This window comes from Lolium perenne, chromosome 1, assembly GCF_019359855.2.
Source record: "Lolium perenne isolate Kyuss_39 chromosome 1, Kyuss_2.0, whole genome shotgun sequence".
Lineage (NCBI taxonomy): Eukaryota > Viridiplantae > Streptophyta > Magnoliopsida > Poales > Poaceae > Lolium > Lolium perenne.
In genome coordinates, this window is record NC_067244.2 from 201,165,483 (window position 1) to 201,236,544 (window position 71,062).

The 71,062-nt window shown below is 44.5% G+C and overlaps 5 protein-coding genes across 9 annotated transcripts; 2 read left to right on the top strand and 3 right to left on the bottom strand.

Moving 5' to 3' along the window:
- Positions 1–2,056: 2,056 nt before the first annotated feature.
- LOC127319175 (EPIDERMAL PATTERNING FACTOR-like protein 8) lies at positions 2,057–4,496 on the top strand. 2 transcript variants are annotated; one of them, XM_051349390.2, is made up of 3 exons: positions 2,057–2,589; positions 3,072–3,139; positions 3,729–4,496. In XM_051349390.2, exons 1-3 carry the CDS (start codon positions 2,457–2,459, stop codon positions 3,942–3,944), a joined length of 417 nt encoding a protein of 138 aa, XP_051205350.1. In that variant the 5' UTR covers positions 2,057–2,456; the 3' UTR covers positions 3,945–4,496. The 2 variants fall into 2 exon arrangements, with proteins under 2 accessions (XP_051205350.1, XP_051205357.1); XM_051349397.2 differs by having other exon boundaries at positions 2,060–2,589; positions 3,072–3,121.
- A 1,474-nt stretch (positions 4,497–5,970) lies between these two features.
- Positions 5,971–8,679, top strand: LOC127319158 (CBL-interacting protein kinase 28). 2 transcript variants are annotated; one of them, XM_051349375.2, is made up of 2 exons: positions 5,971–6,240; positions 6,663–8,679. In XM_051349375.2, exon 2 carries the CDS (start codon positions 6,981–6,983, stop codon positions 8,328–8,330), a length of 1,350 nt encoding a protein of 449 aa, XP_051205335.1. In that variant the 5' UTR covers positions 5,971–6,240; positions 6,663–6,980; the 3' UTR covers positions 8,331–8,679. The 2 variants fall into 2 exon arrangements, with proteins under 2 accessions (XP_051205335.1, XP_051205341.1); XM_051349381.2 differs by having other exon boundaries at positions 6,667–8,679.
- A 265-nt stretch (positions 8,680–8,944) lies between these two features.
- LOC127319183 (DNA replication licensing factor MCM3 homolog 1) lies at positions 8,945–14,729 on the bottom strand. The gene is made up of 16 exons (XM_051349412.2): positions 14,573–14,729; positions 14,378–14,490; positions 14,070–14,278; positions 12,859–12,989; positions 12,531–12,769; positions 12,205–12,441; positions 11,968–12,122; positions 11,689–11,897; positions 11,437–11,599; positions 11,158–11,366; positions 10,837–10,896; positions 10,673–10,765; positions 10,267–10,457; positions 9,593–9,661; positions 9,354–9,495; positions 8,945–9,245 (listed from the first exon to the last, which is right to left on the bottom strand). The coding sequence occupies exons 1-16, from the start codon at positions 14,636–14,638 to the stop codon at positions 9,189–9,191; spliced, it is 2,343 nt and encodes a 780-aa protein (XP_051205372.1). The 5' UTR covers positions 14,639–14,729; the 3' UTR covers positions 8,945–9,188.
- A 24,109-nt stretch (positions 14,730–38,838) lies between these two features.
- Positions 38,839–41,835, bottom strand: LOC127319190 (WEB family protein At2g38370). Of its 2 annotated transcripts, XM_071822270.1 has the most exons (3): positions 41,702–41,813; positions 41,476–41,664; positions 38,839–40,476 (listed from the first exon to the last, which is right to left on the bottom strand). In XM_071822270.1, the coding sequence occupies exons 2-3, from the start codon at positions 41,656–41,658 to the stop codon at positions 39,022–39,024; spliced, it is 1,638 nt and encodes a 545-aa protein (XP_071678371.1). In that variant the 5' UTR covers positions 41,659–41,664; positions 41,702–41,813; the 3' UTR covers positions 38,839–39,021. The 2 variants fall into 2 exon arrangements, with proteins under 2 accessions (XP_071678371.1, XP_051205381.1); XM_051349421.2 differs by having other exon boundaries at positions 41,476–41,835.
- Positions 41,836–49,642: 7,807 nt separating this feature from the next.
- LOC127319199 (uncharacterized) lies at positions 49,643–52,205 on the bottom strand. 2 transcript variants are annotated; one of them, XR_011747166.1, is made up of 4 exons: positions 51,954–52,205; positions 50,276–51,870; positions 50,149–50,208; positions 49,643–50,081 (listed from the first exon to the last, which is right to left on the bottom strand). XR_011747166.1 is itself a non-coding variant. In XM_051349430.2 (3 exons), exons 1-3 carry the CDS (start codon positions 50,653–50,655, stop codon positions 49,793–49,795), a joined length of 729 nt encoding a protein of 242 aa, XP_051205390.1. In that variant the 5' UTR covers positions 50,656–50,791; the 3' UTR covers positions 49,643–49,792. The 2 variants fall into 2 exon arrangements, 1 of the variants encoding a protein (XP_051205390.1); XM_051349430.2 differs by lacking the exon at positions 51,954–52,205 and having other exon boundaries at positions 50,276–50,791.
- Between the last annotated feature and the right edge of the window lie 18,857 nt (positions 52,206–71,062).

Below are 71,062 nucleotides of genomic sequence, written 5' to 3' on the forward strand. Positions count from 1 at the left end.
ACGTGTTGCAGAGGTCGGCATAAATTCCTCTGAAATCTTTGACGTATCAAAGCGCTGCAGGCTGCTTTGATCCCTGAAATGAAGACCAGAACTTGGCTCGCACACGGTCGGAGTCTGGACCACCAAGGTAATTAACCGTGGTGCGTGCAAGAGACTCTCAGAAGAGTGCAGTGCTGCTGCTGCTGCACGCACGCATTGCAACATCTTTGGTGGTCCTCTCCTCTCTTCTGCTCTCCTTGCTGCGCGTACTCGTGTTTATCGGCAACAACCCGTACAAGCTAAGCTACGAGCACACAAACACAAGAGCAAAAGTTAGAGCATCTCTAACCGACCACTATAATCAGTTAGAGTAAAATTTCGGTTTTACTGCATCCAGCAGACCCCTAAAAGATTTAGAGGAGTAAAAGTTATAAGACCTGGGCGGAGGAGTAAATATACTCGACCTCGACCGTGCCGAGTACATTTTCGGATCTCCCACCAGCGCTGGTGTTCTCCACCCTCCAACCCGCTATGCCGCCAGCGACACCTCCATCGACACCCCGCACCCTACTACCCACTTTTACTCGCTCGCTAGAGGCTGCCGTCGCCGCCGGAATCGGGCCAAAATGATGCTGCCATGTTGTCGTTGAAACCTCTAACCGGCGACCTCCTTCGACTCGCTCAATCGAAGGCCGACTGTCTAGCAGCCCCGACACCCCCAGCCAATCCGTCATAGAAGTCGAGCGGCCTAGGGTTACCGATGCCCCTGGCCGCCGCCGTGAGATCCGTCGTCGCTAAGTCGAGCGCGTCCGAGTAGGAGGAGGGGATCGATGGAGGAGGCCAAGCCAGGCGTTCATCACAATTCCTACATGGTATTGCTAGCCTTTTTTCAATTCCTACATGGTATTGCTAGCCTTTTTTCATCCAGGACCGCACAAATGGAGTGTATATATGCTAGTGTGTTTATACAATTTTTTTAAAATTCGTAGTCTAGTGAAGAAGGTCAACAAGAGAGAGGTCAAATGGACCGAGGACGACAACAATGCATTGTACTTCGCACAAAATGATTGAATTCTTCTTCAGGAGGCATTGTACGAAAAAAGTGGAAAGCGGTCATTGAGTGAACTTTGGCAACAAATTCATCAGCGTTTTAACAAGTCCAACACTAGTGGAGAAGCGGTCAGTAGCATCACTTTGCGATGGGTGACATCATTCTTTTTACACGGTCCAATGGCGGCTAGGTTTGATCAAATGAAGAAGGTAGAGTGCAGTCGATTTATTTTTATGATATGATCTCTGTAACATGGACCTATGCAATTGATTTGTATGGTTGTGCCATGGATTGTATGACTATGCTATTGATTTAATATGACTATGCTAAGGATTGATATTGATTTATACGCGAAAAAGCATTTTTTGGGAGTTAATTTGAGGAGATCGATTAGAAACGGCTTTTATTTAGAGAAGCAAATATGTTGTTGATTTAGTATGACTATTTGTATGAAGATGCTATTGATTTAGTATGACTATTCTCTCGATTGCTATTGATTTGTATGCAAGAAGATTTTTTAGGGAGTTAAAAGTTTAGCAGATCAGTTAGCAAATATACTCTTTTAAAGAATACTCGGTGGGATAATGGCCTAAATTATAAATTATCAATTAGCTTTAAGCGGCTAAGCCACGGGCAAAAAGAAGCAAGGAAAAAAGATTGCTCCTGCTACCTTTTGCCATTGCACCCTCGAGTGAAAAGAGCATGCATGCATGATGGCCTTTGCACGTCGATGCAAAGCAAATCCACATCCGACCTTTACCGGCATGTATCCAGAGATTGAGGCGTACACCACAGTGCCATACACTCGTAGAAGTAGCATGCTTGTAGGTGAACACACTGTATTGGTATTGCTCACACACCAAGATGCAAAGCCGTACAGGTATATACGTGTAGGTGAACGCGCCGAGCGTACGCCGTACTTTGTGCGCGGCCGATATTAAATTTGCAACCGGCCGGCCGGCCGGCCGTGCCCGTGCTAGCTACGGCGGGTTGGTATACTTACAGGTAGGAGTAGCCTGGCCGGTGACTGCCGTGCCAAGTCGGGTATATATAACCGCAGTTGCTTACGGGGGATTTTGATGCGGCTTGCACAGTGCCGGCGAGCAGCAGCGGTCGGCACCCCCACACCCACACTTCGTCTTCGTCCCCCCGTCTTCTTCCTCCCCTAGCTAGCTCCCGGCGTTGGGTTTTGGCCTTGCCTTCCGCTCCCCCTTCTTTCCTTCCCCAGTTCAGTCCCGACGCTCCAAGCTAGGACCAAGAAAGATCGAGCTCCTCGCTGGACCGCACAGCTAGCAGTTCTGGCTTTGGCTTCTCCGATCCCTTCGCTTCTTCCATCATCCACGGGCAGTGCGCGGTCTCTCCACGCTCTCCGCGGACCAAGTGAAGTGAAGGTGGTTGCTGGAGTGAAGAGCGGGTCCATCTGGTAATGCCGCCGCCCACGGGGAGCCGGCGGCCGGGGTGCGACGGCGGCTCCATGCTCAGGCTGCTCCTCGTCGGCTCCCTCTGCTGCGGCTGCTTCTTCCTCGTCGAGCTCTGGGACAATGGCGCGCTCCGTTCAGGTAAGCAAGGCAAGCGCTGCGTTGAGCAGAGCTAGCTAGCTAGCACACAGATGTGTTCCCTTGTTCTACATGTTGGCTAAGATTTGTTCATCTAATCGTCTTGCTCCTGCGTCTTTTCGTGGAAGTATGTTTCTTGTTTTCGGTGTTCTTTCTTGCTTTCCTCACCTTTATGACAGACTGAGCAGCTTAATGGCCAGCTCAGTTTGCAGATCTAGGAGAAGAGAACATGTAGAAAGTTTCATGTGTTAAGCTACTATGGACTTATGTGTACTTTTTATTAAACCGATATTGGGTATGCTGTAGTGCTTCACTCTCCGTTTCTAAGCCTACTGCGCTACTATGGACTTATGTGTACTTCTTTTTATTAAACCGAGATTGAGTGTGCTGTAGTGCTTCACTCTCCGTTTCTAAGCCTACTGCCTGAGATATGGTACTACGAGATGCTGTTAGCTAACTGGTTTCAGTTTCCTTTCGTTGAACAGATTCCGGGAAGATGGCAGGAGCAGCGACCCACCACGCCGGTCATGATCCGGTCAGTCCCAGCACCGATGTATGTTCGTGTGTGTTCTTTGTGCTTAGCTAAGTTGTAGAGTTGTTTTTCCCTCTAGCTTCCCCGATCGATCGACCCCGTTCATGCATGCGAGCAAGCCACCATGATATGCATGTCTCACATTTGTGGCTGCCAAGGCAAGCAGAAGATGCCATGCTAGCTAGATATTGCAAGCTTTCAAGTTTGGCCTCAGGCTCAGCCGATGCATCTGAGGACAGCGAGTTGCGCATTAATCCATCTAGCTGCGTCGAAATTAAGGGCGCGGCCGGAGATGGCGACCTCGGTTATTACCTAGGACCGGCGCGTAACGACCCAAGGTCGCGTCGCTCTCGCCGAGCCGCTGGTCCGTCATGAGCGAACAAGGACTACCGGCCAGCTCGCCGCGGCGTACGGCGCACCTAGATTCCGACAGCCCTTCCACGGCGCCGGGGACCCCGTGGCCCGTCCCGACCATACATACGTCGCTGCCCGTACACTTTTCATATTGACACAGCGCGGACCACACGCGCACGCACGTACGCGCGCGTGTGATTGATTACGCAGATACGATATTCACTCGTTGAACTAACTTATGTTTCTTGATGTGCAGCTGCAGGACATCGGTCACTACTACAACGGCGCCGGCGGGCGTCGGCTGCTTTCCGGCGGCCCAGGGTCGCACCCGCCGCGGTGCACGTCCAAGTGCGGCAGCTGCAGCCCGTGCTCGCCCGTGCACGTGTCCGTGCCGCCGGGCGTGCTGGTCACCACGGAGTACTACCCGGTGGCGTGGCGCTGCAAGTGCCGCGACCGCCTCTACATGCCGTGACGCCCCCTCGCCGCCCACCTACTACAGGCAGGGCGCGCGCACCGGCCGGCAAGAAGAAGGAGCGCCGCCTCCGCCGCGCGCGCGCGCCGCTCCCGCCTACGTACGTGCTTGCCGTACCGGGAGACAGCGACAGACATGGGGGTGACGGACTGACGCCAGGCCACGCGCACGTGGTGGGCTACCGCGGCAGGCGCAGGGCCTGGCCGGCCTGCATGCGTGGCCGTGGACGGTGCTGCCGCCGTGCACTGGCCACTGGAGTACGTGTGGACGTGGTGCGCGCCGCAGAGCCGGCCGGCGCCCTGAACTCGACCTGCTAGAGGGCGGTGGCGCAGTCAGGGAAAGCAGCTTCCCCAGGCACCTCCCCTCGGCATGATTTTCTTCTTCTCAATCTCGCATGATTCTCGTGCGCGTCATTTATTCTTGTGCAGCAAAACCTATACTAAGTCCCTTCTAGAGTACAATTCTCAAAAAAATCTACTGTATACTACTACATGCATTTCCTTGCGACGTTCTTTTTTGCCTCGTTGTGGAATTTGGTGCCGTCGCCTCTCATCGATCCGTCCATCAACACTTTTTCTTTTGTTGCTGTTGAGGGGTCGCGCATCCATCGATCGAACGCCTCAACAGTGCACGTAGCATGTTCATGATCTGATATGCTTGATGGGGAAGACGACGAGATGCATCAACAGCGCGATTGTACAGTGTTTCTAGTACTACATGGTTTTTTTCCCCCGTCATGTATCGCAAGGGGCCAACGCTATATAGGTATATATGATGCAAGCGCCCACACTGCACTACAAAAATCCACACTGATATACTGAGCCGTGCAATCATATCTTACAACATATGCCGAAGAGTGCATATCCTGAAACGACAAACTACAACAAACATATTTAGCCAAATGACACCACCAAAAAACTAGTCAGCTTAACGAGATGACGATTTGGATCTTCAGCTGTAAGTTACACTCTTTTATCTGAATTTATGTGTCCTACAGAGTGTGAATTTTTGTAGGACGAGCTGCATGTTACTTTTTTTAAAAATAAAATAAAAATGGTATTTTAATTTTGAAGTTTTTAAAAAATCAGAAAAATTATAGATGTACACAATGTTGTGTTATGTCAACGGGAAAAACTTCAACTCGACATACCTTATATTCAGTGCTGCACAAAAATGGCAGAACCTGAAAGATTTTGAGATTTTGAAAGTTTGTAATGCTCACTATTATAGATGTCGGGTTTTATCATTTTTGCACAGCCACAATTATAAGGCATTTTGAGTTGAAATTTTGCACGTTGGTAGAACACAACATGTCTACACCTAGAATTTTTCTCAGTTTTTTTTTTTAAACCTTGAAAGTAGCATCTTTAATTTTTTTCAAAAAAGAGCTACATAATATAGCTTGAGCTGTATTTGTGGTTTCTAGTGTCGGACATACATATATTTGTTTAGATCAACAGGGGCTCCCCCCCCCCCCCCCCCCCTCCCTCGGCTCCATTTTCATGAACGAAACCAACAGGTTCTTGCCGGTTACATTCGCCAAGTGTTTTCCTGCACCAACTAATAAAACCCAAGACCATCTAAAATAGAAATTTTTAGAAACATCTAGGTTGTTCCGCCGGCAACAAATCCCATTGCACCACCGGAAAAAATAAAACTTTATCGTAAAGTTACAATGACGAGTTTTATGAAAACAGTCGTGTCCCCAAAGGTCCAATGCGTTAGTATTTTTTATGACTATGTGATAAAAGCTATAGAAGTAAAGTTTTTTGCGGGTACTTTTCTTCATGTTAAATCCACATATAAATATTTTTATGTAATCAGTTTTTTTTAGGATTTGGGGAATCACATGTCACTATTTAGACCCTTTTTTTTTATCTGAAACCAAATCCATATGGACATGTTCTTTTTCTGGGGGGGAGCCATATAGACATGTTGGGCCAGTGGAGCTGGGGAAGAAGCCCATGGACTCCCGGGCCCGCAATTTTGCAACACAAATTCTCTGGAGACGAGGGCAAAAGAGGAAAACAAAACGGCCGTCCCCACATCGCCGCGCCCTGCCTGCCTACCGCAGCGTGTCGACCGCTCAACCACAGGTAGGAGGAGGAGGGAGAGGAGCCGAAGCAAGCCCAGCCAGCCTCCTCCGCCGCGCGCAAGCCAGCCAGCCAGCGAACCGCCGTGTAATGCCACCACAGGAATCGCCGATGTCCTCCGCCTGCGTCGCGGTCTAATCCTGTCGGATCGATCCGTTTGGGGAGGTCCTGGGGATTCAGTTCTTCACGTCTCTTCCGACCAGGTGAGGTTATCAAACTTGATCACGAATTGTGATGCGGTTCTCGGTTTCGATCGATCTGCCCTGGACCTCCTTGTTCCACATTCGACTGCGCAATGGTGGTGGTGTGTGTATCATACTTGTATGTGAATTTTCGTTGCGTCCTAGGCCAGTACGTTGCGTGGTAAATCTTGCCTGCGGATCCCTGATATCCTGCGAATTTCGGCAGTGCTGTTTAATCTCCCGATGTTCACATTTCAGATTTCAGAGTTTGCCCTGCTAGATAGACGGGATGTGAGTTGGATGGATGTTCGATTCACAAAATACATAGGAGTGTAGACATGCTATCTTAATTATCCGAATCATTGTAGAATTGCCACGTATATGTTGTACATTTCCTCAAAAAATATTATACATGTGTTCTGATCTAGTTACTGATTTCGCAGATAGATTTTGTCAGGCCGGTGCTCAAAGTGATTCAGACGTGCTTGTATTGCAAGAGTCAATTATCTAGTGCAAAAAAATACAGCTTCATCAAGGTTCATTTCTTCAGTTTTCATGAGAGGGCTGCATACTGGTCCCATTCCACTCCACTCCTATGTGTTCCCATTTTAGAAGGACGACAGAGAGGGGGGCTATGTCTTTCTTGGCAATGGTCTCAGTGATGGCTGCTAATTTTCCTCTCCGTTTCAGTAACTCAGTGACAGTCTGTAGTTAGACCATCATAAAAATTCAGGGTTTGTGCAAAGGGGAGTTAGACCATCATGGAAGAGAGGAGTATTTTGATGGAACGGTATGAAATCGGGAGACAGTTAGGACAAGGCACCTTTGCGAAGGTATACTACGCTCGCAATCTAACCAATGGTCAGTCCGTCGCCATAAAAATGATCGACAAGGAGAAGGTCTTGAGGATTGGTCTCATGGATCAGATAAAGAGGGAGATCTCGATAATGAGAATTGTAAGGCATCCGAATGTTCTGCAGCTTTTTGAGGTAATGGCTACCAGGAGCAAGATTTACTTTGCTTTGGAGTATGCTAAAGGTGGTGAGCTTTTCAACAAATTAGCCAAAGGGAAGCTTAGCGAGGACGGCGCAAGAAAATATTTCCATCAGTTGATCTCTGCTGTAGATTATTGTCACAGTAGAGGTGTTTATCATCGTGACTTGAAGCCTGAAAACCTACTAATGGATGAGAATGAAACCCTTAGGGTCTCTGATTTTGGTTTAAGTGCGCTAACCGAGTCAAAGTGGCAAGATGGTCTGCTCCACACCGCATGTGGAACTCCCGCTTATGTTGCTCCTGAAGTGCTCAGCAGGAAAGGGTACAGTGGTGCAAAGGCAGATGTATGGTCTTGTGGGGTAATTCTGTTTGTTCTTGCAGCCAGTTATCTTCCTTTCCACGAAAGAAATCTTATTGAGTTGTATAGGAAGATTGCAAAAGCTGAGTACAAATGCCCTCGTTTTTTCTCTGCTGAGCTAAAGGAACTCCTTCAGGGAATCCTTGATCCTGATCCTAATACTAGAATGTCCATCGCAAGAGTAAAGAGAAGTGCTTGGTACAAGAAGCCGAATGAGATAACAGCACATAAGATTCAATCGTTAGATAGGATTTGCAACAGTTCCGACGGAACATTGAGCCTGACAAACATGAACGCATTTGACATTATTTCCCTCTCTAGCGGATTTGACCTGTCTGGTTTGTTTGACGAAAGATATAGCCAAAGGGAGGCTCGGTTTACTTCCAAGCAGCCGCCAGCAACCGTGCTTGTGAGGCTTAAAGAACTGGCCAAACGCATGAAACTTAAAGTTACAAAGAAAGAGGATGGATTTCTGAAATTGACCACAGGGAAAGAAGGAAAGAAGGGTGTTCTTGCGTTTGATGCAGAAATCTTTGAGGTTGCGCCGTCGTTTCTCCTAGTCGAGTTGACGAAAACCAATGGTGACACCTTGGAGTACCAAAAACTGTTGAAAGAGGACATTAGGCCATCGCTTAAGGATATTGTTTGGGCATGGCATGGTGATGTTCGCCAGCAGACACAGCTACCTCAGGATGCAGAGCAGCAGCCGCAACCGTCATCGCTGCCACCACTCCCACCACGACGGTTAGAAGATTAGCTGCAAATGCTTTCCCCACCACTGCCATAATAACCCAACAGAAATCGCTATTGAATGCAAAGTATGGAAGGCATTGTAGGCTCCATCATGGTACCTGGAACCAAATTTGCTTGTAGTTCCTTTTAATATATCCTCGTAGACCAGGAAAACTATTTGTAGTTCTCATTTTTGGAAAAGGAAGTTTAGAGTGATTCCCATTTTTGTAAAATTGTGAAGCTTGAGTACAGAGATGGTGCCTTTTTATATTGTCATCTCTGCTGAGCGAACAATGCTTTGATTTCAGTGTAATGATCAACCCACTTAATTTCTGGAAGTTTTTGTTGTTCTAAAGAAATACTCCATCAGTTCCATATTACTAGTTGTCACTGATTTAGTACAACTATGTAACAGGAGTATATTTCTTTATATGCATCTAGGACGCTCTTGTGATTTGAGAACTAGTTGAAAGTTCATATTATTCCATGCTCTGTAACAACCAGGAGATGCTGATCGTTACAGGAACAAGTGTACCATTATTAAACCAACCGTATCAAATCAAGCCATTTCTTGCTAACATTAAATGTTATATGTTGGTGCAAGGAATATAGCAGAATTCAACCTTGTAAATCAGACAATCAGGGACTAAAAATATCACTAGGTCAGAAAATTACAGTACATTACATGAATAAAAATTGCCATCAATTTAAACCTCACTGATAGGAATTAAGATACACAGAGTACACGAACAGACAGCTGGCTACCAATACAGAGTTCCCACTAAATCTCTCCAGGAATTCAGACAAACTGGAGAAGATTTACATAATAGATCAGGACAACGCATATCACAAGCAGCTTGTCCAATGCCAAATCATGCTGCAGTTAGATGATGCGGACAATGCCATCTCGAATCATTATCCTGTTTGCATCTTGCATCCTCTGAAAACACAGGGAAATTAATGTTAGCAAGACAAATATTAAAAAGGCAATGTATATTGATTAACTCAATGAGGACATCCTGAATTAAAATCGGCCTTTTTTTAATACCTCCAAGATGAACTCTACTTGGCCTCTAGTGTAAGGTGCAGCTGCATCCCTATTGACTGTTTGCTCAACTTCATCAATGGACATCTGATCAACATGGTTTGCCAACACATGCTGTCCAAGAATCGCCTCAAATGCTTCAATTCTGGAGATTACAAAATCACAAGGGAGGCAAAATAAATCAACTGCAAGAAACAAAGATGGAACTTCTGAATTATACAAATTTCAGGTGGTGCAGTTACCTCTGTGAAGAAACATCGTGATCCTTTGATGCATTGCTTCCATCAACATCCATTGGGTCATTACCAGTGCTGGGAATAGTGCAGAACAAACAAATGAGCATACAGTATTTAAGACAAGCTGGAAACAACAATTTGTGGTCTTATTTGATTTGCAGTGAATCCGTAGAGTGCTTCCATGAGCTTGCACACCTAGCTAAATGTATTTAAACCTCTCAAAAAAAAGCTAACTGTATTTAATCCGTGCAAGGTACACTAACTTTTGTGCCAAGCAATTGATTGGTGGTGCTTGTAATTCTATTTGTAAGTATTCAATGAAATGTTCTTTATAAAGCAATAGAACTTTGAAAACTAAAGCTCTGTAAAGTGGATTCATGTTCTGATTGCTTTGCATCTCGGTGGAAAAAAAATCCCTAATGTATCATAAGTTATCTCTATTTGACACTCTTTGCTTCCAAAAATCAAAATGGATTGGAGTTAAATTCTCTAACAAAAAACTCACATTCTCACGAGCATACTTAAATAGAAACATACTGTTTTCTGGGGGAGTCCAATGGAGAGAAGCCAATTTAATTAAAAAAGGAAATCAAATGCACAAATTGGATACCGTTGTTGGTGAGACAATTCTTAATAAAAAAATAGAACACTTAACACTATGCATAACGCCATAAACTTACCCTCCATTCTCGTCTCCATTGCCACTAGCATCTCCATGCCCATCTGCATTATCAGCACCTGCAGCTGCTTCATTTTCAGCTTGTTGTTTCTCCATCTCTTTCTGTTCACGATCTTCCATATCAGTCAGTTCCTTGTGGAATATTGCAAAATTCAGAACTTGCAATGCAGCCTCAACATCAATTTTCAGAACCTGCAACAAAATACATGTCATGGCATTAGATTTTCTGAAGAAAAAGTGTTCTGCACCTGCTTCAAGTAATAAATACAACTATCTCCGAAAATAGAACAATGACAGTAGCATGATTTCTCAGACAAGCATCATAAAGTAGTATGGCTCATGTCATGTAGATAGTTGTTGCAGGTAACTTGCTTTGATAATTGGATTAAAAATATGGAGCATAGTACCTCGTGTCTCAGTTTCATCTTTGCGTGGGCAGTAGATAGACGGATCATTGTTTCCAATGTCCTTGCTGTAATTGGAAGCGTACCTCCACCAGCCTATAAAACATTAGGATGAGGCAGTGACAACAACAATCACATACCATAAGCAAGAAAGGTCACATGCTCACCTTTGCATTTGCACTACCATCTCTGAGCTCAGCATATGAAGTTGCAATGTGATCAGATGCCTGCAAGACCAACAAACTTTAGATATTCAATATCCAATGCCTGCAACATATAAAATAATTGTCTCCTGAAATGGAAAAAACCACCAAAAGACGAGTTTTGGAAGAAAGAAAAGCAGCATGCAGGCAACAGCATAATAGTAACCAGATATTGTACTGAATGGTCAACAGTGCCTAGTGGGTACTGCTACAATACACATTACTAATAACCAAAGAAGCTGATAGACTAAGAAGAAGATTATCTCATTTCATATGCAATGTTACCTCATCAGTGAGCTTTGGCTGAATAAGGTTCTTTGCATAGTGTATATATTTCTTCAGGAATTTGATAGTCAGCCTGTCCTGTTTGGCCTTCTTGCCTCGCCTTCTATCCTGTCCATGGAGCATTCTATCATATTTAACAAATATGGCTGCATTAGCATCACCATCTTCTTCCTCCACAGCATATCCTGCTTTATCAAGAGACCTTGATCCTGCAGTTCACAAGTTTGTTTAGCATAGGAGTTGGGCATAAATCTCATTGGCATGTAAACCACAAATTACCTCCATCATCAGCGCAGTATCTATGCATCCGTGCAACATGTTCTGAAATCTGACGGTCGATATCAGCATCCATTTGATCAAGAACAATAAAGAGCAGATCAAAACGAGAGAGCAGTGAATCCGGAAGCCCAATGTTCTTTGTTGGTGTTATTGAACGATCATACTGTCATGCAACCAGAAATTATTATCAGAAACACAAACTTTACCCACAGATACCACTCACAGCACAAAAGAGAATATGTAAAAACTTACGGATCCATATATTGGATTTGCTGCAGCAATTACACTGCATCTTGCATTTAGCGATGCATGTATTCCTGCCTTGGCAATTGTCACAGTTTGCTGTTCCATGACTTCATGTATAGCAACTCGATCTTGATCGTTCATCTTATCAAACTCATCAATGCACACAACACCACGATCAGCAAGAACCATGGCACCAGCCTCGAGCCTTCTTTCCCCTGGACCAAAGCATTTGGTTAGAACTTCATAAACCAAACGTTAGCATATGGATAAATTTCAGCAACTTACCAGTCTCTTGGTCAGAAGTGACAGCAGCAGTCAAACCAACACCAGATGAACCCCTTCCAGTAGTTGAGATAGCCAAAGGGGCTATGTTCATAACAGCTCTCAGAAGCTGAGACTTGGCAACTGAAGGATCTCCCACCATCATCATGTTTATATCTCTGCATATGGAAAATACATCATTAGCATTACAAGCAATGAAATCATATAAGAGCAGCACTGATCCAATGTATTAACACTAACCCTCTCAAGTGAGTTCCATTTTTCAGATTCTTCTCAACACCACCAAGCATTAATAGTACAACTGCCTTCTTTATCCAGAGATGGCCATAAATTGAAGGAGCAAGTGAATTCCCAAGCAAGTCAAATGTGTCACTTCTCTTTGAAATTTCTTTCATCCGCTTCAGATCTTCCCGAGTATAGACAGGCGCATTTGCCTCTTTGTTCAGAAGTGAAACATTATTTGCAATAAGGACAGTCCTGTAGGTATAGTTATAGGAAACCACATGAGATCACATAAAAATGATAACTTCAAGTCGGCTTAAGTGAGGGCTCGGAGCTGAACTAACCTGAAGACACCACTAACACTGCCCTTGCTTTTCCCTGGAAGAGCCTTGTATAGACCAACGATTGAGACACGGTCACCTGGCTTGCAACAATCTACAAGATCATCTTCTACAATAACATCTACACTTCTTGGAAGTTGTCCAGGGGCAGCATTTTCAGGAACCTCTTGCATGGACAAGGTCTGGTGATCCTTGTATTCACACATCCCATACTCGGTGACCAACAAATTGCCGTTTTCATCCTAAGAGTTCCAGATTTAGCATTACAACCACACGATGAAAGAGGCTTGATTAAATTGAAATGAATGGGAAGTAGAACACAAGAACATACCCTAGTTGGATAAACAGAACCAGTTGGCAGGCCTACAAAAGATGTGATGTCCCTGTATTCACGCGAGAGAAAAGCATTCGTTGCAGGGCAGTAGTGAACACTCTTGACAACCTTTGGCCTCACCAATGAGCCTGAATTTTTAGAGAAATTGAGAAACATTAGCCCAGGGGAGTAAAGGTAGTATACAAAAGATATATCATACTACCTTAAGAAAGACAAATGTTCATGAATTGTAAAGATGCTGAAACAGAACTAAGGTTTTGATAGACCTATTCAGCTATCAACTTAGACTGTCGTATGCACAGCTTAATTTGTTGCACTGACACCACAAGCATAAATTATATGTTTAGTGAGCTAATCAAGTAGTATCTGCGAAAGCTTAGCATCGCAATTTCAGCATCATTTCTTATACTGACTTAGAGCTAAAACAAGCAACATTTTATCTCCTCCTTTAGTGTTATTTTCCTTCCACCTGACCTAACACTGGATCTATTCTCCGCAAGTAGTAGCAATGTTAGAATATGACAGAAAATTTCTAAAACTACTGACCACAATTTAATAGTGCTAAATTAACATAAATTATATGTTTAATGAACTTATCAAGTATCTGAGAAAGCTTAGCATCACAATTTGATGCGTCATCTTTATACTACTGCCTTAGAGCTAAAACTAGCAAACATTTTATCTCTTTTTTCAGTGTTATTTTCCTTTACCCTATGACTTAAACACCAGATCTATTCTCCACAAGTAAGAGCAATGGTAGAATATGACAGAAAATTTCTAAAACTACTGGCCACAATTTAATAGACCTATTCAGCTATCAACTTAGACTGTCGTATGCACAGCTTAATTGGTTGCACTAACAACACAAGCATAAATTATATGTTCAATGAATACCCGCAAAAAAGTGTTCAATGAACAAATCAAGTATCTGAGAAAGCTTAGCATTGCAATTTCAGCATCATCTTTATACTGCCTTCTACAGCTAATACTAGCAAGATTTTATCTCTTTCTTCAGTGTTATTTTCCTTTGCCCTGACCTAACACTAGATCTATTCTCCACAAGTAGGAGCAATGCTAGGATATGACAAAAAGAAGTGCTAAAACAACTGACCACAATTTAATAGTACTACTAAATTAACATGATGAATCGCAAACAAAACTGAAGGGCATGAGAGCAGATAATGGCCAAGAAAAAGGGGTTCCATTACATTTGGTGACGATGCCCTCGACGCAGACCATGGTCCCGATGAAGGAGGACATGAGGTCCCTGGGCGTGACCCTGTGGAATCCAAACGGCCCGGTGAACCCCACCAGGACGCGCTCCCCTTCCTTGAGGAACTTGGGGTCCAGGTTCCTGGCCACCTCCGTGACCGCGTCCGACGCCGGCTGCATGAACTCCCCGGGGCTCCGTATGATCCTGCAAGACAGATGCGAGGGGAGGCGCGCGTCAAGCAGGCGAATCGGTGGGCCATGAGCGGGGGAGGAGAGGAATCAGAGGATGGCGGTGGGAAGGTACCGGCGGGCGAGGTCGAGGTTGTGGTTGCGCAGGTCGTCCATGCCGATGGTGAGCCGGTGGCGCTTGCTCTGGACCATGTCGCGCACGGCCTGCATGTACACGCCCTTGCCGACCTGCGGAAGGTGGGGGGAGACGTCATGCGGGATCCCGGCGAGGCGGCGGCGGGGGAAAGGGGGGGAAGGGTGGTGGGCTTACGTCTTGGTCGAGGAAGTCGAGGAAGGCGCGCTTGTTCGCCGCCATGGCCTCCTCGTTGACGTCCATGGCTGCCGCCGCGCCGCCGCCGCCGGTACGGAGATGGGAGGCGAGACGGGAGGGGGAGAGGAGGGATGCGAGTGGGGAGTGTGGCGGCTGGGTCTCGGGTGGGTTTTGGATTTGGGGACGAGCAGGGGCGCGTTTTGGCGGGAGAAGGCGGGCGATGTTGGCGGGAATGGAGTGGTTTTCGCGCGCTCTGGAGTCTGGAGTCTGGACCGGACCACGTGTGGGGCCCTTGGGTTAACGCGTGGGCCGGAAAAGTAAAACTGGCTGTTACATGGATAGCATCGCTCGTGGACTTGAGCCCCGCCTGGATCGGCCCGCTAATATTCTGCTGCGGATCCATCCCACCTTTGGCCCAAACCAGACCACAGCCAGGAAGCAAGAGACGGGAAAACCTATGCACCGGCCAGATCGGTGGCTACCGACCATCGCACACCCTTTGATTGGGTTTAGATCAGGCCTATTTTTTCTGTTTAGCCTGTAGTAGTTTGGTTTTCCATTCCGGTTTCCTTTTTCTATTCGCTTTTCTGTTTCTTTTTCCTGTTTTCAGTTTTGTTTATATTTTTCCAGATTTGAATTTTTTAATTTTTTTAAAAATGATTAAATTGAGAAAAAGTTTAAATTAAAAAATGTTCAAATTTGAAAATCATTCGACTTTGAGAACTGTTCAAATCTAAAAACCGTTCAAAAGTGAAAAATGTTCAAATTTAGAAAATGTTCATATTTAAAACAGTTTTTTTAAAAAATATCAAATTTCAAATTTTAAAAATGTTCAAATTTTGAAAATATTTAAATTTCAGAAAAAACAAAATTTAATATTCTAGATTTCAAAAAATCGAATCTAAAAAGAATCAGCTTTTGCAAAACATAAAAATAAAAATAGAACAGAAAAAATAGTAAAGCAAAAAATAGGAGAAGGAATGTTGGGCCGGCCCAAAAATCCGTCTGGGGGCGTGCGGCGCCTGGTCCGTGCCGACCAGGTCGGCATACAACACCCCGGAGATCACCTCCATGCCGAACAGATATCGTCGTGTTCCGTGTTGGGCGTCGGCACGGCTGCGCCGCCCGGCGATCGCGATCTGTACTGCACGCCCTTATGGGTGCGTTTGGTAGCCTGCATCCAATTCGTGGCTCACTGCACCTGCGAGATGGGCTCACCTGCGCGTACCGGAAGTTGTACATGTACCGCCTACACCGGCAATAGAGGAAGCTAATGATAATGATCATGAAACTTCGAACGAGGAAACTACTGAACCTCGCAGATCGACAAGGGAACGTATCACTCCTGATTGGTATGATCCTTGTCTAAATGTCATGATTGTGGACAACAATGATGAGGACCCTGCGACGTATGAAGAAACAATGATGAGCCCAGATTCCAACAAATGGCAAGAAGCCATGAAATCCGAAATGGGATCCATGTATGATAACAAAGTATGGACTTTGGTAGACTTACCTGATAGCCGCAAGGCTGTCGAGAATAAATGGATCTTCAAGAGAAAAACAGATGCTGATGGTAATATTACTATCTATAAAGCTCGACTTGTCGCAAAGGGTTTCCGACAAATTCAAGGAGTTGATTACGATGAGACTTTCTCACCTGTAGCGAAGCTAAAATCTGTGAGGATTTTGTTAGCAATAGCTGCATTTTTCGATTATGAGATTTGGCAGATGGATGTCAAAACGGCGTTCCTTAATGGAGACATTGAGGAAGAGTTGTATATGGTACGACCCAAAGGTTTTGTCGATCCTAAAAATGCTGACAAAGTATGCAAACTTCAGCGTTCAATTTATGGACTGAAGCAAGCATCAAGAAGTTGGAACCGACGCTTTGATAAGGTAATCAAAGACTTCGGGTTTATACAGTGTCATGGAGAGGCATGTATTTACAAGAAAGTGAGTGGGAGCTCTGTAGCATTCCTGATATTATATGTAGATGACATATTATTGATTGGGAATGATATAGAACTATTAAGCAGTGTAAAAGGTTATTTGAATAATAGTTTTTCAATGAAAGACCTTGATGAAGCATCGTATATATTAGGCATCAAGATTTATAGAGATAGATCAAGACGCCTAATAGGGCTATCACAGAGTACATACCTGGACAAGATTCTAAAGAAGTTTAGAATTGACGAAAGTAAGAAAGGGTTCTTACCTATGTTACCAGGCAAGGTCTTGAGTAAGACTCAAGGACCGGCTACGGCAGAAGAAAGAGAAAGGATGAGTAATATCCCCTATGCCTCGGCAGTAGGATCTATCATGTATGTCATGCTATGTACTAGACCGGATATAGCACATGTTGTTAGTTTGACTAGCAGATATCAAAGTGATCCAGAAATAGAACACTGGACAGCGGTCAAGAATATCCTGAAGTACTTGAAAAGAACTAAGGATATGTTTCTTTGTTATGGAGGTGACCAAGAGCTCGTTGTAAGCGGTTACACCGATGCAAGTTGGAACACTGATCCTGATGACTCTAAGTCACACACGGGTACGTGTTTATATTGAATGGTGCTTTGCGATGTCGGGCAAGCTCGAAGCAGTGCACGGTGGCGAAGTCTTCAACAGAATCAGAGTACATAGCGGCTTCAGAGGCTTCATCAGAAGCGGTATGGATGAAGAGGTTCATTGTAGAGCTCGGTGTGGTTCCTAGTGCATTGGACCCACTAGTCATGTACTGTGACAACATGGGTGCCATCGCCAATGCACAAGAACCAAGGTCACACAAGAGGCTGAAGCATATCAAGCTGCGTTACCACTCGATTCGCGAGTACATCGAAGATGGAGAAGTAAAAATTTGCAAAGTACACACTGATCTGAATGTAGCAGATCCGTTGACTAAAGCTCTCCCTAGGGCAAAGCATGACCAACACCAGAATGCCATGGGTGTTAGGTACCTTACAATGTAATCTAGATTATTGACTCTAGTGCAAGTGGGAGACTGAAGGAGATATGCCCAAGAGGCAATAATAAAAGTGGTTATTATATATCTTTATGTTTATGATAAATGTTTATATACCATGCTATAATTGTATTAACCGAAACATTGATACATGTGTGATATGTAAACAACAAAGAGTCCCTAGTATGCCTCTTAACTAGCTTGTTGATTAATGGATGATTAGTTTCATAATCATGAACATTGGATGTTATTAATAACAAGGTTATATCATTGTATGAATGATGTAATGGACACACCCAATTAAGCGTAGCATAAGATCACGTCATTAAGTTATTTGCTATAAGCTTTCGATACATAGTTACCTAGTCCTTATGACCCTGAGATCATGTAAATCACTTATACCGGAAAGGTACTTTGATTACATCAAACACCACTGCGTAAATGGATGGTTATAAAGGTGGGATTAAGTATCCGGAAAGTATGAGTTGAGGCATATGGATCAACAGTGGGATTTGTCCATCCCGATGACGGATAGATATACTCTGGGCCCTCTCGGTGGAATGTCATCTAATGTCTTGCAAGCATATGAATAAGTTCATAAGAGACCACATACCACGGTACGAGTAAAGAGTACTTGTCAGGAGACGAGGTTGAACAAGGTATAGAGTGATACCGATGATCAAACCTCGGACAAGTAAAATATCGCGTGACAAAGGGAATTGGTATCGTATGTGAATGGTTCATTCGATCACTAAAGTCATCGTTGAATATGTGGGAGCCATTATGGATCTCCAGATCCCGCTATTGGTTATTGGACGGAGAGAGTACTCAACCATGTCCGCATAGTTCACGAACCGTAGGGTGACACACTTAAGGTTTGATGTTGAAATGGTAGAACTTGAATATGGAATGGAGTTCGAAGTTTTGTTCGGAGTCCCGGATGAGATCCCGGACATCACGAGAAGTTCCGGAATGGTCCGGAGAATAAGATTCATATATAGGAAGTCATTTTATAAGATTGAAAATGATCCGGAAGGTTCTACGGAAGGTTCTAGAAAAGTCCGGAAGAAATCACTAAGGAAGGCGGAGTCCCGGAGGGACTCCACCTCCCATGGCCGGCCAACCCTAGGAGGGGGGAGTCCACCTTGGGCTCCACCAAGGAGGCCGGCCACCCCCTCCCAAGGGAAGGTGGGAATCCCACCTCTAGTGGGAGTCCTAGCTTGGGTAGGTTTCATGTGATATGGAAGGTTTTGGTTTGGGGTCTTATTCGAAGACTTGTAGACCAACTCTTGGGTGTTCCACCTATATAATGAGGGCCAAGGGGAGGGGGCCGGCCACTCCAACACCACAAGGTGGCCGCACCCCTTAGATGGCCGGCGCCCCCCTCTTGGGTGCTGCAGTAAGCTGGGCAAGCTCGAAGCAGTGTACGGTGGCGAAGTCTTCAACAGAATCAGAGTACATAGCGGCTTCAGAGGCTTCATCAGAAGCGGTATGGATGAGGAGGTTCATTGTAGAGCTCGGTGTGGTTCCTAGTGCATTGGACCCATTAATCATTTACTGTGATAACATGGGTGCCATCGCCAATGCACAAGAGCCAAGGTCACACAAGAGGCTGAAGCATATCAAGCTGCGTTACCACTCGATTCGCGAATACATCGAAGATGGAGAAGTAAAGATTTGCAAAGTACACACTGATCTGAATGTAGCAGATCCGTTGACTAAAGCTCTCCCTAGGGCAAAGCATGACCAACACCAGAATGCCATGGGTGTTAGGTATATTACAATGTAATCTAGATTATTGACTCTAGTGCAAGTGGGAGACTGAAGGAGATATGCCCTAGAGGCAATAATAATGTGGTTATTATTTATATCTTTATGTTTATGATAAATGTTTATATATCATGCTATAATTGTATTAACCGAAACATTAGTACATGTGTGATATGTAGACAACAAGAAGTCCCTAGTATGCCTCTTAAACTAGCTTGTTGATTAATGGATGATTAGTTTCATAATCATGAACATTGGATGTTATTAATAACAAGGTTATATCATTATATGAATGATGTAATGGACACACCCAATTAAGCGTAGCATAAGATCTCGTCATTAAGTTATTTGCTATAAGCTTTCGATACATAGTTACCTAGTCCTTATGACCATGAGATCATGTAAATCACTTATACCGGAAAGGTACTTTGATTACACCAAACACCACTACGTAAATGGGTGGCTATAAAGGTGGGATTAAGTATCCGGAAAGTATGAGTTGAGGCATATGGATCAACAGTGGGATTTGTCCATCCCGATGACGGATAGATATACTCTGGGCCCTCTCGGTGGAATGTCGTCTAATGTCTTGCAAGCATATGAATGAGTTCATAAGAGACCACATACCATGGTACGAGTAAAGAGTACTTGTCAGGAGACGAGGTTGAACAAGGTATAGAGTGATACCGAAGATCAAACCTCGGACAAGTAAAATATCGCGTGACAAAGGGAATTGGTATTGTATGTGAATGGTTCATTCGATCACTAAAAGTCATCGTTGAATATGTGGGAGCCATTATGGATCTCCAGATCCCGCTATTGGTTACTGGTCGGAGTGAGTACTCAACCATATCCGCATAGTTCACGAACCGTAGGGTGACACACTTAAAGTTGGATGTTGAAAGGGTAGTACTTGAATATGGAATGGAGTTCGAATATTTGTTCGGAGTCCCGGATGAGATCCCGGACATCACGAGGAGTTCCAGAATGGTCCGGAGAATAAGATTCATATATAGGATGTCATTTTATGTGAATTAAAATGTCGCAGAAGGTTCTATGGAAGGTTCTAGAAGGTTCTAGAAAAGTCCGGAAGAACCACCAAGGAAGGTGGAGTCCACATGGGACTCCACCTCCATGGCCGGCCAACCCTAGTGGGGGAGGAGTCCCAAGTGGACTCCCCCTTAGGGGGCCGGCCACCCCCCCATATGGGAGGTGGAACTCCCACCTCAAGTGGGAGTCCTAGCTTGGCTAGGTTTCCCCTCCATATGGAAGGTTTTTGGTTCGGGTCTTATTCGAAGACTTGGATACCAACACTTGGGGTTCCACCTATATAATGAGGGGCATAGGGGAGGGGGCCGGCCACACCAAAGCCACAAGTTGGCCGCACCCCCTTGAGGCCGGCCACCCCCTCCCAAACCCTAGCCGCCCCCCTCTCCTCCATATCTTCCGCGTAGCTTTAGCGAAGCTCCGCCGGAGTTCTCCACCGCCACCGACACCACGCCATCGTGCTGTCGGATTCAAGAGGAGCTACTACTTCCGCTGCCCGCTGGAACGGGAGGTGGACGTCGTCTTCATCAACAACCGAACGTGTGACCGAGTACGGAGGTGCTGCCCGTTCGTGGCGCCGGAACCGATCGTGATCAAGATCTTCTACGCGCTTTTGCAAGCGGCAAGTGAACGTCTACCGCAGCAACAAGAGCCTCCTCTTGTAGGCTTTGGAATCTCTTCAAGGGTGAGACTCGATACCCCCTCGTTGCTACCGTCTTCTAGATTGCATCTTGGCTTGGATTGCGTGTTCGCGGTAGGAATTTTTTTGTTTTCTATGCAACGTTATCCTACAGTGGTATCAGAGCCGTGTCTATGCATAGATGGTTGCACGAGTAGAACACAATGGTTTTGTGGGCGTTGATGCTCTTGTTATCTTTAGTTTGAGTACTTTGCATCTTTGTGGCATAGTGGGATGAAGCGGCTCGGACTAACTTTACATGACCGCGTTCATGAGACTTGTTCCTCGTTCGACATGCAACTTGTATTGCATAAGAGGCTTTGCGGGTGTCTGTCTCTCCTACTATAGTGAAGATTCAATTTACTCTTCATTGAAAACATTAGTATCAACATTGTGGTTCATGTTCGTAGGTAGATTAGATCTCTCTCGAAAACCCTAAACCACGTAAAATATGCAAACCAAATTAGAGACGTCTAACTTGTTTTTGCAGGGTTTGGTGATGTGATATGGCCATAATGTGATGATGAATATGTATGAGATGATCATTATTGTATTGTGGCAACCGGCAGGAGCCTTATGGTTGTCTTTAAATTTCATGTTGAGTAGTATTTCAAAGTAGTTGTAATAGTTGCTACATGGAGGACAATCATGAAGACGGCGCCATTGACCTTGACGCTACGCCGACGATGATGGAGATCATGCCCGAAGATGATGGAGATCATGTCCGTGCTTTGGAGATGAAGATCAAAGGCGCAAAGACAAAAGGGCCATATCATATCACATATGAACTGCATGTGATGTTAATCCTTTTATGCATCTTATTTTGCTTAGATCGCGACGGTAGCATTATAAGATGATCCCTCACTAAAATCTCAAGATAATAAAGTGTTCATCCTTAGTAGCACCGTTGCCAAGACTTGTCGTTTCGAAGCATCTCGTGATGATCGGGTGTGATAGAATCAACAAGTGCATACAACGGGTGCAAGACAGTTTTGCACATGCGGATACTAAGGTGGCCTTGTGATACGTCTCCGACGTATCGATAATTTCTTATGTTCCATGCCACATTATTGATGATATCTACATGTTTTATGCACACTTTATGTCATATTCGTGCATTTTCTGGAACTAACCTATTGACGAGATGCCGAAGGGCCAGTTGCTGTTTTCTGCTGTTTTTTGGTTTCAGAAATCGTAGTAAAGAAATATTCTCGGAATCGGACAAAATCAACGCCCAGGTTCCTATTTTGCCCAGAAGCATCCAGAACACCCGAGAACCGCCAGAGAGGGGGCACAGGCCCACCAAACCCTAGGCCGGCGCGGCCAAGGGGGGGCCCGCGCCCCCCTATAGTGTGGTCGCCCCTTCGACCTCCTGACGCCGCCTCTTCGCCTATATAAAGGTCCCAGACCTAAAACCTCGAGACGGAAAAGCCACGGTACGAGAAACCATCCAGAGCCGCCGCCATCGCGAAGCCAAGATCTGGGGGACAGGAGTCTCTGTTCCGGCACGCCGCCGGGACGGGGAAGTGCCCCCGGAAGGCTTCTCCATCGACACCGCTGCCATCTCCACCGCCATCTTCATCACCGCTGCTGTCTCCCATGAGGAGGGAGTAGTTCTCCATCGAGGCTCGGGGCTATACCGGTAGCTATGTGGTTCATCTCTCTCCTATGTACTTCAATACAATAATCTCATGAGCTGCCTTACATGATTGAGATTCATATGATGATGCTTGTAATCTAGATGTCGTTATGCTAGTCAAGTGAATTTTACTTATGTGATCTCCGGAGACTCCTTGTCCCACGTGTGTAAAGGTGACAGTGTGTGCACCGTGTGGGTCTCTTAGGCTATATTTCACAGAATACTTATTCACTGTTATGAATGGCATAGTGAAGTGCTTATTTATATCTCTTTATGATTGCAATGTGTTTTGTATCACAATTTATCTATGTGCTACTCTAGTGATGTTATTAAAGTAGTTTTATTCCTCCTGCACGGTGTAATGGTGACAGTGTGTGCATCCGTGTTAGTACTTGGCGTAGGCTATGATTATGATCTCTTGTAGATTATGAAGTTAACTATTGCTATGATGGTATTGATGTGATCTATTCCTCCTACATAGCGTGAAGGTGACAGTGTGCATGCTATGTTAGTACTTGGTTTAGTCGTGTTGATCTTTCATGCACTCTAAGGTTATTTAAATATGAACATTGAATATTGTGGAGCTTGTTAACTCCGGCATTGAGGGTTCGTGTAATCCTACGCAATTAGTAGTGTTCATCATCCAACAAGAGAGTGTAGAGTATGCATTTATCTATTCTGTTATGTGATCAATGTTGAGAGTGTCCACTAGTGAAAGTATGATCCCTAGGCCTTGTTCCTAAATACTGCTATCACTGCTTGTTTACTGTTTTACTGCGTTACTACTGCTGCGTTACTATTGCTTGTTTACTGTCCTGGGCAAAGCACTTTTCTGGTGCCGTTGCCACTGCTCATATATATTCATACCACCTGTATTTCACTATCTCTTCGCCGAACTAGTGCACCTATTAGGTGTGTTGGGGACACAAGAGACTTCTTGCTTTGTGGTTGCAGGGTTGCATGAGAGGGATATCTTTGACCTCTTCCTCCCTGAGTTCGATAAACCTTGGGTGATCCACTTAAGGGAAACTTGCTGCTGTTCTACAAACCTCTGCTCTTGGAGGCCCAACACTGTCTACAGGAAAAGGAGGGGACGTAGACATCAAGCTATTTTCTGGCGCCGTTGCCGGGGAGGAAAGGTAAAAGGCACTCATACTCCGGTTCCAGGTTAAGTACTTTTCTGGCGCCATTGTATTTGTGCTCGAAGCTATTTCCTTTAGATCCTGCAATTGCAACTTTTTGTTTCTTGTTTACACTAGTTAGGCATAATGGAAAACAACAAAAATATGAGAGATCTTTATGAACTTTATCTTGAATTAGGACATGATGTGTTTGAAGAGAGAATTAAAAACCCCATGGAACTTTATATGCATGCTAATGGGAATGTTATTAATATGAATGCTTTGAACACTATTGTTGCTAATGCTATGGAAAATTCTAAGCTTGGGGAAGCTGGTTTTGATGAGCATGATCTTTTTAGTCCCCCGGGCATTGAGGAGGGAATTTTCTTTGATGATACTTTGCCTCCTATTTATGATGATTATAATGATAGTAGTCTTTTGTTGCCACCTACTATGGAGAGTAAATTTTATTATGATTATACTATGCCTCCTACACTTGATGAGAATAATAATGATAGCTACTTTGTTGAATTTGCTCCCACTACAATTAATAAAATTAACTATGCTTATGTGGAGAGTAATAATTTTATGCATGAGACTCATGATAAGAATGCTTTAAGTGATAGTTATATTGTTGAGTTTGCTCATGTTGCTACTGAAAGTTATTATGAGAGAGGAAAATATGGTTGTAGAAATTTTCATGTTACTAAAACACCTCTCTATGTGCTTAAATTTTTGAAGCTATACTTGTTTTATCTTCCTATGCTTGTTACTTTGCTCTTCATGAATTTGTTTATTCACAAGATTCCTTTTCATAGGAAGCATGTTAGACTTAAATTTGTTTTGAATTTGCCTCTTAATGCTCTCTTTTGCTTCAAATACTATTTCTTGCGAGTGCATCATTAAAACTGCTGAGCCCATCTTAATGGCTATAAAGAAAGAACTTCTTGGGACATAACCCATGTGTTTATTTTGCTACAGTAATTTTGTTTTATATTTGTGTCTTGGAAGTTGTTTACTACTGTAGCAACCTCTCCTTATCTTAGTTTAGTGTTTTATTGTGCCAAGTAAAGTCGTTGATAGCAAGGTTCATACTAGATTTGGATTACTGCGCAGAAACATATTTCTTTGCTGTCACGAATCTGGGAAAAATTCTCTGTAGGTAACTCATAAAATTATGCCAATTTACGTGAGTGATCCTCAGATATGTACGCAACTTTCATTCAATTTGAGCATTTTCATTTGAGCAAGTCTGGTGCCTCAATAAAATTCGTCAATACGAACTGTTCTGTTTTGACAGATTCTGCCTTTTATTTCGCATTGCCTGTTTTGTTATGTTCGATGGATACTTTGTTCCATTGACTTCCAGTAGCTTTGAGCAATGTCCAGAAGTGTTAAGAATGATTGTGTCACCTCTGAACATGTGAGTTTTTGATTATGTACTAACCCCTCTAATGAAGTTTATGAGAAGTTTGGTGTGAAGGAAGTTTTCAAGGGTCAAGAGAGGAGGATGATATACTATGATCAAGAAGAGTGAAAAGTCTAAGCTTGGGGATGCCCCGGTGGTTCATCCCTGCATATTTCAAGAAGACTCAAGCATCTAAGCTTGGGGATGCCCAAGGCATCCCCTTCTTCATCGACAACATTATCAGGTTCCTCCCCTGAAACTATATTTTTATTCGGTCACATCTTATGTACTTTACTTGGAGCGTCTGTGTGTTTTTGTTTTTGTTTTTATTTGAATAAATGCTTGTGTGGGAGAGAGACACGCTCCGCTGGTTCATATGAACATATGTGTTCTTAGCTTTTAATTTTCATGGCGAAGGTTGAAACTGCTTCGTTAATTGTTATATGGTTGGAATTGGAAAATGCTACATGTAGTAATTGCTAAAATGTCTTGGATAATGTGATACTTGGCAATTGTTGTGCTCATGTTTAAGCTCTTGCATCATATACTTTGCACCTATTAATGAAGAAATACATAGAGCTTGCTAAAATTTGGTTTGCATAATTGGTCTCTCTAAGGTCTAGATAATTTCTAGTATTGAGTTTGAACAACAAGGAAGACGGTGTAGAGTCTTATAATGTTTTCAATATGTCTTTTATGTGAGTTTTGCTGCACCGCTTCATCCTTGTGTTTGTTTCAAATAACTTTGCTAGCCTAAACCTTGTATCGAGAGGGAATACTTCTCATGCATCCAAATACTTGAGCCAACCACTATGCCATTTGTGTCCACCATACCTACCTACTACATGGTATTTCTCCGCCATTCCAAAGTAAATTGCTTGAGTGCTACCTTTAAATTTCCATTCTTCACCTTTACAATATATAGCTCATGGGACAAATAGCTTAAAAACTATTGTGGTATTGAATACGTACTTATGCACTTTATCTCTTATTAAGTTGCTTGTTGTGCGATAACCATGTTCCTGGGGACGCCATCAACTACTCTTTGTTGAATATCATGTGAGTTGCTATGCATGTCCGTCTTGTCTGAAGTAAGGGCGATCTACCACCTTATGGTTAGAGCGTGCATATTGTTAGAGAAGAACATTGGGCCGCTAACTAAAGCCATGATCCATGGTGGAAGTTTCAGTTTTGGACATATATCCGCAATCTCATATGAGAAAATTATTAATTGTTGCTACATGCTTGCATTAAAGAGGAGTCCATTATCTGTTGTCTATGTTGTCCCGGTATGGATGTCTAAGTTGAGAATAATCAATAGCGAGAAATCCAATGCGAGCTTTCTCCTTAGACCTTTGTACAGGCGGCATAGAGGTACCCCTTTGTGACACTTGGTTAAAACATGTGCATTGCGATAATCCCGGTAATCCAAGCTAATTAGGACAAGGTGCGGGCACTATTAGTATACTATGCATGAGGCTTGCAACTTGTAAGATATAATTTACATGATACATATGCTTTATTACTACCGTTGACAAAATTGTTTCTTGTTTTCAAAATCAAAGCTCTAGCACAAATATAGCAATCGATGCTTTCCTCTTTGAAGGACCATTCTTTTACTTTTATTTTTGAGTCAGTTCACCTATTTCTCTCCACCTCAAGAAGCAAACACTTGTGTGAACTGTGCATTGATTCCTACATATTTGCATATTGCACTTGTTATATTACTCTATGTTGACAATATCCATGAGATATACATGTTACAAGTTGAAAGCAACCGCTGAAACTTAATCTTCCTTTGTGTTGCTTCAATACCTTTACTTTGAATTATTGCTTTATGAGTTAACTCTTATGCAAGACTTATTGATGCTTGTCTTTAAGTACTATTCATGAAAAGTCTTTGCTTTATGATTCACTTGTTTACTCATGTCATTTACATTGTTTTGATCGCTGCATTCACTACATATGCTTTACAAATAGTATGATCAAGGTTATGATGGCATGTCACTCCAGAAATTATCTTTGTTATCGTTTACCTGCTCGGGACGAGCAGAAACTAAGCTTGGGGATGCTGATACGTCTCCGACGTATCGATAATTTCTTATGTTCCATGCCACATTATTGATGATATCTGCATGTTTTATGCACACTTTATGTCATATTCGTGCATTTTCTGGAACTAACCTATTGACGAGATGCCGAAGGGCCAGTTGCTGTTTTCTGCTGTTTTTGGTTTCAGAAATCCTAGTAAAGAAATATTCTCGGAATCGGACGAAATCAACGCCCAGGTTCCTATTTTGCCCGGAAGCATCCAGAACACCCGAGAACCGCCAGAGAGGGGGCACAGGCCCACCAAACCCTAGGCCGGCGCGGCCAAGGGGGGGCCCGCGCCCCCCTATAGTGTGGTCGCCCCTTCGACCTCCTGACGCCGCCTCTTCGCCTATATAAAGGTCCCAGACCTAAAACCTCGAGACGGAAAAGCCACGGTACGAGAAACCATCCAGAGCCGCCGCCATCGCGAAGCCAAGATGCAGGGGACAGAGTCTCTGTTCGCACGCCGCCGGGACGGGGAAGTGCCCCCGGAAGGCTTCTCCATCGACACCGCTGCCATCTCCACCGCCATCTTCATCACCGCTGCTGTCTCCCATGAGGAGGGAGTAGTTCTCCATCGAGGCTCGGGGCTATACCGGTAGCTATGTGGTTCATCTCTCTCCTATGTACTTCAATACAATAATCTCATGAGCTACCTTACATGATTGAGATTCATATGATGATGCTTGTAATCTAGATGTCGTTGTGCTAGTCAAGTGAATTTTACTTATGTGATCTCCGGAGACTCCTTGTCCCACGTGTGTAAAGGTGACAGTGTGTGCACCGTGTGGGTCTCTTAGGCTATATTTCACGAGAATCACTTATTCACCGTTATGAATGGCATAGTGAAGTGCTTATTTATATCTCTTTATGATTGCAATGTGTTTTGTATCACAATTTATCTATGTGCTACTCTAGTGATGTTATTAAAGTAGTTTTATTCCTCCTGCACGGTGTAATGGTGACAATGTGTGCATCCGTGTTAGTACTTGGCGTAGGCTATCATTATGATCTCTTGTAGATTATGAAGTTAACTATTGCTATGATGGTATTGATGTGATCTATTCCTCCTACATAGCGTGAAGGTGATAGTGTGCATGCTATGTTAGTACTTGGTTTAGTCGTGTTGATCTTTCATGCACTCTAAGGTTATTTAAATATGAACATTGAATATTGTGGAGCTTGTTAACTCCGGCATTGAGGGTTCGTGTAATCCTACGCAATTAGTGGTGTTCATCATCCAACAAGAGAGTGTAGAGTATGCATTTATCTATTCTGTTATGTGATCAATGTTGAGAGTGTCCACTAGTGAAAGTATGATCCCTAGGCCTTGTTCCTAAATACTGCTATCACTGCTTGTTTACTGTTTTACTGCGTTACTACTGCTGCGTTACTATTGCTTGTTTACTATCCTGGGCAAAGCACTTTTAAGTGCCGTTGCCTTGCTCATATATATTCATACCACCTGTATTTCACTATCTCTTCGCCGAACTAGTGCACCTATTAGGTGTGTTGGGGACACAAGAGACTTCTTGCTTTGTGGTTGCAGGGTTGCATGAGAGGGATATCTTTGACCTCTTCCTCCCTGAGTTCGATAAACCTTGGGTGATCCACTTAAGGGAAACTTGCTGCTGTTCTACAAACCTCTGCTCTTGGAGGCCCAACACTGTCTACAGGAAAAGGAGGGGGCGTAGACATCACCTTGACGAGCCTAGCATGTACAGACATGGTCTCGGAACACGTGATACCGAAAGGTAGAGCATGAATCATATGGTTGATATGATGAACACTTTGAGTGTTCGCCATTGAAATCACACCTTGTCTCGTGATGATCGGACATAGGTGCGGTGGATTTGGTTCGTGTGATCACTAAGACAATGCGAGGGATATTGTTTTTGAGTGGGAGTTCACCTAGATTTTTAATTATGTTGAATTAAAATTTGAACTCAATTTGTCATAAACTTAGTCTAAACTTTTGCAAATATATGTTGTAGAGATGGCGTCCCCAATCAATTTTAATCAGTTCCTAGAGAAAGAGAAACTTAAGAGCAACGGTAGCAACTTCACCGACTGGTTCCGTCATGTGAGGATCTTCCTCTCTGGCGGAAATCTGCAATATGTGCTTGATGCACCGCTAGGTGACCCTCCCATGAAAACTGAAACCGATGAAGTAAAAGCTGTTTACGAGACTCGGAAAATTCGGTACTCTCAAGTTCAGTGTGCCATCCTGTGCAGTCTGGAATCCGATCTTCAAAAACGTTTTGAGCACCACGATCCTCATGAGTTGATGAAAGAGCTGAAAGCTATTTTTGAGACTCATGCGGCCGTGGAATGCTATGAAGCATCGAAACAATTCTTTAGCTGCATGATGGAAGAAGGCAGCTCCGTTAGTGAGCACATGCTCGCCATGACCGGACATGCGAAGAAACTCAGTGACTTGGGAATAGTGATTCCTAACAGACTGGGGATTAATCGTGTCCTTCAATCACTGCCACCAAGTTACAAGAACTTTGTGATGAACTACAATATGCAGAACATGAACAAGGAGTTATCTGAACTCTTTGGCATGCTAAAAGCTGCTGAGATTGAGATCAAGAAAGAGCACCAAGTGTTGATGGTCAACAAGACCACCAGTTTCAAGAAACAGGGCAAGTCTAAGGGAAAATTCAAGAAGGGTGGCAAGAAAGCTGCCACGCCTCCTATGAAACTTAAGAACGGCCCTAAGCACGATCTGAGTGCTATTACGCAAGGAGAAGGGACACTGGAAGCGTAATTGCTCCAAGTATCCGGCTGATCCGAAGAGCGGCCTTGTCAAGAAGAAGAAAGAAGGTATATCCGATATACATGTTATAGATGTTTATCTCCTTGGTTCTCGTTCTAGTACTGGTATTTGATACTGGTTCGGTTGCTCATATCTGTAACTCGAAACAGGAACTAAAGAATAAACGAAGACTACTGAAAGATGAAGTGACGATGCGCGTTGGAAATGGATCCAAAGTCGATGTGATCGCTGTCGGCACACTTCCTCTACATCTACCTTCGGGATTAGTTTTAAGCCTAAATAATTGTTATTTTGTACCCGCGTTGAGCATGAACATTATATCTGGATCTTGTTTAATGCAAGACGGTTATTCATTCAAGTCTGAGAATAATGGTTGTTCTATTTTTATGAATAATATCTTTTATGGTCGAGCACCACAAAAGAATGGCTTATTTCTGTTAGATCTCGATAGTAGTGATACGCATATACATAACATTGATGCTAAGCGAATTAAATTGAATGATAATTCTACTTATATGTGGCATTGTCGTCTTGGTCATATTGGAGTGAAACGCATGAAGAAACTCCATACTGATGGATTACTTGAATCACTTGACTTTGAGTCACTTGATAGATGCGAAGCATGTCTAATGGGAAAAATGACTAAGACTCCATTTTCTGGTATGATGGAGCGAGCTACTGACTTATTGGAAATCATACATACCGATGTATGTGGACCAATGAGCGTAGCATCGCGCGGTGGTTATCGTTATGTTCTAACCTTCACAGATGATCTGAGTAGATATGGGTATATCTATTTCATGAAACATAAATCCGAAACTTTCGAGAAGTTTAAGGAATTCCAAAGTGAAGTAGAAAATCAACGTAACAAGAAGATCAAATTTCTACGATCTGATCGTGGAGGTGAATATCTGAGTTATGAGTTTGGCATGCATTTAAAGAAATGCGGAATACTTTCACAATTGACACCGCCGGGAACACCTCAACGAAACGGTGTGTCCGAACGTCGTAATCGAACTCTCTTAGATATGGTTCGATCTATGATGTCTCTTACTGATTTACCGTTATCATTTTGGAGTTATGCATTAGAGACAGCCGCATTCACTTTAAATAGAGCACCATCAAAATCCGTAGAAACGACACCGTATGAATTATGGTTTAATAAGAAACCTAAGTCGTCGTTCTGAAAGTTTGGGGTTGCGAAGCCTATGTAAAGAAGTTACAACCGGACAAGCTAGAACCCAAAGCGGAGAAATGCGTCTTCATAGGATACCCTAAGGAAACTATAGGGTATACTTTCTATCACAAATCCGAAGGCAAAATCTTTGTTGCTAAGAACGGAACCTTTCTTGAGAAAGAATTTCTCACTAAAGAAGTATTTGGAAGAAAAGTAGAACTCGATGAGATTGATGAATCTATACTCGTTGATCAGAGTAGCGCGATCGGAAGTTGTACTCAAAGATCGCTTACGCCTCGCAACAAAGAGGAAGCTAATGATAATGATCATGAAACTTGAACGAGGAAACTACTAAACCTCGCAGATCGACAAGGGAACGTACCACTCGATTGGTATGATCCTTGTCTAAATGTCATGATTGTGGATAACAATGATGAGGACCTGCTGACGTATGAAGAAACAATGATGAGCCCGTATTCCAACAAATGGCAAGAAGCCATGAAATCGAAATGGGATCCATGTATGATAACAAAGTATGGACTTTGGTAGACTTACACGATAGCCGAAAGGCCGTCGAGAATAAATGGATCTTCAAGAGAAAAACAGATGTCGATGGTAATATTCGTCTATAAAGCCCGACGGGTCGTAAACGGTTTCCGACAAAATCAACGACTTGACGACGATGAGACGTACTCACCTGTAGCGAAGCCAAAATCTCTGAGGATGGTGTTAGCAATACCTGCATTTTTCGATTATGAGATTTGGCGAGATGGATGTCAAAACGGCGTTCCTTAATGGAGACATTGAGGAAGAGTTGTATATGGTACAACCCAAAAGTTTTGTCGATCCTAAAAATGCTGACAAAGTATGCAAACTTCAGCGTTCAATCTATGGGTGAAGCAAGCATCAAGAAGTTGGAACCGACGCTTTGATAAGGTGATCAAAGACTTCGGGTTTATACGGTGTCATGGAGAGGCACTGTATTTACAAGAAAGTGAGTGGGAGCTACGTAGCATTCACGATATTATATGTAGATGACATATTGTTGATCGGGAATGATATAGAACTATTAAGCGATGTTAAAGGTTATTTGAATAATAGTTTTTCAATGAAAGACCTTGGTGAAGCATCGTATATATTAGGCATCAAGATTTATAGAGATAGATCAAGACGCCTAATAGGGCTATCACAGTACATATCTGGACAAGATTCTAAAGAAGTTTAGAATGGACGAAAGTAAGAAAGGGTTCTTACCTATGTTACCGAGGCGAAGTCTTGAGTAAGACTCAAGGACCGGCTACGCAGAAGAAAGAGAAAGGATGAGTAAAATCCCCTATGCCTCGGCGATAGGATCTATCATGTATGCCATGCTATGTACTAGACCGGATATAGCACATCTTTGTTAGTTTGACTAGCAGATATCAAAGTGATCCGGGAATGGAACAACGGACAGCGGTCAAGAATATCTGAAGTACTTGAAAAGAACTAAGGATATGTTTCATTGTTATGGAGGTGACCAAGAGCTCGTTGTAAGTGGTTACACCGATGCAAGTTGGAACACTGATCTGATGACTCTAAGTCACAATCTGGGTACGTGTTTATATTGAATGGTCTTCGATGTAGTCGGGCAAGCTCGAAGCGGTGCACGGTGGCGAAGTCTTCAACGAGAATCGAGTACATAGCGGCTTCGGAGGCTTCATCGAAGCGGTATGGATGAAGAGGTTCATTGTAGAGCTCGGTGTGGTTCCTAGTGCATTGGACCCATTAATCATTCTTGTGATAACATGGGTACCATCGCCAATGCACAAGAGCCAAGGTCACACAAGAGGTGAAGCATATCAAGCTGCGTTACCACTCGATTCGCGAATACATCGAAGATGGAGAAGTAAAGATTTGCAAAGTACACACCGATCCGAATGTAGCAGATCCGTTGACTAAAGCTCTCCCTAGGGCAAAGCATGACCAACACCAGAATGCCATGGGTGTTAGGTATATTACAATGTAATCTAGATTATTGACTCTAGTGCAAGTGGGAGACTGAAGGAGATATGCCCTAGAGGCAATAATAAAGTGGTTATTATTTATATCTTTATGTTTATGATAAATGTTTATATATCATGCTATAATTGTATTAACTTAGAAACATTAGTACATGTGTGATATGTAGACAACAAGAAGTCCCTAGTATGCCTCTTAAACTAGCTTGTTGATTAATGGATGATTAGTTTCATAATCATGAACATTGGATGTTATTAATAACAAGGTTATATCATTATATGAATGATGTAATGGACACACCCAATTAAGCGTAGCATAAGATCTCGTCATTAAGTTATTTGCTATAAGCTTTCGATACATAGTTACCTAGTCCTTATGACCATGAGATCATGTAAATCACTTATACCGGAAAGGTACTTTGATTACACCAAACACCACTACGTAAATGGGTGGCTATAAAGGTGGGATTAAGTATCCGGAAAGTATGAGTTGAGGCATATGGATCAACAGTGGGATTTGTCCATCCCGATGACGGATAGATATACTCTGGGCCCTCTCGGTGGAATGTCGTCTAATGTCTTGCAAGCATATGAATGAGTTCATAAGAGACCACATACCACGGTACGAGTAAAGAGTACTTGTCAGGAGACGAGGTTGAACAAGGTATAGAGTGATACCGAAGATCAAACCTCGGACAAGTAAAATATCGCGTGACAAAGGGAATTGGTATTGTATGTGAATGGTTCATTCGATCACTAAAAGTCATCGTTGAATATGTGGGAGCCATTATGGATCTCCAGATCCCGCTATTGGTTATTGGTCGGAGTGAGTACTCAACCATGTCCGCATAGTTCACGAACCGTAGGGTGACACACTTAAAGTTGGATGTTGAAAGGGTAGTACTTGAATATGGAATGGAGTTCGAATATTTGTTCGGAGTCCCGGATGAGATCCCGGACATCACGAGGAGTTAGGAATGGTCCGGAGAATAAGATTCATATATAGGATATCATTTTATGTGAATTAAAATGTCGCGGAAGGTTCTATGGAAGGTTCTAGAAGGTTCTAGAAAAGTCCGGAAGAAACCACCAAGGAAGGTAGAGTCCACATGGGACTCCACCTCCATGGCCGGCCAACCCTAGTGGGGGAGGAGTCCCAAGTGGACTCCCCCTTAGGGGGCCGGCCACCCCCATATGGGAGGTGGAACTCCCACCTCAAGTGGGAGTCCTAGCTTGGCTAGGTTTCCCCTCCATATGGAAGGTTTTTGGTTCGGGTCTTATTCGAAGACTTGGATACCAACACTTGGGGTTCCACCTATATAATGAGGGGCATAGGGGAGGGGGCCGGCCACACCAAAGCCACAAGTTGGCCGCACCCCCTTGAGGCCGGCCACCCCCTCCCAAACCCTAGCCGCCCCCCTCTCCTCCATATCTTCCGCGTAGCTTTAGCGAAGCTCCGCCGGAGTTCTCCACCGCCACCGACACCACGCCGTCGTGCTGTCGGATTCAAGAGGAGCTACTACTTCCGCTGCCCGCTGGAACGGGAGGTGGACGTCGTCTTCATCAACAACCGAACGTGTGACCGAGTACGGAGGTGCTGCCCGTTCGTGGCGCCGGAACCGATCGTGATCAAGATCTTCTACGCGCTTTTGCAAGCGGCAAGTGAACGTCTACCGCAGCAACAAGAGCCTCCTCTTTGTAGCTTTTGGAATCTCTTCAAGGGTGAGACTCGATACCCCCTCGTTGCTACCGTCTTCTAGATTGCATCTTGGCTTGGATTGCGTGTTCGCGGTAGGAAATTTTTTTGTTTTCTATGCAACGTTATCCTACAGGTCACACAAGAGGCTGAAGCATATCAAGCTGCGTTACCACTCGATTCGCGAGTACATCGAAGATGGAGAAGTAAAGATTTGCAAAGTACACACTGATCTGAATGTAGCAGATCCGTTGACTAAAGCTCTCCCTAGGGCAAAGCATGACCAACACCAGAATGCCATGGGTGTTAGGTACCTTACAATGTAATCTAGATTATTGACTCTAGTGCAAGTGGGAGACTGAAGGAGATATGCCCAAGAGGCAATAATAAAAGTGGTTATTATATATCTTTATGTTTATGATAAATGTTTATATACCATGCTATAATTGTATTAACCGAAACATTGATACATGTGTGATATGTAAACAACAAAGAGTCCCTAGTATGCCTCTTAACTAGCTTGTTGATTAATGGATGATTAGTTTCATAATCATGAACATTGGATGTTATTAATAACAAGGTTATATCATTGTATGAATGATGTAATGGACACACCCAATTAAGCGTAGCATAAGATCACGTCATTAAGTTATTTGCTATAAGCTTTCGATACATAGTTACCTAGTCCTTATGACCCTGAGATCATGTAAATCACTTATACCGGAAAGGTACTTTGATTACATCAAACACCACTGCGTAAATGGGTGGTTATAAAGGTGGGATTAAGTATCCGGAAAGTATGAGTTGAGGCATATGGATCAACAGTGGGATTTGTCCATCCCGATGACAGATAGATATACTCTGGGCCCTCTCGGTGGAATGTCGTCTAATGTCTTGCAAGCATATGAATAAGTTCATAAGAGACCACATACCACGGTACGAGTAAAGAGTACTTGTCAGGAGACGAGGTTGAACAAGGTATAGAGTGATACCGATGATCAAACCTCAGACAAGTAAAATATCGCGTGACAAAGGGAATTGGTATCGTATGTGAATGGTTCATTCGACCACTAAAGTCATCGTTGAATATGTGGGAGCCATTATGGATCTCCAGATCCCGCTATTGGTTATTGGACGGAGAGAGTACTCAACCATGTCCGCATAGTTCACGAACCGTAGGGTGACACACTTAAGGTTTGATGTTGAAATGGTAGAACTTGAATATGGAATGGAGTTCGAAGTTTTGTTCGGAGTCCCGGATGAGATCCCGGATATCACGAGGAGTTCCGGAATGGTCCGGAGAATAAGATTCATATATAGGAAGTCATTTTATAAGATTTAAAATGATCCGGAAGGTTCTACGGAAGGTTCTAGAAGGTTCTAGAAAAGTCCGGAAGAAATCACTAAGGAAGGCGGAGTCCCGGAGGGACTCCACCTCCCATGGCCGGCCAACCCTAGGAGGGGGGAGTCCACCTTGGGCTCCACCAAGGTGGCCGGCCACCCCCTCCCAAGGGAAGGTGGGAATCCCACCTCTAGTGGGAGTCCTAGCTTGGGTAGGTTTCATGTGATATGGAAGGTTTTGGTTTGGGGTCTTATTCGAAGACTTGTAGACCAACTCTTGGGTGTTCCACCTATAAAATGAGGGCCAAGGGGAGGGGGCCGGCCACTCCAACACCACAAGGTGGCCGCACCCCTTAGATGGTCGGCGCCCCCCTCTCCCCAAACCCTAGCCGCCCCACTCCTCCTTCTTCCCCGCACGCTTAGCGAAGCTCCGCCGGGATTCTCCACCACCACCGACACCACGCCGTCGTGCTGCCGGATTCAAGAGGAGCTACTGCTTCCGCTGCCCGCTGGAACGGGGAGGTGGACGTCGTCTTCATCAACAACCGAACGTGTGACCGAGTACGGAGGTGCTGCCCGTTCGTGGCGCCGTGATCAAGATCTTCTACGCGCTTTTGCAAGCGGCAAGTGAACGTCTACCGCAACAACAAGAACCTCATCTTGTAGGCTTTGGAATTCTTCAAGGGTGAGTCTCCATCATCCCCTCGTTGCTACCGTCTTCTAGATTGCATCTTGGCTTGGATTGCGTGTTCGCGGTAGGAATTTTTTTGTTTTCTATGCAACGAATCCCTACAAAGCCACGCCCCATCGTTTGGTTGCCCGTTTCCACTACTTTCTTCGCTACTAGTGCAGCCCACAGCGTGTTTGGTTGCACATAGCTGAGTACTGTGGTAACCCCATCCCTTAGAGTGGTGAGGTTACACAACACTGAATAACAGCACACATCAGATTCAGTTCATCACAAAAGGTGCTGGTAATACACAGCAACTACTTAGTGGGCGATGCATCACGAGCGAAGCAACTACTTTGTGGTGCATCACAGGTTCATCACACGAGGGGTTAGTATATACCGCCTTGAACAAGTTCATCATTACAGACCAGGGATCAGGTTGTAGCAAGTCCTAGCTAATGGAGGGATACAAGATCACGTCCCAAAATCAGCAGATCATGACGAAGGAAGTAGAAGGACTAAACAGGAAACTGGTTGCGGAGCCAGGTCCTAAGCCAGCTCCTCCTCTCCGGTGGCTGGAGCTTACGGTAGACGGCATACTCTGCTTCATTCTCTACAATGAAGTCGACAGCCCTTACCAGCAAGTTAGGCTGGAACATCTGCGTCTTGCACACAAACCGAGGAGTGAAGATCGTCTTCATCTGAGCGTAGTTCGTGATCGGGGTGCCGACGTACTAACAGTGCTTCGGGTAGCGTTGCAATCCACAAGGAACAACTGTTAATGCGGACGGCATTCACATATATATACTTACATATATATACTTTCAGATCTATGCAGGAACTCAATGAGGCTTCGTACCTGGATGTACTCGTCCGCCGTCCCTTCATCATTGCCGTAGAAGCAGCAACCATCTTCGCTCCAGTCCAGAATGCGATCGGATTTCATCTTCATAATGACGCTCCACTTCGTCCTCCGGTTTCTGATGTGGTTGTACAATTGAAGAGTGGTGACATGTACGTCGGCAAATGCAAGAACATCCGCGGCTACCTTCTTCACTGCTGCTCCTTGAATCCCATGTTGAGTCAGATGCAACCTGGACAACCTCAACCTCCACCGGCGACGAAGGATTGTCCTACAATGAATTTGTTTAGACCCCGCTTGTGTACCCAAAAGATCTAGATCTAAGGCTAGGGTTTGCAGAAGCTTACCACAACCGAAGTCATCGACACAGAGGAAGAAGACGACCATCCGCGGCCAGTAGCCGCCGCCACAGCCGCCGTTGCCACCGCAAGCCTCACCGACCGTGCGGGTGAGGTAGAGCCGGCCATGTCGCTAGATCGGGAACGGTGGATGAGCTCAAAATGTGGGGAAATGGGGGATTCGGATTTGCCAGTGAGAGAGCCGCCCCTATATACGGTGGCGAAAATTCAAGCACGGTGACCGAATTCATCCCGCTGAGATTTCGCCGTCCCGCGCGAGCTCCCGCCATCTCCCGCAGTGGCTCTGCGAGGACGCCGCGTTCTCCACTTATGCGGAAACGGGGTGGCTCGCTAGAAATGGCAGGGCCTGGCCCGAGGGTGCTTTGAGAAGCGGTTCGTGCAAAAATACGGTCTCGGTCTGGTAACCAAACAGCCCAAAACAAAGCTGGACCGATGCGAACCAAGGGGCATAGAGCCTACCAAACGCGCCCTATATCCCATGTTCCGGGCGAGCACTACTCCTGAGAGCGGCACGTCCCTGATTCAAAACATAAACCTGAGGTTAGTACCCTACAGATTTCAATAAAGCTTTCATTATCACGGAAAGAAATACAGACATATAACCACTCTCCAGTCTCCACACTTCAGTAAAGCCCTGGGAGGATTTTTTTTACCAGGCCACATGTCACCAAAACTTTAACCAGAACCAGGATCATCTGCTAAATATCAACCTTCATTATAGATTTATAGTAGCATCTATATTAACTAATTACACATGGTACAATTTATTCAGGCATCAAGGTTGTAGAAATACAGCTAGTTCTACAGGCACCTAGTATCTGGCAAGATAACCGACTACAGTAGCGCTACACAACCTTGACGCTGCAGCCGCCTTGCCCATGTGTCCAGGAGGAGGCCCGGGCCTGCCTCTTCCTATGCAGAAGCAGCGCGTACACCACGAACCCCAGCCTCCGCCTCCTGGGCTGGAACTGCTTGCGGGACGCGCCGTCATGGTCTATCCTCTTCGGGGAGTACATCTCGTACTTGTCACTCAGCATCTGCCCAAGCGACACCTTCTTCTTCTTCTTTGCACTCGCGGTCTTTCTCGGGGTGGTGGGTTCAAACTCGCAGTCGAGCTTCATGCTCAGGATCTGCCCGATGGACATCGCCTTCGTGCTCTTCGGTGTGGTGGTCACCAGGCTCAGGCCGTTCACGTCGTATATCCCGGTGCCGGCCTTCCGGGGCGTCGTTGGCGTTGCCGCCGAGGTCTTGAACTTTGCAGAATTGCATTTGTTGCTGGTTGGTCGCCAGTTCAGTATTATTTGGTCGGACCGCAGGCTTCGTAGTGATTCTTCGGCGGCGACCTTCCCTTTGTTTGCCGACTCCTCCCTCTTTAGAGCCTCCCCTAGTACCTTCCTACTGGTCTGGACAGCTGACATTGCTTCCTCTACTCTTTCCAAAAGTTCTGCCTTACCATGGTTTGCATCATCGAGCTCTTGCATCGCCGCGTCTATTTTGCTCCTAGCGGTATCTTCTGATTCTTGTGCTTCGCGCACGAGTGCGGAGTGTTCCGCAACAGAAAGTTTGACATCGGATCTATCGGTCTCCTGGTCCTCCGTGCCGCTTAGTTTTGCCATCTCTGCGAGAGCAAAAGCTTCTCCCCGCCTCGAGGCTTCCTTCAGTTTGTCGGCCATGATGATCCTGAACTGAAGAGTCTTCGTCTTGGACCTTGTGTGCTCAATGGTGGAAGTCAATTCATCGATCTCGAATTTCGAATCCTCAATCATCTTCTTGTGCTTATCTTTTTCAGAATTCAACTGTTTCATTTGCAGCCATATCTCAGAAGGTTCAAGGACAGGTTTGGGATCTTTTACTGCTTGTAGCTGCGCGGTGGTCCTGCTCAAATCTGCTTCCAATGCTGAAGCTTTCCTCATATTCAACTGCAACCTTTCACGGGTTTTCTGAAGCGATGCTTTCTCCTCCTCTATCTGGCCCCTAAACATCATAACAGTATCCAGGTTCAGGAATGCTTTTGCCTGATTCAGCTTGATCAACGTGGTTAGTGGAGACTGCTTGCTATTTATGCTCTGGATCAGTGGCTCGCTATGGCTATGGGGTTTCTGTTCAACATCGGGAAGTGGATGACCTGCTGCTGCATTTCCAGCCTCTAATGTTGCCTTCTCTATTTGTAACTTCAAGTCATCAATAACCTGCTTTGTTGACTGCAACTCCTTCAACACCTTAAACGTTTCGCTTTCCTTGACAAAGAGCCCCATCTCGACCTTCACCGTCTGTTCCTCAACTTTCATAAGCTCTACCTCCTGAACGAAATGACACCCCATAAAACAAAATGAGTTCATCTGTTTGAACAGCAATAAAGATGCCTAGAAGAAGCGTAGCTTAAACTTCAGAGTAAAATTCAGCGAGCGCATAAGAGATCTTCGACGAGATACGACTGCGTTATCACAGAGTACAATTCAGGGCCTTCTGTTCTAAGTGATGTGGAAGTCAACAACCAACCAAACAGCGAGAGAGCAAGCTGAGCCGGTGCAAAGCTATTCACATCTAGAAATTTATTACTAGCTGTGAGAACAATGTTAGGTATACTACAAAAACAATGAAGCTGCCTTAATTTCAAAGAGCAAATCGTCCTCTGCAGTACACAATCCACCATAAATACTATCTTTGGGGAGATGGCAGTGCCTATAACCTAGAAATGTACATAGAAGGACTGTCAGGGACACTACTCTTACAGAGTACCACTAGTCACTAATGCATTTTAACTTCTCCAGCGATCAAGATCCAATAATCGAGCTCTACTATCACTTGCAAATTTGCAGTGTCGGGCCGTCCAGGCTATCATCTGCTGGTACTAAATGCCATCATGAAATCGATCCCAAGCCCCACACAGCGTCGTGTCACGGTCGGCCAGCAGCAACCACTCGCCGGAAAAGGAAACAGAGTATCTTTGCGGCCGCGGTTTCCCTCGAGTTTGCAGCAACAGCGGCGGAAACGGCGCCGGAGACCGAGGGGAAGCACGGAGTCATTCGCCTTTCGCTTGGCCGGTGGTCCGCACATGGCCGGGAAGGAGATCTCGAGGCAGATGGCCGGAGGAATGCGAAGAGAGGGACGGTTCTAAATTTATTTAGAAAAAGAGAGATGTGATAGCACTGGGAAAGCGGATGTGACGGCCACAGCGTCGCCACCACCTGCGCGAAAGCGAAAGCGAAAGCCGTCGCGTCCCCTGTGGTGTGAATAATGGATGTTGGTGGGAGGGTGGGTGGTTTGCTCCGGAGAGCGGAGCTGAGTGGCTGACTGACCTCGGGCCGGAGCTGGAGCGGCGGCGGCGGCGGCTGCGTCTGCCGCCACGGGGAGAGGGCGCCGCCGCCGAACCGGTCGACGGCCTGCCGCACGGACTCGAACTGGGACGAGGTGTCCACCTCGCCGCGCCCCCGCATTCTTGCTAGCTCGCTGGCCCTCGCCTGGACCGCCACTTCCGCCATGGACGTGGATGGATGGCGTCCGTCCCGGGGCGCCGGAAGCGTGGGAGGCGGCCGCGACGGTGAGTAGTGAGTGGTAGTGGAGGGGGAGTGTGGTGGGCTGTGGGGGCGTCGGAGGAGGTCCGTGAACCCTGGCTGCGGGTTTTGGGGGTCGATCTGTCCTGTCCGGTGGCGCCCCAGATTTATTAAGCTTTGGCGCGGCACGGGGAGACGTAAACTAATCCCGCGAGTAATTGCGGTGGTCAGAGACGGCGATGAAAAGGATAGTTGGTGGCGCCGCGCCGTTGGGTGAGAGAGCACCCGGAGCTCAGCCACTGCTATGGTTGTGCACGCCGTCGGCAGCACGTAGATGCAGCCGGGGTTCACGGGCGGATCCCCGTGTACCTGAGCTGAGTGGACACAGCTTGAGATGATAATGCAGAAATCAACTGGGCGTTTTCATCTCATTTTTTTCTTTTTTCTGGAAAAAGAATGTTTTATTACTCACAAGGTTTGACTTAATACATCTGGCCTCTGCAAGAGTACACAACACACTGACCATTACAGCCGTCACATTTTTGTCTTTTGGAGGACACGTACAATCATATTTTGAGACTTATATTATTTCTAGAAAGTTAGAGCATCTCCAGTCGCGTCCCCCAAAGCGTCCCCCAAAGGAATTTGGGGCGCACTACGTAAAAATGCTGCCCAGCCGTGCCCCCAAAGCCCATTTTTGTCCGGCGCGCCCGACATGATGTCCGCGCTCGAGCCCGTCCCCGTCCCACCGGGGACGCCGGACACAACGAAAAGCGAGACGGGGAGTGGCGGGGCCGACCCATCAGCGGCACAGGGAAAATTCATCTCACACTCCCGCCAAATCCCGCCGCTCCCGCCAAATCGCGCCTATACCGCCGCGCATTTCAGGCCTCCCAAAACATATCCCGCCGCCGATTCATTTCTCCTATCCCGCCGATTTGTTTCTCCCTCCCGCCGTCCACCCGCCGGCGCTACCCTCTCCACATGGCGCCGCCGACAGCCCCCAAAAAGATGGCGAAGAAAGCGGCCAAGAAGCCGCCGGGCAATGGGACGAAAAGGGGCGACGGCGCCGTTCGCGAGGCCGCGGAAGGCGCCGGCTTTGAAGAAGAAGCTTTGAAGGATGGACCGACGATCAATGGCAGCAAGATTGCCTGCGCCGGAAGCTATCGACGGCGGAGCGGAAAGGGCGGAGGGCGGCGGAGCTGGAGAAGAAGGCTCTGGCGGCGTGCCAGCACCAGCACATACTGGCCGGGTGTATCGCCGCCACCAACGCGAGCCCATATAGTACGAACGTGCCGGTGTACGTTCCGGGAGTCTTCTCTCCGTCGTCATCCGCCTTCTACAACGACGGCCCCTCCGGCACTCCCGGGTGCGTGACGCCTAACTTGTCGCCGCACTATCAGGATGCGCTGCCGCACGGCGGCTTCAACCCCAACAACCTCTACTCCCCGGCGTACGAGCAGCGCGAGCCAGGACCCGGTCCGGACGGCGGCCCTTTCACCGGCCGCAGGGGTCCGCTCGAATACGACGGCGCCGGTGCTGAGGAGGACGACGGGGTTGAGGAGGAGGATGACGAGGAAGAGGACGAGGTGGAGGACGACGAGGAGGACGACGATGAGGACGAAGAGGGCGGCGAGGAAGAGGACGACGAGGGTGCCGGTGACGATGATCTCGTGGAGGTAGATGCGGACGGCGTGAGGACGAAGAAGAAGAAGAAGGCGTCGGGCACACGAGGCCCGAAGTGGATGCTTGATACGCGTTCAACACGCGTCCGTTGGGAACCCCAAGAGGAAGGTGTGATGCGTACAGCGGCAAGTTTCCCTCAGTATGAAACCAAGGTTATCGAACCAGTAGGAGCCAAGAAGCACGTTGAAGGTTGATGGCGGCGGGATGTAGTGCGGCGCAACACCAGGGATTCCGGCGCCAACGTGGAACCTGCACAACACAACCAAAGTACTTTGCCCCAACGAAACAGTGAGGTTGTCAATCTCACCGGCTTGCTGTAACAAAGGATTAATCGTATTGTGTGGAAGATGATTGTTTGTAAAACAGTAGAACAATATTGCAGTAGATTGTATTTCAGTAAAGAGAATTGGACCGGGGTCCACAGTTCACTAGAGGTGTCTCTCCCATAAGATAAACAGCATGTTGGGTGAACAAATTACAGTTGTGCAATTGACAAATAAAGAGGGCATGACCATGCACATACATATCATGATGAGTATAGTGAGATTTAATTGGGCATTACGACAAAGTACATAGACCGCCATCCAGCATGCATCTATGCCTAAAAAGTCCACCTTCAGGTTATCATCCGAACCCCCTCCAGTATTAAGTTGCAAAGCAACAGACAATTGCATTAAGTATGGTGCGTAATGTAATCAACAACTACATCCTTAGACATAGCATCAATGTTTTATCCCTAGTGGCAACGACACAACACAACCTTAGAACTTTACATCACTTTGTCCCGGTGTCAATGCGGGCATGAACCCACTATCGAGCATAAATACTCCCTCTTGGAGTTACAAGCATCTACTTGGCCAGAGCATCTACTAGTAACGGAGAGCATGCAAGATCATAAACAACACATAGATATAACTTTGATAATCAACATAACAAGTATTCTCTATTCATCGGATCCCAACAAACGCAACATATAGAATTACAGATAGATGATCTTGATCATGTTAGGCAGCTCACAAGATCCGACAATGATAGCACAATGGGGAGAAGACAACCATCTAGCTACTGCTATGGACCCATAGTCCAGGGGTAGACTACTCACACATCACACCGGAGCGACCATGGCGGCGTAGAGTCCTCCGGGGAGATGATTCCCCTCTCCGGCAGGTGCCGGAGGCGATCTCTGGATCCCCCGAGATGGGATCGGCGGCGGCGGCGTCTCTCGGAAGGTTTTCCGTATCGTGGCTCTCGGTGCTTTGGGGGTTTCGCGACGGAGGCTATTTGTAGGCGGAAGGGCAGGTCAAGAGGCGGCACGGGGGCCCACACCACAGGGCCGCGCGCGGCCAAGGGGGCCGCGCCGCCCTAGGGTGTGGCCCCTCGTGGCCCCTCTTCGTCTCTTCTTCGGACTTACGGAAGCTTCGTGGCAAAATAGGACCCTGGGCGTTGATTTCGTCCAATTCGAGAATATTTCGTTACTAGGATTTACGAAACCAAAAACAGCAGAAACAAAGAATCGGCACTTCGGCATCTTGTTAATAGGTTAGTTCCAGAAAATGCACGAATATGACATAAAGTGTGCATAAAACATGTAGATAACATCAATAATGTGGCATGGAACATAAGAAATTATCGATACGTCGGAGACGTATCAGTGGACGCCTCTGGAAGATCTTTGTCTGCGCGAGTCGTGGGCGACGGTGAGCCATGACTCCATCATCGGTGCCAACCAAAAAAGCGGGAAGTATTGGGCGAGGATCAAGGCCGAGTTCGATGAGCGCAAGCTCATCAACAGCGAGTACAAGAAAGTGCCAATGAAGAGGAGCCAGAAGGCAATGTCGACGCGATGGGCCATCATCCAGGCGTCGGTGAACTCCTTCCATGGGTACCATCATGTAGGGATTCGTTGCATAGAAAACAAAAAATTTCCTACCGCGAGAACGCAATCCAAGCCAAGATGCAATCTAGAAGACGGGAGCAACGAGGGGATGATCAAGACTAACCCTTGAAGATTTCCAAAGCCAATAAGAGTAGGCTCTTATTGCTGCGGTAGACGATCACTTGCCGCTTGCAAAAGCGCGTAGAAGATCTTGATCACGGTGCCACAATCGGGCAGCACCTCCGTACTCGGTCACACGTTCGGTGTTGATGAAGACGACGTCCTTCTCCCCGTTCCAGCGGGCAGCGGAAGTAGTAGCTCCTCCTTGAATCCGACAGCACGACGGCGTGGTGGCGGTGGCGGTGGAGATCTCCGGCGGAGCTTCGCTAAGCGTGCGGGAGAAGAGGAGGAGAGAGGGGGCGGCTAGGGTTTGGGAGAGGGGGTGGCCGGCCACCTAGGGTGCAGCCAAGCTATGGGCTTGTGGTGGTCAGCCCCCTCTCCTATGCCCCTCATTATATAGGTGGAAGCCCCAAGTGTTGGACTACAAGTCTTCGAATAAGACCCGAACCAAAAACCTTCCATGTGTAGGGAAACCTACCCAAGGTGGGAATCCCACTTGGGGTGGGATTCCCCCCTTCCATGAGGGGGGTTGGCTGGCCACCCTTGGGGAGTCCACCTTGGACTCCTCCCCTTTAGGGTTGGCTAGCCATGCAAGGTGGAGTCCCTCCGGGACTCTACTTTCCATGGTGATTTCTTCCGGACTTTTCTAGAACCTTATGCACCGGATCATTTCCAAACTTGGAATATGACTTCCTATATATGAATCTTATTCTCCGGACCATTCCGGAACTCCTCGTGATGTCCGGGATCTCATCCGGGACTCTGAACAAATATTCGAACTCCATTCCATATTCAAGTTCTACCATTTCAACATCAAACCTTAAGTGTGTCACCCTATGGTTCGCGAACTATGCGGACATGGTTGAGTACTCACTCCGACCAATAACCAATAGCGGGATCTGGAGATCCATAATGGCTCCCACATATTCAACGATGACTTCAGTGATCGAATGAACCATTCACATACGATACCTATTCCCTTTGTCACGCGATATTTTACTTGTCCGAGGTTTGATCATCGGTATCACTCTATACCTTGTTCAACCTCGTCTCCTGACAAGTACTCTTTACTCGTACCGTGGTATGTGGTCTCTTATGAACTTATTCATATGCTTGCAAGACATTAGATGACATTCCACCGAGAGGGCCCAGAGTATATCTATCCGTCATCGGGATGGACAAATCCCACTGTTGATCCATATGCCTCAACTCATACTTTCTGGATACTTAATCCCACCTTTATAACCTCCCATTTACGCAGTGGCGTTTGGTGTAATCAAAGTACCTTTCCGGTATAAGTGATTTACATGATCTCATGGTCATAAGGACTAGGTAACTATGTATCGAAAGCTTATAGCAAATAACTTAATGACGAGATCTTATGCTACGCTTAATTGGGTGTGTCCATTACATCATTCATACAATGATATAACCTTGTTATTAATAACATCCAATGTTCATGATTATGAAACTAATCATCCATTAATCAACAAGCTAGTTTAAGAGGCATACTAGGGACTCTTTGTTTGTCTACATATCACACATGTACTAATGTTTCGGTTAATACAATTATAGCATGATATATAAACATTTATCATAAACATAAAGATATAAATAATAATCACTTTATTATTGCCTCTAGGGCATATCTCCTTCAGTCTCCCACTTGCACTAGAGTCAATAATCTAGTTTACATTTGTAAAGATATAACACCTTGGCCTTCCGGTGCTTTATCATGTTTTGCTCACGGGAGAAGTTTTAGTCAACGGATATGACATGCTCAGAACCGTATGTATTTTATAATTCATTTGCGTCTCAACGCATCACTCATTTCCAAATGAGTCGGCATTAAATATGTTTGGTCTTCTGGTGGAACCTTAATTCCACAGTCTGAAATATGTCACTAATATTGTCACACACAATATAGCTTCAAAGTTCTGACTCTGTCGGAACTACACCAAGCTCTCAAAGAACCTCTTGACTTAACATCCTTTGCCATTGTCAAAACAATGACATACTCTGCCTTCTTTTGTAGAATCTGTCACAATATTTTAGAACTTTTCTAAATCTAGCATAGACAACTTCTAGCTCATTGTGCTACCTTTCAAACAACACTTAGTCTAATTTAAGATTGAAATTTTATTTTCATATGTGACAAAACAAATATCGGTGCAACACCTTACAGCAATTTGTTTGTCATTTCTCCATACAAAACTATATATATATATCCTTGGTTCTTCTTAAGTACTCAAGAATATTCTTACTGTTTTTCAATGATCATCACATGAATCATTTTGGTACATGCTCATAACACTTTTAAGAGCACATGACATCTGATTGTGTACATATTATCCGTGATCTATAATCACTCATGTGTTTTTACTCATTGATTGTCAGATACACTCAAGTCTTGTTAAAACTTCACATGACAAGAACATTTTCTTAATATTTCTATATTGAACTATTTCAATATACATTCTATGTACTTTGACTTAAACTTATTTTGTGTTTCAATCTATCTTCATAGATTTGACACTAGATATGTTTCAGTCCATATCCTTTCATTGAAGTTAATTTCTCAATGAAACATTTTTAATAAAGTATATAATTACATCATTTATAACCAACTATATGTCATCTACATAAAGTATTATAAATATGTCTCAGCGCTCCCACTTAATTTCTTGCAAATGCAAGTCTCTTCATCGTCTCTGATGAAGTCAAAAAACTCTTTGACTATTTCATCTGGTGAAGATTCAAACTCCGCTATACTTACTTCATCAAATTGAAGTTTGTATACCTATCTAGTATTCCACGGACCAGCAAAACTCTTGGTTGTATCTTGTATACACCTTTTAATACATACTTCTGTTAAGTAGTGTATTTTGCCATCCTACTAGCATATCTCATAAAAGAAATATGTAGTGATTACTAGAATAATCCACATAGACTATAAGCATTGCTACGGAAGATCTAATCTTATCGTAGTCAACTCTTTGAACTTTGTCGTAAACAACTTTTCGACAAGTTGAGCTTCTTCAAGGATATTTCATCCAAGTCCATCAATTTCATAGATCCATTTACTTTCAAAAAGTATTCATCTATCTTAGATTTCATGGTGTATAGCCATTTTAACGGAGTCAGGGCCCATCATAACTTCTTTGTTTTGTAGTTGGTTTATCATTGTTCAAAATCAATCCTTTGTCCACAAATCATTTATTTGATCACAAAGTAAACCATACCTACAAGATTCAATAAGTACTTCGATCTCCATGGCTAAAACACTTTGTAGTCATGGGAGCCATGATCGTCGTGGCCGCTTCCGGAACCAATTCCAATGCTGCGCTACTCTGATCATTATGCTCAAGTTCATAAACCTTATCAAGTTCTATTGTCCTCCCACTCAAATACTTCGCTAGAAACAATTTCTCGGAAATAAGAAACATTGACAAACACTTTTGTCTTTATCTCGTGGGAAGAATTCCCAATCAAATCTCTGGAATAACCAACAAAGACATTCATCCGATTTTGGTTGTAAACTTATTTACTTATGCTATGCATACCAAAATTTAAGAAAAGACTATCAGGGTTCATACCCATGCCATAACTCGTATGGTGTCATTTCAACGGATCATGATGATGCTCTATTCAGTGTAAAACGGTAGTCACTAAAGCATAATTCACAAAAATATAATGGCTTTATTTTATGGGTAAATTGGTTTTATGCCACTCTCTATTCCACAGATTGCACATATGCCATTACAAAAATTTGACTTGAGGATATGCCACTCTAACTATCCAATACCTTCATCCATGCCACTTTGTACACCTCAAAGGATAACTGTTCAAGAATTATATGTATTTCAGTGTATACGGTAGTATTTACCATAATAGCCCTGGTTTCAAAAGGAAGGTAGCACTTTCAGTCCAGGCACCGAAAAATTCAAAAAATTCAAATTTTGGAAAAAATTCAAACTTCTCAGAAAAATCTGGAAAAATTTCAGAAAATCAAAACCATTAAAACGAGTCTATTGTTCCATTTTGAGCAATTTCTGGGCAGATTTGCATCGTTAAACAAACATTTTCTGTTTGAATTTGTCAAATTTTGGCCGAAAAAAATCTTCTCAGAAAAATCTGAAAAAATTACAGAAAATCATAAACATCAATAGGATTGTACTGTTATAATTCGAGTCATTTCTGGGCAGATATGGTCCAGCAAACTGAGGTGCGAAATTCTGTCCAGAAACTTCAACAACAAATACAGAAAAATTAAGCAGCACTTTCCCTCAATTTGTCACAAATTAGCAATCAGAACTGAAATAAAATCATAGATAGTCTCACAAGCACAGTTTAATAAGTTCACATAAGACTTTAAACATGTTGGAATGCGGAAGAAGTACCAAAAGCAACAAGCTACATAGTTTCACAAACATGATTGAATCAGCCACCAAGCCAATAGAGGAGGCTTCGTTTTGCACCAGATGGAGGCTGCAGTACTGGAGGCGATGGTGGCGGAGGTAGCACAGGTGCAAATGGAACATTCTTTTTTGTTTTCTTCGTTGTCGATGTAGTCTTCTTCACTGGGGTCTTTTTCTTGGATTTCTCTTGTGCTGGAGCTTTCGTTAGAGGCGACTTGTTCTTGGTCTTCTCTTGTGTTGTAGCTATCTTCACATTTGTCTTCTTCTTGGTCCCTGTGTTCGGCTTTTCTGGTGTTGTTCTAGCCTTTTTCCTACATCAAGATCGTATGGTTTAGACTGAGTAGTAACATAGTACAGTAAGACAAGTGCATAAGTTACCTTATAAGATTGATGAGGACTTCATTATCGGCAGCATCACCTGCATCATCATCTTTCTTCCTGCAAATATGGACAAGATAAATCAGGACAAATCCAAAGACATTTAGAAACACAACTACGGAGTTACCTTTTGTTTGTCGATATAGATGGATCTAGTACATCTTCATCTTCAGGTATATCATCATCTACTGCCACATATTTAGGATCAGGAACCTTGCATGTCTTCTCCATGTGCCCAGGTTCCTTGCATCTCTTGCACTTCACTACTTTCCTTCCAGGTTCTAGCCATCCTCTAATTCTTTGAACTCTTGGCCTACCAGCCACTGCCTTCTGCAAAGGAGGGTGCACCTTGAATCCCAAATCCACATGTATCCACTGTGACTTGTCTGTCATGGAAGGGATTCTCCCAGCGTATGCTGCCTTGAACTTTTCCACGGAATAGTAATCATCCACATATGTCTGAATCTCAGCACCATTAATGCTACAAATGAAAGCAAGTGCGTGCATGCATGGCTTTCCAGAGACTTGCCAAACTCTACAAGTACATGTGCGGGTTTGTAAGTTGACAATGTGTCTTTTCACAAATTTCACATCCAGCAAAGTAACCTCCGCCTCATGTTCAGTGGTCCAAAGAATCTTGTTTCAACCAATGGTTTTGCTTAGAGCATTTAGCTGCTTAATGACATGAGGAAGAATTCTACTCTTTAGTCTTTCACCAATCTGCCTTCTAACACAAAACTTCTCCGTGATAAGCTCCCTAATTCTATCAAAAAGGTTGCAAACATTGAGGCCTTTGAAGTCTTTTATTTGCTTGTTGAAACTCTCAGATATGTTGTTTGTCAAATAGTCAACCTTGCTAGCCTCTCCAAAACCACATCTGTACCACAACCTATGGTGATGCATATCGAGATATTCAATAGCTGATGGGTTTGCTTCTTTAATTAGGTTCATATGATACATGAACTTACGCTCTGAGAATGTCCTTGCAGCTGGGTACAGGTTATCCGTATACACTTTACCATGGAACTTCTTCATGAAATTTGCATACAGGTGCCTCATGCACTCTCGGTTTTCACAATGAGGGAACACAAGGTTAATGGCTGTTTCTAATCCTTTGCATGCATCACTGGAAATAACTAGTCCAGGTGGAGAACCTATAGCGCGATGCAACTGTTTCATGAACCATTCCCAATTGTCATTAGTTTCAGAGTCAAAAACAGCAAAGGCTACATAATATAACCAGTTGTGCCCATCTACAGCAGTTGCTGAAGCTAATTGGCCCTTAAATTTTCCATATAGCGCCGTTGAGTCCACACCAACATAAGGCCTACAACCAGCTAGGAAACCATCGATGCAAGGTTTGAATGCAACAAACATTCTGTTGAAGTGATATTTATTCCCATTTTTCAGCAGCTCTATCTCTATAATGCTCCCTGGGCTTTTTTCTTCTACCTCAGCTTTCCAATTAAAAAGCAATGGAAAACTATCTTCATAACTACCATGCATTTGATCAAGTGCTACTTTCATACCATACCAGGTCTTGTTGTAGTCCAACTTGATGTTGTACTCATCTTGCAGCTTTGCTCTAGCATCTTTCGCACCTACACCGGGATTTTTCTTCACCCAATCCCCAATCCTATCAGCAATCCATCCCCTTGAAGCCATTGTGCAATTTGACAACTTCTGTGTTGGACAATTGTGCTCAAAGGGGAGCGTTTTTATCTGCAAATGAGAAAATAGCTACATAAATTAAGTGCAACAAAACAATCTTGCAAATAAATAGCATACATGAAAACAACCCATACCATGGCAGTTTTACCATCCTGCAGTACCGATGCATGGATGCGCCATTTACAAATCTCATGTGCACACTGAGCAATAAATCTAGTGGTGTCCGTTTTGATTTTAGCCAACTTAAACCCAACAATAATAGCTCGCTGCCTTATAGCTTTTCTGCAAGCCACAATGTCAGGAAAAAGAGCCCCAACTCTGATGTCTGGGTTCTCGGGGTCATGCACGACACTATAACCAGCAGGGTCAATGTCGGCCACTTCTTCCTTTTCCACCTGAACGTCGCCGCCCTTATCAACACATGTTGCTGAGACATCCACATGGACATCATACATGTACTCATCATCTACTCCTACATACTCCTCAACTATGTCAAATGGATCAGTTTCTATAGTTGAGGTAGATGGAACCACTTGAGCAGATTGTTTTAGTGGCGAGGTTGAATAAGATGCTCCATTTTTACTAGGAGTTAGAGGACAGCCTTGGAGACCCAGCAGAAGAACATCATTATCAGGAATTGTTGCCTCAGGGACATAATCATCATTGTCAAGCATAGGGTCTAAAGTTTCAGAACATGAGTTGTCAACGACAACAACAACAAGTGCAAGCCTCCTCTCTGCTCTATACATATCAAACATCAGATGAAAATCATCGGACTGAGTTAGTTTAACATCTTGAGCCATTATCATGTTAAAATACCACACGGTGATACTCTGATCCCTGCCAACTCTCAACTCGGAACTTAACCCATCCATGAGCACATCCATTGTGAAATTATCTGAGTTCACATTCCACCTAATTGTTTTCCCCTTCACATATGATTTCCTACCGGTCGGTTCTTTGAGCACAAATCCTTGAACAACAATATCTAAGCTAAATGTATTCGTCAATTCGAGCCTACAAACAATGGGAAAATGAAATTAAAGAATGTAAAACTATGTGCACATTAAAGCACAGGTGTAGAGATGATTTTGACTCACTCGTAAGGGCAGTTCGGAGCCGAATTCATCCTGCACACGGGCGAGAGGCGGGCCTGTGCTGGGCGTGCGGCTGGGCGAGCGGCGAGCGAGTGCAGGGGACGACGAGCGGCGCCGCCCCACACAGCAGCAGCGCTGGCCGCGGCTCTGGGGCGCGGGTCGGCGGCGCGGCTTCCTGCCGCGGCTCCCAAGCCTTGAGGTTGGCGGCGCGGCTCGCGAGCGGAGGTCGGCGGCGCGGCTCCCGGCGCAGGTCGGCGGCGCGGCTCGCAGCGGAGGTCGGCGGCGCGGCTCCCGGCGGAGGTCGACGGCGCAGCTCGCAGCGGAGGTCGGCGGCGGGGCTCCCGGCGGAGGTCGACGGCGCAGCTTGCAGGCAGAGGTCGGCGGCGGGGCTCCCGGGCGGAGTTCGGCGGCGCCTTCCACTGCCGCCGGCCAGCCTTGCCGCCCTCCACTCCTCCACTTCCTTTAGGTTTCGTCGGGGGCGGGACGAGCAGGCACAATTTGGGGACGAGCGGGCACAATTTGGGTCACGAACGGGGTGGTTGGCCTCCAAATTGACCGAGCTCTGTTAAAAAAAGTCTGTATACAGTATCCTACGTACAGCACACAGTATACATTTATGTATTGCAGAAAAATAGCATAAGTAAAAGTATTGGATAGTTAGAGTGGCATATCCTCAAGTCAAATTTTTGTAATGGCATATGTGCAATTTGTGGAATAGAGAGTGGCATAAAACCAATTTACCCTTATTTTATTTCATCATTAATCCAACAAGGTTTGGATACATCTCTCGGATACTATATCATCACTATGATACTCCAAGAAATGTGAGTTGTATAACAATTTCATAACTCTCTTAGATGTTTGCTAAAACTCGTAATTCAAATATTTTCCCAATGATCCAATCATAGATATTTGACTTTTCTATTACGATGATTTCCACTTCATGCTGAAATTTATTTGAATCCATTCAAATGTTTCAAACTTCTTCCTTATCGAATATATCCACATATATATACTCAATTCATTGTTTGAAGTTTTCATGAAGTAGAAGAATCTCCCGCACACAACTATGTCCAGTGAACCACATACATCATCATGTATGTTTTTACTAAGTTAGTTGTCCGTTCAACTCTTGGCCTATGAACGGTATTTTAGTCATTACTTTTAGAAAAGATTTTGCAAGCGCCAAACGATTCAAAAAATCAAGGGATGAAGCTTGCTACCCGCATGGGTAGCTACACACCCATGCAGTATACCAATACGCAAGCCATTTAACTTGTTTTAGCTCGGTTTCCTAGTAGAACGTGGAATTCTAGTGTATAAAAGTGGTTTCCGAATTTTGATTTGAACTTTTTTTTGTCAAAGTCAACTCAATATTCAAAAAGTCAATGCAAAATACGTTGGTGAGTTGACTTTGATCAAAAAATATTCATATCAAAATTTGGAAACCACTTTTGTACACTAGAATTCCACGTTCTACTAGAAAACCGAGTTAAAACAAGTTAATATGGCTTGCATACTGGTATACTGCATGGGTGTGTAGCTACCCATGCGGGTAGCGAATGCACTCTCAAAAATCAAATGACTCCAAAAATCCATTTGCATGGAGTTTCTTCATGCGTTCCTTTCTAACATGACCTAAATGGCGGTTCCACAAATAAGTGGAATTCAAATCATTTGCCTTATGGCATTTTAGCGTCAGTGTTATGTATGTGTATTTCACCATTAAGATTTATAATAACTTATCCATCGTACATGGAGTAATGTCATAATTTGAACAACTCATTGTTTTCATTTGACCAGAGCAAAATAACAATTATTAAGTTCTTTATTATAAATTCTAAGGGCTAGATAGAATGCTAACAACGAACATAATAACACTTTATTTTGTTCCAGACGTGCATTCCTATCATATTCCTTGTCAGTCACTTAGGCCAATGTATTCTTGTATTGCGTTGTTTTGTATGACACTTCATACCAACCAATATAGTACTAATACCCAAGAATTTCATAGTGTGACTTAACTAGGAATACAACCATAACATGTATATCATTTATATACACCTGAGCTAGACTTTCTAGTCTTTTCTTTTCTTTTTGCCAAAATATCTTTTGTAGTTTCTCTTTTAGCTTTCCTCATTATTCAGAAAGATACTTCAACATCAATAACTTCTAGGTTTGTTGGTCAAATACCAATAACCATGAGGTTCTTACTTTAAGTTGATCATCATATGACAAGTGTTTCAGATTTCACTATTAGTAACTTTGTAATATGATGAACAATTTCACTCATAATTTTATCCATCATATCATGACGACTTTCCGAGACCATGTCTGTACATGCTAGGCTCGTAAAGTTTTAACCTTGGTATTCACATGTGCAAATCTGGCTTGCACCCGTTGTATGCACACGTAGAATCTATCACACCCGATCATCACGTGATGCTTCGAAACGACGAGTCTTAGCAACGGTGCATACTAAGGATGATAACTTCATGGATATGCGAATATTATTATTGCCCCAATAGTTGGAGGATTGTGACGTCTGGCGTCTTCAACCTTCATACATTCCCATAAAACTTATGAGTTTATGTAGTCTCACCAAATTTATATTCTATCATCATGCAATAAGGTTTTAGATATCACATATATCTCATACCTTGATTATTTCTGAAAACTAAATTTTTCAGCTCCTTACTTTTCAAACAGATTTGAACTTCAAGTTTCATGGAGACAAGATAACTTTAGGTACTAATTGAAACCATAGCTCTTTGAATCAATAATGTGAGGTTTACTAAAAGTTTGCAATAGGACTTAATCAATTCTTGATTCTTTAACAATACGGTACCATTCCGTAAAGTTTCTTGTCAGATTTTAACAGTATTTATATCTCAATAACAAGACTAGCGCATGGTAGAAAACGGATGCCAATACTACAAAATTTAATTCAAAATACTACTCAGACTATGTTTATGATAATTAGTTCATGTTTTAATCTAATTACTAATGAACTCCCACTTAATACAACATCCCTCATAGTTGTTAAGTGGTACACGATCCAAATCCACTACATCAAAACCGATCATCACGTGAGATGATGTAGCTTCAATGGTGAACATCAACATGTTGATCATATCATCCATATGACTCGTGTTCAACCTTTCGGTTTCCGTTGTCCCGAGGCCATGTTCAGACATGCTAGGCTCGTCAAGCAAACCCAAGTATTCCGCGTGTGCAACATGGCTTACACCCGTTGTATGTGAACGTTGAGTCTATCACATCCGATCATCACGAGATGCTTCGAAACGATGAACTGTACAACGGTGCATACGAGGGGAGAACACTTTATTATCTTGATATTAATGTGAGGGATCATCTTATAATGCTACCGTCGCGTTCTAAGCAAAATAAGATGCATAAAGGATTAACATCACATGCAATTCATATGTGATATGATATGGCCCTTTTGTCTTTGCGCCTTTGATCTTCATCTCCAAAGCACGAACATGATCTCCATCATCGTCGGCGTAGCGTCCATGGCGCCGTCTTCATGGTTGTTCACCTCATGTAGCAACTATTACAACTACTTTGAAATACTACTCAACATGAAAATTAAAGACAACCATAAGGCTCCTGCCGGTTGCCACAATACAATAATGATCATCTCATACATATTCATCATCACATTATGGCCATATCACATCACCAAACCCTGCAAAAACAAGTTAGACGTCTCTAATTTGGTTTGCATATTTTACGTGGTTTAGGGTTTTCGAGAGAGATCTAATCTACCTACGAACATGAACCACAACGTTGATACTAATGTTTTCAATAGAAGAGTAAATTGAATCTTCACTATAGTAGGAGAGACAGACACCCGCAAAGCCTCTTATGCAATACAAGTTGCATGTCGAACGAGGAACAAGTCTCATGAACGCGGTCATGTAAAGTTAGTCCGAGCCGCTTCATCCCACTATGCCACAAAGATGCAAAGTACTCAAACTAAAGATAACAAGAGCATCAACACCCACAAACCATTGTGTTCTACTCGTGCAACCATCTATGCATAGACACGGCTCTGATACCACTGTAGGGATTCGTTGCATAGAAAATAAAAAAATTCCTACCGCGAGAACGCAATCCAAGCCAAGATGCAATCTAGAAGACGGGAGCAACGAGGGGTTGATCAAGACTAACCCTTGAAGATTTCCAAAGCCTATAAGAGTAGGCTCTTATTGCTGCGGTAGACGATCACTTGCCGCTTGCAAAAGCGCGTAGAAGATCTTGATCACGGTGCCACAATCGGGCAGCACCTCCGTACTCGGTCACACGTTCGGTGTTGATGAAGACGACGTCCTTCTCCCCGTTCCAGCGGGCAGCGGAAGTAGTAGCTCCTCCTTGAATCCGACAGCACGACGGCGTGGTGGCGGTGGCGGTGGAGATCTCCGGCGGAGCTTCGCTAAGCGTGCGGGAGAAGAGGAGGAGAGAGGGGGCGGCTAGGGTTTGGGAGAGGGGGTGGCCGGCCACCTAGGGGTGCGGCCAAGCTATGGGCTTGTGGTGGTCAGCCCCCTCTCCTATGCCCCTCATTATATAGGTGGAAGCCCCAAGTGTTGGACTACAAGTCTTCGAATAAGACCCGAACCAAAAACCTTCCATGTGTAGGGAAACCTACCCAAGGTGGGAATCCCACTTGGGGTGGGATTCCCCCCTTCCATGAGGGGGGTTGGCCGGCCACCCTTGGGGAGTCCACCTTGGACTCCTCCCCTTTAGGGTTGGCTGGCCATGCAAGGTGGAGTCCCTCCGGGACTCTACTTTCCATGGTGATTTCTTCCGGACTTTTCTAGAACCTTCTAGAACCTCCATTAATGCACCGGATCATTTCCAAACTTTGAATATGACTTCCTATATATGAATCTTATTCTCCGGACCATTCCGGAACTCCTCGTGATGTCCGGGATCTCATCCGGGACTCTGAACAAATATTCGAACTCCATTCCATATTCAAGTTCTACCATTTCAACATCAAACCTTAAGTGTGTCACCCTACGGTTCGCGAACTATGCGGACATGGTTGAGTACTCACTCCGACCAATAACCAATAGCGGGATCTGGAGATCCATAATGGCTCCCACATATTCAACGATGACTTCAGTGATCGAATGAACCATTCACATACGATACCAATTCCCTTTGTCACGCGATATTTTACTTGTCCGAGGTTTGATCATCGGTATCACTCTATACCTTGTTCAACCTCGTCTCCTGACAAGTACTCTTTACTCGTACCGTGGTATGTGGTCTCTTATGAACTTATTCATATGCTTGCAAGACATTAGACGACATTCCACCGAGAGGGCCCAGAGTATATCTATCCGTCATCGGGATGGACAAATCCCACTGTTGATCCATATGCCTCAACTCATACTTTCCGGATACTTAATCCCACCTTTATAACCACCCATTTACGCAGTGCCGTTTGGTGTAATCAAAGTACCTTTCCGGTATAAGTGATTTACATGATCTCATAGTCATAAGGACTAGGTAACTATGTATCGAAAGCTTATAACAAATAACTTAATGACGAGATCTTATGCTACGCTTAATTGGGTGTGTCCATTACATCATTCATACAATGATATAACCTTGTTATTAATTGAAGGAGATATGCCCTAGAGGCAATAATAAAGTTGTTATTATTTATATCTTTATGTTTATGATAAATGTTTATATATCATGCTAGAATTGTATTAACCGAAACATTAGTACATGTGTGATATGTAGACAAACAAGAAGTCCCTAGTATGCCTCTTAAACTAGCTTATTGATTAATGGATGATTAGTTTCATAATCATGAACATTGGATGTTATTAATAACAAGGTTATGTCATTGTGTGAATGATATAATGGACACACCCAATTAAGCGTAGCATAAGATCTCGTCATTAAGTTATTTGCTATAAGCTTTCGATACATAGTTACCTAGTCCTTATGACCATGAGATCATGTAAATCACTTATACCGGAAAGGTACTTTGATTACACCAAACACCACTGCGTAAATGGGTGGCTATAAAGGTGGGATTAAGTATCCTAAAGTATGAGTTGAGGCATATGGATCAACGTGGGATTTGTCCATCCCGATGACGGATAGATATACTGGGCCCTCTCGGTGGAATGTCGTCTAATGTCTTGCAAGCATATGAATGAGTTCATAAGAGACCACATACCACATTTGAGTAAAGAGTACTTGTCGAGACGAGGTTGAACAAGGTATAGAGTGATACCGAAGATCAAACCTCGGACAAGTAAAATATCGCGAGACAAAGGGAATTGGTAATGTATGTGAATGGTTCATTCGATCACTAAAGTCATCGTTGAATATGTGGGAGCCATTATGGATCTCCAGATCCCGCTATTGGTTATTGGTCTGAGTGAGTACTCAACCATTTCCACATAGTTCTCGAACTGTAGGGTGACACACTTAAAGTTGGATGTTGAAATGGTAGTACTTGAATTATGGAATGGAGTTCGAATATTTGTTCGAGTCCGGATGAGATCCCGGACATCACGAGGAGTTCTAATGGTCCGGAGAATAAGATTCATATATAGGATGTCATTTTATGTGAAATAAAATGTCGCGGAAGGTTCTATGGAAGGTTCTAGAAGGTTCTAGAAAAGTCCGGAAGAAACCACCAAGGAAGGTGGAGTCCACAAGGGACTCCACCTCCATGGCCGGCCAGCCCTAGTGGGGGTGGAGTCCCAAGTGGACTCCACCATAGGGGGCCGGCCACCCCCACATGGGAGGTGGGAATCCCACCTTTGGGTGGGAGTCCTAGTTGGGCTAGGTTTGCCCCTCCTATGGAAGGTTTTGGTTTCGGGTCTTATTCGAAGACTTGGACACCAACACTAGGGATCCATCTATATAATGAGGCCAAGGGAGGGGGCCGGCCACCCCAAGACCATAGCTTGGCCGCCCCCTTGAGTGGCCGGCCACCCCCTCCCAAACCCTAGCTTTGCTCCTCCACTCCATATTGCCCGCGTAGCTTAGCGAAGCTCCGCCAGGACTTCTACACCGCCACCGACACCACGCCGTCGTGCTTTGTCGGATTCAAGAGGAGCTACTACTTCCGCTGCCCGCTGGAACGGGGAGGTGGACGTCGTCTTCATCAACAACCGAACGTGTGACCGAGTACGGAGGTGCTGCCCGTTCGTGGCGCCGGAACCGATCGTGATCAAGATCTTCTACGCGCTTTTGCAAGCGGCAAGTGATCGTCTACCGCAGCAACAAGAGCCTCCTCTTGTAGGTTTTGGAATCTCTTCAAGGGTGAGACTCGATACCCCCTCGTTGCTACCGTCTTCTAGATTGCATCTTGGCTTGGATTGCGTGTTCGCGGTAGGAAAATTTTTGTTTTCTATGCAACGTTTTCCTACAGTGGTATCAGAGCCGTGTCTATGCATAGATGGTTGCACGAGTAGAACACAATGGTTTGTGGGCGTTGATGCTCTTGTTATCTTTAGTTTGAGTACTTTGCATCTTTATGGCATAGTGGGATGAAGCGGCTCGGACTAACTTTACATGACCGCGTTCATGAGACTTGTTCCTCGTTCGACATGCAACTTGTATTGCATAAGAGGCTTTGCGGGTGTCTGTCTCTCCTACTATAGTAAAGATTCAATTTACTCTTCTATTGAAAACATTAGTATCAACGTTGTGGTTCATGTTCGTAGGTAGATTAGATCTCTCTCGAAAACCCTAAACCACGTAAAATATGCAAACCAAATTAGAGACGTCTAACTTGTTTTTGCAGGGTTTGGTGATGTGATATGGCCATAATGTGATGATGAATATGTATGAGATGATCATTATTGTATTGTGGCAACCGGCAGGAGCCTTATGGTTGTCTTTAAATTTCATGTTGAGTAGTATTTCAAAGTAGTTGTAATAGTTGCTACATGGAGGACAATCATGAAGACGGCGCCATTGACCTTGGTGCTACGCCGACGATGATGGAGATCATGCCCGAAGATGATGGAGATCATGTCCGTGCTTTGGAGATGAAGATCAAAGGCGCAAAGACAAAAGGGCCATATCATACTGCATGTGATGTTAATCCTTTTTATGCATCTTATTTTGCTTAGATCGCGACGGTAGCATTATAAGATGATCCCTCACTAAAATCTCAAGATAATAAAGTGTTCATCCTTAGTAGCACCGTTGCCAAGACTTGTCGTTTCGAAGCATCTCGTGATGATCGGGTGTGATAGAATCAACAAGTGCATACAACGGGTGCAAGACAGTTTTGCACATGCGGATACTAAGGTGGCCTTGACGAGCCTAGCATGTACAGACATGGTCTCGGAACACGTGATACCGAAAGGTAGAGCATGAATCATATGGTTTATATGATGAACACTTTGAGTGTTCGCCATTGAAATCACACCTTGTCTCGTGATGATCGGACATAGGTGCGGTGGATTTGGTTCGTGTGATCACTAAGACAATGCGAGGGATATTGTTTTGAGTGGGAGTTCACCTAGGGTTTTAATTATGTTGAATTAAAATTTGAACTCAATTTGTCATAAACTTAGTCTAAACTATTGCAAATATATGTTGTAGAGATGGCGTCCCCAATCAATTTTAATCAGTTCCTAGAGAAAGAGAAACTTAAGAGCAACGGTAGCAACTTCACCGATCGGTTCCGTCATGTGAGGATCTTCCTCTCGGCGGAAATCTGCAATTTGTGCTTGATGCACCGCTAGGTGACCCTCCCGCAGAAGATGAATCCGATGAAGTAAAAGCTGTTTACGCGACTCGGAAAACTCGGTACTCTCAAGTTCGATGTGCCATCCTGTGCGATGCGGAATCCGATCTTCAAAAACGTTTTGAGCACCATGATCCTCATGAGTTGATGAATGAGCTGAAAGCTATATTCGAGACTCATGCGGCGATGGAATGCTATGAAGCATCGAAACATTTCTTCACCTGTATGATGGAAGAAGGCAGCTCCGTTAGTGAGCACATGCTCGCCATGACCGGGCATGCGAAGAAACTCGGTGACTTGGGAATAGTGATTCCTAACAGATCGGGATTAATCGTGTCCTTCAATCACTGCCACCAAGTTACAAGAACTTTGTGATGAACTACAATATGCAGAACATGAACAAGGAGTTACCTGAACTTTTTGGCATGCTAAAAGCTGCTGAGATTGAGATCAAGAAAGAGCACTAAGTGTTGATGGTCAACAAGACCACCAGTTTCAAGAAACATGGCAAGTCTAAGGGAAAATTCAAGAAGGGTGGCAAGAAAGCTGCCACGCCTCCTATGAAACCTAAGAACGGCCCTAAGCCTGATGCTGAGTGCTATTACTGCAAGGAGAAGGGACACTGGAAGCGTAATTGCTCCAAGTATCTCGGCTGATCCGAAAGCGGCCTTGTCAAGAAGAAGAAAGAAGGTATATCTGATATACATGTTATAGATGTTTATCTCACTGGTTCTCGTTCTAGTACCTGGGTATTTGATACTGGTTCGGTTGCTCATATTTGTAACTCGAAACAGGAACTAAAGAATAAACGAAGACTACTGAAAGATGAAGTGACGATGCGCGTTGGAAATGGATCCAAAGTCGATGTGATCGCTGTCGGCACACTTCCTCTACATCTACCTTCGGGATTAGTTTTAAGCCTAAATAATTGTTATTTTGTACCCGCGTTGAGCATGAACATTATATCTGGATCTTGTTTAATGCAAGACGGTTATTCATTCAAGTCTGAGAATAATGGTTGTTCTATTTTTATGAATAATATCTTTTATGGTCGAGCACCACAAAAGAATGGCTTATTTCTGTTAGATCTCGATAGTAGTGATACGAATATACATAACATTGATGCTAAGCGAATTAAACTTAATGATAATTCTACTTATATGTGGCACTGTCGTCTTGGTCATATTGGAGAGAAACGCATGAAGAAACTCCATACTGATGGATTACTTGAATCACTTGACTTTGAGTCACTTGATAGATGCGAAGCATGTCTAATGGGAAAAATGACAAAGACTCCATTTTCTGGTATGATGGAGCGAGCTACTGACTTATTGGAAATCATACATACTGATGTATGTGGACCAATGAGCGTAGCATCGCGTGGTGGTTATCGTTATGTTCTAACCTTCACAGATGATCTGAGTAGATATGGGTATATCTATTTCATGAAACATAAATCCGAAACTTTCGAGAAGTTTAAGGAATTTCAAAGTGAAGTAGAAAATCAACGTAACAAGAAGATCAAATTTCTACGATCTGATCGTGGAGGTGAATATCTGAGTTATGAGTTTGGCATGCATTTAAAGAAATGTGGAATACTTTCACAATTGACACCGCCGGGAACACCACAACGAAACGGTGTGTCCGAACGTCGTAATCGAACTCTCTTAGATATGGTTCGTAGTATGATGTCTCTCATCGATTTGCCGTTATCATTTTGGAGTTATGCATTAGAGACAGCCGCATTCACTTTAAATAGAGCACCATCAAAATCCGTAGAAACGACACCGTATGAATCATGGTTTAATAAGAAACCTAAGTCGTCGTTCTCGAAAGTTTGGGGTTGCGAAGCCTATGTAAAGAAGTTACAACCAGACAAGCTAGAACCCAAAGCGGAGAAATGCGTCTTCATAGGTTACCCTAAGGAAACTATAGGGTACACTTTCTATCACAGATCCGAAGGCAAAATCTTTGTTGCTAAGAACGGAACCTTTCTTGAGAAAGAATTTCTCACTAAAGAAGTGACTGGAAGAAAAGTAGAACTCGATGAGATTGATGAATCTATACTCGTTGATCGAGTAGCGCAAGATCGGAAATTGTACTGCACCGCCTACACCGCAACAGAGGAAGCTAATGATAATGATCATGAAACTTCGAACGAGGAAACCATTGAACCTCGCAGATCGACAAGGGAACGTGCCACTCCTGATTGGTATGATCCTTGTCTAAATGTCATGATTGTGGATAACAATGATGAGGACCCCGCGACGTATGAAGAAGCGATGATGAGCCCAGATTCCAACAAATGGCAAGAAGCCATGAAATCCAAATGGGATCCATGTATGATAACAAAGTATGGACTTTGGTAGACTTACTCCGATAGCCGAAAGGCTGTCGAAAATAAATGGATCTTCAAGAGAAAAACAGATGTTGATGGTAATATTATCGTCTATAAAGCTCGACTTGTTGCAAAGGGTTTCCGACAAATTCAAGGAGTTGACTACGATGAGACTTTCTCACTGTAGCGAAGCTAAAATCTGTGAGGATTTTGTTAGCAATAGCTGCATTTTTCGATTATGAGATTTGGCAGATGGATGTCAAAACGGCGTTCCTTAATGGAGACATTGAGGAAGAGTTGTATATGGTACAACCCAAAGGTTTTGTCGATCCTAAAAATGCTGACAAAGTATGCAAACTTCAGCGTTCAATCTATGGACCGAAGCAAGCATCAAGAAGTTGGAACCGACGCTTTGATAAGGTGATCAAAGACTTCGGGTTTATACAAGTGTCATGGAGAGGCCTGTATTTACAAGAAAGTGAGTGGGAGCTCGTAGCATTCCCGATATTATATGTAGATGACATATTATTGATCGGGAATGATATAGAACTATTAAGCTTGTGTTAAAGGTTATTTGAATAATAGTTTTTCAATGAAAGACCTTGGTGAAGCATCGTATATATTAGGCATCAAGATTTATAGAGATAGATCAAGACGCCTAATAGGGCTATCACAGAGTACATATCTGGACAAGATTCTAAAGAAGTTTAGAATGGACGAAAGTAAGAAAGGGTTCTTACCTATGTTACTGTGCAAGGTATTGAGTAAAACTCAAGGACCGAAGCTACTGCAGAAGAAAGAGAAAGGATGAGTAACATCCCCTATGCCTCAGTAGGATCTATCATGTATGCCATGCTATGTACTAGACCGGATATAGCACATGCTGTTAGTTTGACTAGCAGATATCAAAGTGATCCAGGAATGGAACACTGGACAGCGGTCAAGAATATCCTGAAGTACTTAAAAAGAACTAATGATATGTTTCTTTGTTATGGAGGTGACCAAGAGCTCGTTGTAAACGGTTACACCGATGCAAGTTGGAACACTGATCCTGATGACTCTAAGTCACAATCTGGGTACGTGTTTATATTGAATGGTGCTGCAGAAGTGGGCAAGCTCGAAGCAAAGGCACGGTGGCGAAGTCTTCAACGTAATCGAGTACATAGCGGCTTCGAGGCTTCATCGAAGCGGTATGGATGAAGAGGTTCATTGTAGAGCTCGGTGTGGTTCCTAGTGCATTGGACCCATTAATCATTTATCGTGATAACATGGGTGCCATCGCCAATGCACAAGAGCCAAGGTCACACAAGAGGCTGAAGCATATCAAGCTGCGTTACCACTCGATTCGCGAATACATCGAAGATGGAGAAGTAAAGATTTGCAAAGTACACACTGATCTGAATGTAGCAGATCCGTTGACTAAAGCTCTCCCTAGGGCAAAACATGACCAACACCAGAATGCCATGGGTGTTAGGTATATTACAATGTAATCTAGATTATTGACTCTAGTGCAAGTGGGAGACTGAAGGAGATATGCCCTAGAGGCAATAATAAAGTTGTTATTATTTATATCTTTATGTTTATGATAAATGTTTATATATCATGCTAGAATTGTATTAACCGAAACATTAGTACATGTGTGATATGTAGACAAACAAGAAGTCCCTAGTATGCCTCTTAAACTAGCTTATTGATTAATGGATGATTAGTTTCATAATCATGAACATTGGATGTTATTAATAACAAGGTTATGTCATTGTGTGAATGATATAATGGACACACCCAATTAAGCGTAGCATAAGATCTCGTCATTAAGTTATTTGCTATAAGCTTTCGATACATAGTTACCTAGTCCTTATGACCATGAGATCATGTAAATCACTTATAAGGAAAGGTACTTTGATTACACCAAACACCACCGCGTAAATGGGTGGCTATAAAGGTGGGATTAAGTATCCTAAAGTATGAGTTGAGGCATATGGATCAACATGGGATTTGTCCATCCCGATGACGGATAGATATACTCTGGGCCCTCTCGGTGGAATATCGTCTAATGTCTTGCAAGCATATGAATGAGTTCATAAGAGACCACATACCACGGTGCAGTAAAGAGTACTTGTCAGAGACGAGGTTGAACAAGGTATAGAGTGATACCGAAGATCAAACCTCGGACAAGTAAAATATCGCGAGACAAAGGGAATTGGTAATGTATGTGAATGGTTCATTCGATCACTAAAGTCATCGTTGAATATGTGGGAGCCATTATGGATCTCCAGATCCCGCTATTGGTTATTGGTCGGAGTGAGTACTCAACCATGTCCACATAGTTCTCGAACCGTAGGGTGACACACTTAAAGTTGGATGTTGAAATGGTAGTACTTGAATTATGGAATGGAGTTCGAATATTTGTTCGGAGTCCCGGATGAGATCCCGGACATCACGAGGAGTTCCTAATGGTCCTGAGAATAAGATTCATATATAGGATGTCATTTTATGTGAAATAAAATGTCGCGGAAGGTTCTATGGAAGGTTCTAGAAGGTTCTAGAAAAGTCCGGAAGAAACCACCAAGGAAGGTGGAGTCCACAAGGGACTCCACCTCCATGGCCGGCCAGCCCTAGTGGGGGTGGAGTCCCAAGTGGACTCCACCATAGGGGGCCGGCCACCCCCCACATGGGAGGTGGGAATCCCACCTTTGGGTGGGAGTCCTAGTTGGGCTAGGTTTGCCCCCTCCTATGGAAGGTTTTGGTTTCGGGTCTTATTCGAAGACTTGGACACCAACACTAGGGATCCATCTATATAATGAGGGGCCAAGGGAGGGGGCCGGCCACCCCAAGACCATAGCTTGGCCGCCCCCCTTGAGTGGCCGGCCACCCCCTCCCAAACCCTAGCTTTGCTCCTCCACTCCATATTGCCCGCGTAGCTTAGCGAAGCTCCGCCGGACTTCTACACCGCCACCGACACCACGCCGTCGTGCTGTCGGATTCAAGAGGAGCTACTACTTCCGCTGCCCGCTGGAACGGGGAGGTGGACGTCGTCTTCATCAACAACCGAACGTGTGACCGAGTACGGAGGTGCTGCCCGTTCGTGGCGCCGGAACCGATCGTGATCAAGATCTTCTACGCACTTTTGCAAGCGGCAAGTGATCGTCTACCGCAGCAACAAGAGCCTCCTCTTGTAGGTTTTGGAATCTCTTCAAGGGTGAGACTCGATACCCCCTCGTTGCTACCGTCTTCTAGATTGCATCTTGGCTTGGATTGCGTGTTCGCGGTAGGAAATTTTTTGTTTTCTATGCAACGTTTTCCTACATTAATAACATCCAATGTTCATGATTATGAAACTAATCATCCATTAATCAACAAGCTAGTTTAAGAGGCATACTAGGGACTCTTTGTTTGTCTACATATCACACATGTACTAATGTTTCGGTTAATACAATTATAGCATGATACATAAACATTTATCATAAACATAAAGATATAAATAATAACCACTTTATTATTGCCTCTAGGGCATATCTCCTTCACATCAGGACTTAGAGACCAGAGGCGACAGCGGCGCCGACTTCGCCCAACTGGTACGACTCTTTCTTCCATAATCCGTAGCGCCTACATTGTGTTCGATGAAATGACTCTGCTTCCTTTGGTTAGTTTGATAGGGCCATGGAATTGTACTCGAGGTACTCGGAAGGTCACAAGTCTTTCGTGCTCATGCATTGCTATGGCAAGCTCAAAATGAATGAGAAATGGCGGTTGACGCGCTTGTCGCTGTCCAAGGGGAAGGACGCCATTGATCTGGACGCGCCGCTGGCAACTTCGACAGGGCGTCCTACTGGCAACAAGGCTGCCAAGGCCACCTTGGCCGACGCTGCGTCGTCTGAGAAGACGCAGGCGTCGATCACGAAATGCCTCGCCGACGTCTCCTCGACCTTTATCTCCCGCGACAAGAAGGCCGACCAAAGGTGGGCCGAGCTGCTCAAGAGGCAAGAGGAGAAGCTGGAGCTCAAGAAACGCAGGGACGACATGTCCCTGCTGAGAACGTCGACAGAGGGAATGTCTCCTCGGACGCGAGCGGCGCACAACTTCTTCAAAGGCCAGATCCTCGACGACATCGAAGCCAAAATGGCGGCGGCGGACGCAGCGGCCCTGGCAGCGGCATCGGCGGCAGCGGCAACAGCAAAGAAGAGCAAAGCCGGCGCGTCTTCTACTGCTACACCTGCGTCGGCCTCTGCGTCGGCGACGGAGCAGACGCACCATGCACAGCAACAGGCAGATCGCGACGAGGTCATCGTGCTCGACGGGCCTGCGTCGACTCGGGATACGACGCCGTCGCCCAACCCCTTCCCCTTCTTCTAATTTGCATGCACCACCGGTCTGTAATATGATCGCTCGCCCAGTACTTTGATCGATCGCCGCTACTCTGATCGCGACGAATCGGCGGGAACGATATCTTTTGAATGCATCTATTTGAATTTCTGATTGGGGGCGGCGTTTGGGGGACGCGGCTGGGAAGCGACGTCCCCCAAAGGCGGCACGAACAAAACACGTCCCCCAAACGCTCGATCCGGCGCGGTTTGGGGGACGGTTTGGGGGACGCGACTGGAGATGCTCTTAAACTATGTCAAATTTGACTAAATTTTTTTACCAAAAAATACTAATATGCAAATACAAAATCAATATCGTTAGATATACAGTGAAATACATTTTCGTATAGTATCTACAAAATATTATATTTGTTAATATATTTTTCTAAAAGTTTGGTCAAACTTTACTTGGTTTGACTTTTTTTAAAAAGCCTTAAACTTTAAGATGGAGATAGTATGATTCATTTCAAAGTGTTTGGGAACTTAAAATACATACCAATTTTGTTTGCATGTTTTTTGTAACTTGGGCACTCATGAACTTGAGACAACATTTGGTTTCTTGATAAAATTTAAGGTTTAGAAAGAAGTGATAGCGAGAGAAAGAGGGTGAGGCAATGTTGCTAAAGAGGGAGTAAAAGTAGACAAGGACGGTAGGGGAATATGAGAAGAAGCACCAGAGAGATGATGTACTCCCTCCGTCTAGAAATATATATATCTGAGGTTTATCCAAATTTAGATGGATTTAGACACTAAATAGCGGCTAGATACATTCATATTTAGATACATCTCAGACATCTATTTATAGACAGAGGTAGTAATATACATTCTATGGTCATGATAATGGGTGAAAAAGCGTCTTACAAAGGTTCCTTCGTCATATATCGAGTTGCATGGTCGATGTTGATTTTGATTCATTCGTCATGTTTTTCTTTGTAGCTGGGAGGTCATAAACAATAAACATTTGCTGGAGTGCATCTCACCCTAGCCACACATAAGAGGATCCGAGATAAATCGTGATTTTAAAAAACGTTTATAATGTGTGTAAACATGATCAACTGAATTATGTTGGCACAATCCCCTTCAGGAGAATTGGAGTTAATAACATAAAACTTCCACATTTGGGGCCAAATTTACAAAATGGTAACACTTACCATTTTTGTAGTGTAAATCTATCACCCCATCGGTGATTTTTTGCAATTCACGCAAATAGAGTGTTTATAGTGCGATTTGACACCCGTTATGACAACGAGGCCCATCTACCAGTGCCGAGGTGGTGGAAATACAAGTCATTTTGCTTAGTTGGATATGGCCCACATGTTAGCCCAACTAAAAACGAAAATATATTTAAAAAGGAATCAAAATTGGTGGATTATTCCGCAGCTTCAGTGGGCCACCTCCTTGCAAACGAGCCCCGTTGTCGCAGTTCCTGCAGAACACCCTTCTCGCGGATGCGGCCTGCCCACCGACCCGGCTGTACGCACCGGCCACCACGGCAAAGAAGGTCCACGTGGACTTCCATGATGGTGGGCTTTGAGTTTGCTCCGCCGTGTGGAGGTGCTACCACGAATTACAGAGCAGGGTTGTCGGGATTTACTAGCAGGGGAGGAATTTTAGGGAGGAAGAACGGGCGTTGGAGACATGAGAGTCTACCCCCACCGTTAGTGGTCTGATAGGGTCCTCCATGCTCTGTGAGGGAGGATAGGCTGGTTGTGAGGGGAGGCGACACCCACATTGTAGGAGGAAGGAGAAGACCCCCTTCTATTTTTGTTCACAGATATTTGGGTTTTTTTATTTGGCTAACATGTGTGGCATGTCCACCTCAGCAAAATGCTCCAGGTTTCTTCCACCTCGGCGCTGACAAGTGGATCCCATCGTCACTTTAGATGTTAATTCGCTATAGCGCTTCATTTGCGTGAATCGCAAAATAATCACCGCTAGGGTGATAATTTTACGTTAAAAATATAAAATAGTACCATTTCATAAATTTAGCCGCTAGCATAGTAGTTTTATTTATTAACTCTTCTATGTGAGAGAAATGTCTACCCTGGGTGGCAGTTGAACCTTAAGCTCTGCGTGTGACGAGAAGTACCTCCAGGTTGATAGATTCCCTAATAGTATAAAAGTGGCCGCCGCTAATATTCATGATGAGATCCACCATTTGAACGGCGCGCTGCACGCGCGGTCTCGTGAGAGGGACGCGTCATGCACGCCGTTGCTCCTCTATGTTTGTGTGCTCGTCGCTAATCTAATCCGATCCGAAAATATCAAAGTTGGGTGGCGCGGTGCTGCATGGTGCCCTCGAAAAGCGAAGGGCCCGCCTGACAGGGAACAGCATGCTAAAAGGAGGGTGTGAAAAAGAGGACGGGTCCTGTCCTTGGTATCTGGCGCCGTGCACATACGAATGTCGGTGGCCGGCCCAGCTCCGTCCATGGCTTTGGCAGCTTCTCCATAATCACGTGAGCGCTAATCTGTTCCTATCTTCGCCTTCTTGTTGGCGCCGTGACAGTAAAAAAGGTATGAACCAAGTTGATTTGGCATGTTTCGGAGGTTCAAATTCAGAGTCCACCTGGCTCGAGTAAATTCAAAGCATATTTTGCGGCACAGGAGCATCTCTGGCACGTAATGTGAAAGAGGATGTAATACCTAAGAGCATGTCTAACAGGTCCCTTATAACCCGTCCACCCCG

Bases quoted from the DNA above. Each gene is read 5' to 3' on its own strand.
- LOC127319183 (XM_051349412.2), bottom strand. From the start codon at position 14,638: ATGGACGTCAACGAGGAGGCCATGGCGGCGAACAAGCGCGCCTTCCTC. The intron at 10,897-11,157 runs GTAACATTGCAT...TTGGTCTTGCAG, and splicing joins AGCCAAAGCTCACTGATGAG to GCATCTGATCACATTGCAAC. The intron at 9,662-10,266 runs GTAAGTTTATGG...CACTATTCCCAG, and splicing joins AATGGAGACGAGAATGGAGG to CACTGGTAATGACCCAATGG.
- LOC127319158 (XM_051349375.2), top strand. From the start codon at position 6,981: ATGGAAGAGAGGAGTATTTTGATGGAACGGTATGAAATCGGGAGACAG.
- LOC127319190 (XM_051349421.2), bottom strand. From the start codon at position 41,658: ATGGCGGAAGTGGCGGTCCAGGCGAGGGCCAGCGAGCTAGCAAGAATG. The intron at 40,477-41,475 runs GTCAGTCAGCCA...CATTTCGTTCAG, and splicing joins CGCTCCAGCTCCGGCCCGAG to GAGGTAGAGCTTATGAAAGT.
- LOC127319199 (XM_051349430.2), bottom strand. From the start codon at position 50,655: ATGCACGCACTTGCTTTCATTTGTAGCATTAATGGTGCTGAGATTCAG. The intron at 50,209-50,275 runs GTAACTCCGTAG...CCATATTTGCAG, and splicing joins TCTATATCGACAAACAAAAG to GAAGAAAGATGATGATGCAG. The intron at 50,082-50,148 runs GTAACTTATGCA...ATCTTGATGTAG, and splicing joins GTCCTCATCAATCTTATAAG to GAAAAAGGCTAGAACAACAC.
- LOC127319175 (XM_051349390.2), top strand. From the start codon at position 2,457: ATGCCGCCGCCCACGGGGAGCCGGCGGCCGGGGTGCGACGGCGGCTCC. The intron at 2,590-3,071 runs GTAAGCAAGGCA...TTCGTTGAACAG, and splicing joins CAATGGCGCGCTCCGTTCAG to ATTCCGGGAAGATGGCAGGA. The intron at 3,140-3,728 runs GTATGTTCGTGT...CTTGATGTGCAG, and splicing joins CGGTCAGTCCCAGCACCGAT to CTGCAGGACATCGGTCACTA.